The 52,198-nt window shown below is 37.7% G+C and overlaps 2 protein-coding genes and 1 long non-coding RNA gene across 4 annotated transcripts; 1 reads left to right on the top strand and 2 right to left on the bottom strand.

Moving 5' to 3' along the window:
• Positions 1–8,881: 8,881 nt before the first annotated feature.
• On the bottom strand, positions 8,882–24,769 carry LOC127431226 (SREBP regulating gene protein-like). Its single transcript, XM_051681565.1, has 6 exons — positions 24,680–24,769; positions 24,249–24,405; positions 22,139–22,290; positions 15,703–15,819; positions 14,346–14,459; positions 8,882–8,965 (listed from the first exon to the last, which is right to left on the bottom strand). Exons 1-6 carry the CDS (start codon positions 24,767–24,769, stop codon positions 8,882–8,884), a joined length of 714 nt encoding a protein of 237 aa, XP_051537525.1.
• A 2,521-nt stretch (positions 24,770–27,290) lies between these two features.
• LOC127430334 (RING finger and transmembrane domain-containing protein 2-like) lies at positions 27,291–47,662 on the top strand. 2 transcript variants are annotated; one of them, XM_051680071.1, is made up of 11 exons: positions 27,291–27,428; positions 29,810–29,887; positions 30,294–30,652; positions 31,088–31,210; positions 31,473–31,549; positions 31,834–31,934; positions 32,299–32,452; positions 41,147–41,296; positions 46,054–46,119; positions 46,313–46,414; positions 47,297–47,662. In XM_051680071.1, exons 1-11 carry the CDS (start codon positions 27,331–27,333, stop codon positions 47,429–47,431), a joined length of 1,443 nt encoding a protein of 480 aa, XP_051536031.1. In that variant the 5' UTR covers positions 27,291–27,330; the 3' UTR covers positions 47,432–47,662. The 2 variants fall into 2 exon arrangements, with proteins under 2 accessions (XP_051536031.1, XP_051536036.1); XM_051680076.1 differs by lacking the exon at positions 27,291–27,428 and adding an exon at positions 27,948–28,093.
• An 828-nt stretch (positions 47,663–48,490) lies between these two features.
• LOC127430709 (uncharacterized) lies at positions 48,491–51,567 on the bottom strand. The gene is made up of 2 exons (XR_007895478.1): positions 51,077–51,567; positions 48,491–49,796 (listed from the first exon to the last, which is right to left on the bottom strand). It is a non-coding gene; the product is annotated as an uncharacterized LOC127430709 (long non-coding RNA).
• Between the last annotated feature and the right edge of the window lie 631 nt (positions 51,568–52,198).

Below are 52,198 nucleotides of genomic sequence, written 5' to 3'. Positions count from 1 at the left end.
GAAACATTAATCCATTTATTTTTTTCAGTATGAAATAAGCCCCCTGATACGACCAAATCCTTTCTTTTAAAATATATTATTTGCTACTATAGCACCACTTCTAATGATTCAGTGGAATATATTGTTAATTTTTTTATTTTGTATGGATATATTTATCCATAAGCAAACATTTTCTAAACTCGTAGCCTACTCTCTCACATTTTTTAATAGAAATGGATGCATTTCTCAAATCTCTTCAATTGACTAAAAACAAGAAAAGCAATAAATTCATGAAACATTATGAGAAATGTTTTTGTAATACTTATGATGTGTAATGTTTTCCTCTGTATGTATAAGTATATTATTTATTTTCATTTATATATATATATATATATATATATAGTTGCCAAAAGTATTCGCTCATCTGCCTTTAGACGCATATGAATTTAAGTGACATCCCATTCTTAATCCATAGGGTTTAATATGACATCGGCCCACCCTTTGCAGCTATAACAGCTTCAACTCTTCTGGGAAGGCTTTCCACAAGGTTTAGGAGTGTGTTTATGGGAATTTTTGACCATTCTTCCAGAAGCGCATTTGTGAGGTCAGACACTGATGTTGAACGAGAAGGCCTGGCTCGCAGTCTTCGCTCTAATTCATCCCAAAGGTGCTCTATCGGGTTGAGGTCAGGACTCTGTGCAGGCCAGTCAATTTCTTCCACACCAAACTCGCTCATCCATGTCTTTATGGACCTTGCTTTGTGCACTGGTGCGCAGTCATGTTGGAACAGTAAGGGGCCATCCCCAAACTGTTCCCACAAAGTTGGGAGCATGGAATTGTCCAAAATCTCTTGGTATGCTGAAGCATTCAGAGTTCCTTTCACTGGAACTAAGGGGCCATGCCCAGCTCCTGAAAAACAACCCCACACCATAATCCCCCCTCCACCAAACTTCACAGTTGGCACAATGCAGTCAGACACGTACCATTCTCCTGGCAACCGCCAAACCCAGACTCGTCCATCAGATTGCCAGATGGAGAAGCGTGATTCGTCACTCCAGAGAACGCGTCTCCACTGCTCTAGAGTCCAGTGGCGGCGTGCTTTACACCACTGCATCCGACCCTTTGCATTGCACTTGGTGATGTATGGCTTGGATGCAGCTGCTCGGCCATGGAAACCCATTCCATGAAGCTCTCTACGCACTGTTCTTGAGCTAATCTGAAGGCCACATGAACTTTGGAGGTCTGTAGCGATTGACTCTGCAGAAAGTTGGTGACCTCTGCGCACTATGCACCTCAGCATCCGCTGACCCCGCTCTGTCATTTTACGTGGCCTACCACTTCGTGGCTGAGTTGCTGTCATTCCCAGTCGCTTCCACTTTGTTATAATACCACTGACAGTTGACTGTGGAATATTTAGTAGCGAGGAAATTTCACGACTGGACTTGTTGCACAGGTGGCATCCTATCACAGTACCACGCTGGAATTCACTGAGCTCCTGAGAGCGGCCCATTCTTTCACAAATGTTTGTAGAAGCAGTCTGCATGCCTAGGTGCTTCATTTTATACACCTGTGGCCATGGAAGTGATTGGAACACCTGAATTCAATTATTTGGATGGGTGAGCGAATACTTTTGGCAATATAGTGTAATTAATAGTGCATTAAAACTATCGCATTATTCTGAGACTCGTGGCTTGCCACAGACACATGCTGAAATTGACTCGGTAGATCAGCACCCCCGAAGCTATGGTGCCCTAGACACTGTAGGAAGCCGCCTATGTCGCCTAAATGTGGTGACCTGCCCTGTTGATTACAAAGTATAGTTTAAAGCTATGATGCTTTATGAAGCTACTGATGTTAACAGATGTAAGTGAGCCTAATGTATGAGTAGTAATAAATTAGCAGGCACTTTAATTCAAAGTAACTTACAGTACACTTATTATAATTAAAGGGTCAACCCCCCTGGAGCAAACTGGGATGTCGGCCCTGCTGGAACTTGCAACCTGTCAGTTACCATCCAAGATCTTGCGACCACTAAGACACACATTTAGAAAACATCTCCCCCTCATTCCTAATAAAGCATCACTGTATTTTCTCCTATATGAATGCAGTACTCCTCTTCTAATAAGTATGTGAGGAAATCTGTCTTGCGACCCTGAATAGAATATGACTTAAGGGACAGAATACCTGCCCACACATGTATCACATACAAGACTCTCACATGAACTACTTCAAATGTGACATTGCATCTAAATTATGACAAAAATTCAGCGGTATGTGTACTTTTGCATAGGCTGCTTTATTTGTGAATAAGGTCCCAATAAAACCAAACTATGCAGCCGTCAGATTACATTACTGTGACATTTAAGGCAGTTAGCGCATGCAACATGAAATGTTATTACAGTCTATAGCGTAACTACAGATTATTACTAATAAGTAAAATCAGGGGCTTCACAGGATTTTATTACACAACAAGATCAGATCTTGCATGGGGATACACTGAGTAATAAACAGTGATTATGCTGAATAGCATCTAAAACATTTCATATTTACCTACCGCCAATTAAAACATGTTCAATCTTTAAATTAAACATGACATGTGCATGACATGTGTGGCCTATCAGCACAAAACATCATCCACAAAGTAGATAGTGGAGGTTTTATCGTTCTCTATTTTCCATTTTTACGTCTTAAGATTAATTCCAGTGTGTGAGATAATGAAGATATCAGTGATGATCCTGTGACTAAGCAGTCACAGGCATATAAAGGAGCATTGACTGATTTGACAATGAAACGTTATCATACTCTGAAGAACGAAGACTCTATCGTGAGGAGTAAAATACTGTGAATTTTATTCATGGAACCAAATACTGGTAAGTCTTGAAGTTCTTCATCATATTTTGTTTGAATGAATTAGTTCCTTATTTTCAATATGAATTAATGACTTAACACCAAAGATGCATCACACCAACCATTGTTCACTTTTCTTATTAGGACTTCTGAAACTGTGGACTTCTTTGGTGATTTTAAGCCTGACCATACCATACATATCAACAAATCGATGCACCATAGAACGCATTCGATTTACCAGATTGAAAATGAAAAATCTATTAAACTCATTTGTAAGTATTGATCTTTTCCTGTATTTGTCTAATGTAAATGTGAGATGAAAATGCTGATGAGTTTGCTCAAGAAATGCATTAAATGAATGCACAGTTTGTCCTGGGATTTGGGCTCTTAAGCCACTCTTAAAAATGCATGAATGTCATTGCATTAAATAACAAAATATCAAACCAAGTACCATAAGCAAACAAATGATGCTTGAGCTTTTCCTTAAAACTAAATTCAATTTTCTCAGATTACTTTTAACCAACTGGTGTCAAGATGATTTTCAGTGAATGTATGAAGTCAGCCAGAAAGTTCATATGAACAGTATCTTTATTGTTTATATTTGTTTTAGTGAAGTATTTTGCTTGAAAGAGTACTGAGTTATCTAATAGAATGACATTAATACATTTTTAAGTGTTGCCTAAGTTTACTTTTTGGGGCCAATTTAATGTTTCAGAAGTTTGTAAATGTAGTTGTAAATGTTTATATCATGGCATAAAAGTGATGCTTGTTGTTATGGACTTAGAGCAGCACTTTAATTGGAAAATACTCACTGTATTTTATTTTTAATTTTTGGAAGCACTTTACAATAAGGTTGTATAACATTACTAACATTACTTAGTAATAATAGTAATTTTGTATTAGTTATTAGTTACTTCTAATAGTAGTAATAGTTGACAAGACCTTACTATGGACGATACATTAACAGCATTTCTTAAATTTGGCTTCAGATTTGAATTTCTTCAAATACTAATACATTTTAAACATTAAAAGTTGTATACTTTAATATAACTAACATTAACATAACATTATGAACTAACATGAATAACAATGACCAATAGGTTGTTGAGGGCACATATGTAATAGCATTTGGTGCTACAGTAAATGTACACACAAAAAATATTTTAGCCTATTTTTTAAAATGTATGCATTTTAGTCTTAAATGTAAGTTTTATTCATTTAATTTTGTTAAAGATTACTCAATTCAATTTGATGGAATTATGTTATGAAACTGAAATGTGTCAATCTTAAAAATAGACTATATATATTTGAGTGTAATAAAGACCCTAAAGGTCCTATATAAAATAAAGGCCTTACACGTAATAAAAAATGTTGTCCTAAATGTTAAATAGGTCCTAAATGTAATAAAGACCCTAAATGTACAACGTGATCTCATGAGAACTGGAATGTACTCTTACGTAAAGTTTGGTACATCCTCTTACGTTTGCATAGACACCAAAACGTACAATATTGATGTATTGACAGCATGTAAACATCATCATTTTACATATTAACACCTATAGAAACGTACAAATGTTTACGTGTACTGTTTGAATTGATTAATATTGAATAATTCATAGAATTAATCAGTTAAATACATTTAGTTTATAATCATTGAGATTAGTTAAATGCCATCACATTTATTTCATGCAGTTGACATTATAATATGACATTTTAATGGTTTCGTTCAGTTCTGTGATTTCTGCTGCCCTATACGATGTTTTAAAGGATTATATCACTTTAACCAAGACTACACTTTCAAATGTTAAAATGAATATGAATAATGAAAACTCTGCAATCGTTTAATCATTTAATTTTACTTTTGTTTGCCATGGGACACATAAGGAGTTTTCAGAATATGCCAAAAAGCAAAATAAACCACAAGAAGCACCATAAAACAACAGTAAAATTAATCCATACGTTTGTTAGCTATAATCCAAATCTTCAGACTGCTTTCAGTGAAGAACAGACCCAAATTCAAGCCTTTTATTCAACGATGTCCATCTCCATCCATCGCAGCGCCGTCACACCCACTGTAACCATCAACACCTGTTGGTTTCGTTGTCAAAATTCAATAATTGCTGCCTCAAGCATTACGACCAGCAGGGCAGTGATGCTGAATGCTCATTGGCTCTCAAGTGTCTCTTGACCATTTGTGACATGCCGTATGCTGCGATATGTTTGAATGAGAAATGACAGTGCTGTTCTGGAGTGCATCAGGAGATTGCTGATTAATAATTATTATTAACAGCCATTAATAATTTAAATTCTACTAATTCTCACCTCACACAATGCTATTGTATGCTGTCAGGGAGCACATCGGATGCAGCGCATCACCCTTTGGACTACTTTTTACTAAATTTAGCTATTTTTCTGAATAAATGATTGTGATTAAATGGTTATGGTTAGGTTTAGGAGTAGGTGTGGGATTAGCGGCTGTAAAATATATATAAATGTTTTAGTGTCTATTCAAACGTAAAAACATGTACGTTTAATGTTACAAATATTAACGTACAAATAGCTATGTTTATTAATGAGATCAGGCTGAAATGTAATAACTACCTTACCTAAAATATATAATATCATTTTAGCAAATTTGGTATACATAGAGGACCAAAGGTTATTACATTTAGGGTCTTTATTACACTAAGTACCAATTATTAAATTTGTGCCCTCTACATAGTAGGCCAATATTTATAAATAACATTAACCAAGATCAGTAAATGACATAAAACAATTTGATCCTTGTTAGTTCATGATACCTAATGCATTAACTACTGTATGTTGGCATACAAAACCTTTTTGTAAAGTGTTCCCATTTAAATGTATTAAATTTTTAAATTTTTTGGTCATTAGGACTTTAACAGGGGTCTTTAGAATGAGCATTTCATATTGGGAATAAACTGATGCACATGTAAATGTTAGTTAAAAGGCTTTTGTTTCAATTTGTGTGATACCTCTGTCTGCTTCTCCTCAGATCAGTAAAAATGGACACATCAACTTTAAGCCTAAAGAAATTCCAGAGCTCAGTTTAAATAGCTCTGTTTCAACTAACGAGATAAAGCAGAAGGCAGACTGTGGACTTCAATACATGTATGATGCGCTTGAATTGATATATCACCACCAAACTAAACTACACGATAACAACACTGAAATTCAAACTGTACAGCATGAGTTAAAACGTACCATGGGCTGTTCTCACAAATGCAAAAATATGACAAAGGTTGTACCCCCTCAAGAAAAAATATTCAAAATAAAATGGTGGGGCCGCTCTATCCTTGAGGCATCTGTACACTTTCTGGATCAGATGATGGTCATATTATATGGCCATTTAAAACACGAAAGCCAGTTCTTGACCACAGCCTCAACTCACTAATGTAAAGATGCTAAAAACCACTCTGGAAAAAATTCATTCAAAAAATTTCATTTCAAGCAGTGACAGCAGCGTACCATGATGCAACATTATTCTTATTTTTGTATAATAATCATTAATGTACCTTTTATTTATCTCATATTAATTGAGAGATTGGATTATTTATACTTTTAAAAATGTATCACTGTAAAAAAAAAAAAAAAAAAAAAAAAAAAAAAAATCCATTATCTTAAAAAGGAAAATCAGTTTGGCTTTACAAGTCATTTCAACCCTTAAAAACTAGAAAAAAAAAAAAAGTAAAATAATGAGTTGAAATTATTTGTAAAGCCACATTGATTTAACTTTTTATTATAATAATTATTATTATTATTATTGTGTTATAACATAGGACTATTTAAATGAACTGCAACAAAAAGCTAAAAATGGATTAAACTTGGGTTTAACGTTCCTTTACATTCATTTAAATATAAACTTAAAATCTTGATGTTGAATTAAAAACAAAGTTTATGTCCATATTATTTCTCAACTGCCCTTATATTAATTCATGAAAAAGAAAGATCATGCTAATCAGGTCCTGTTATTAACAGAATTTACTGTATGTTCTCATGTTCTTACAATATTCATATTCATTTTTTGTACTGTTTACATTTGTACTTCTCAATTTTTTGTATTTCCATATTTGTAGTAAAAATATTGCCACTATATTTAACAAGAAAATAAAATGATGCTACTTTATCCATCTTGTATTGAATTGTATTATGTGACAACAATTTTAGTTAAGATTCAGCATTGTGAGAATGTTAATTGCGTAAGTGGGGAAGCAGGTGGCCGGCTCAATCTTATTGCTAAGTCTGTACAATGTAATACTATAGTCTCAAGTGACTGTAATTAATCAAACTGTCATATCTGGCTGTGAAAACTTGAGCTTGTTAATTTTTTTAATTTCAGTGCAGATGTTTATTTTTTTCTTTTGGAATAATCAGGATGATTAATTGCTTAATAGTAGCCATGTAGCCCCAAGTGACTGTTTTACTCTGGCCATTAGCACAGTCAAATTTGTGCATTCAACAGAAAAGTGAAAACTTTTAATTGTAATATTAAACTGGTAATTGGAGGTAAAAATACACTGTAAAACAACGTGCTTCATTTGCACCATATAAATGAACTTGTTTTATTCAAGTCAAAAAAATAAGATTTTTTACTATACTTCATAAAAGCGAGTGTTAACATAAAAGTTACCGAAATGACCAAATAAACCTGACTACATTAGGTTGCACCAATAAAATACATTTTAAAGAGTAAGATTAAGTAGAAATATATCTTTAAGGTAAAAAAAGTGGGTAGCATTCAAACCTTTTTTTCCTTCGGATGTAACATCTTTTGACTGGAGGGTAACCGTGAGACCCATTCTGATACGATACATTTCCTGTTGCTTGGATTTTAAGACGTCCCAACAAAGAAAATCTCTCAATGTTTAGTTAGTGGTCATCTTTTAATTATAACTACAACTTGATGATATGTGACCATTCGGATGTTTATCTTACACTACAAACATATACTTCCACTTTCATAAAGAATTAAAACTCCTGTTACTCACAGATTTCACAGTGAAAATTATCAATTGCATTCAAAACCTCATTTCATCATCAAATAAAAAGGGAGCGCAAAAGTTTTGAAGCCTAAGTACATTTGAGCAATAAAACGACAAACCAAAAATGATTTCCATACTTTCGGTGGGCTAGTATCTAATTACTCTTCCTATGTCTGACTTGCTAAAAATCATTTAAAGTGATAAGTGTCATTTGTTTTGATGATAAAATACTTTTCCCCAGTTTAATGTGCACAGCAGCTATAAGTGAGCCATTCATGGGAATGTTTGGGAAACCCCTTTAATTTGTGCAATTCCATGCTGCTTGTAGCGTAGAAATGACACTCACACATTTAACTTGCCTCAAAAATAAAAATGTCAAATTTCAAAAATCATTTACTCACCCTCATGTTGTTCCAAACACATATAACTTTCTTTTTTACATAAAAGGAAATGTTAGGAATGCTAACCTCATTCATTATTCACTTTCACTGCAGGCATAAAGGTTTAGAACAACATGAGGGTGAGTCACTAAATACAGAATTTAAAGCTCAGTTGTAAAGCCACTGAAAATCACATTTACTTTATTAAATTAACATATAGCAGTTCACATGCTGGTTTTACACATAGATCTGAGTTCACATTGAATGTTCCACAATCCCTGGGGTCGGAGGGCACTGTCAAACAGTCTGAGGTGATGTCCATGAGTGCTTTGAATCATTTTAAACGTGAATCAACAACACAATGCCTCTGGAATTCCACCCTTGAAATTCCTCCCACAATAAAACAGTCGCAATTAGCTTGGTGTCCTGCATGTCCTAATTTTAGCATGACAAGCATAAAAATAACTGGGCGGAACAAGATGTTTGTCATTGATGAGGTAAAGAAAGGTATTATGTACATCTGCAGTGTGAACTATGATGTCTCTTTCCAGTTTTCATGATTGTGCGCTTAGATTTTTGTTCATTTCGGTCCATCAGGACTCCTGAGAATACCTACAAGAAATCTCCTTAATTTTTTGAGCCCATTCTCGGGTAAACGAGTCTGCAGCACGATCACCCAGGCAGTAGTTCTGGTGGACTCTCACCGTAGCAATACTTCGCCTGGGGGTTCCTGTATGTGTTTTCATGCTGAACACTCTGAAACAAGACAAGAACAGTAATAACTTGATTTTGCCTGCTAAAATTACTGCGATTGAAATGAAGACAACACATGAATATTCGACAAGGAATTTTTCAGCGCTCAAATGAAATTCTGTCATCATTTTACGAATTCCCATGTTGTTCCAAACCCGTATGACTTTCTTTCTTGTGTGGAAGAATGTACTGGTCCATAAAATTACACAGAATGGGAGCTTACGGGGGCCTGGGTAACTCAGTGGTAAAAGACGCTGGCTACCACCCCTGGAGTTCGCTAGTTCGCTAGTTCGCTAGTTCGAATCCCAGGGCGTGCTGATGACTCCAGACAGGTCTCCGAAGCAACCAAATTGGCCCGGTTGCTAGGGAGGGTAGAGTCACATGGGGTAACCTCCTTGTGGTCGCTATAATGTGATTCGTTGTCGGGGGGGCGCGTGGTGAGTTGAGCGTGGATGCCGCGGTGGATGGCGTGAAGCAACGCGCTTAACAAGCCACGTAATAAGATGCGCGGGTTGACGGTCTCAGACGTGGAGGCAGCTGGGATTCATCCTCCGCCACACGGATTGAGGCGAATCACTATGCGACCACGAGGACTTAAAAAGCACATTGGGAATTGGGCATTCCAAATTGGGAGAAAAAGGGGAGAAAATCCCCCCCAAAAAAAGAAATGAAAAAGAATGGGAGCTTACAAGTTTAAAAAAAGAAGTCATTATATATACAGTATATATCACCAATGGCGTGAGTTGGGGGCGGGACTATCTGAGTGTCTGAACAACAGCAGATGAGGGGCGTATTCAGAAAGCCGTTTTGAAAACATTGTTTATTTTTGCAATTCCATTCGGTGGCGCTAGTGTCACAAAAATTACATACTTCAGCTTTAAGTATGCAGAACGGCTACTTAGGTTTACAATGTGCTGCCAATGTGCTGACTAAGTAGCCGTGTCTGTGTTTGTGAAGACACTTCTAGACTTACTCAACGAACCGCAAGTTATTACTTTTATCATGTAATTACTAACTGGATGCTCATTTGACAATGTGTAGTTAAATATACACATTCAGAACAGCATTTTGTTGTAATAAACAGTCCTTAATGAAAAGAAAAACATTAAAATTGTATTTAAATATCATGCCAGAGGGGCTTCCTCAAAAATACTAAATGAATCGTTAATGAACACGAATTTTAACTAGAAATGTTAATTCCTTGCATTCCCATCCCTACTCTATGGAGCCCCTAAGAGGACAGGGCTGGAATTTGTTTTCTGAAATACTTTTGGGTGCCCTCGCAATAAGTTTTACGTTCCCTTGCAGTAGTTTGCATTCCCTCGCAATAAGTTTTGCATGCCCTCACAATAAATTTATGATGGTTTTATTACAGAAACCATATTTTAACCTTTATATTCGAAGTTAAACCATAGTGATAATTCAGGAAAATTAAAACTATAGTAATACAAATCAAAATATTGGGGTTATTATGTTTTTTCTATACAAATACCATAGTTTAACTATTGTAATATTGTAGACTGTAGTAACAATCGTTTTTGGCAGAAACCATTTTTCTATAGTAATATTGTAGTAACTATGACTGTTGCAGGCTAACCATTTATTTTATTTATTTTTTGGCGGAAATCATGGTTTTACTATAGTAATATTTTAGCAACTATGAAAAGTCAGTTAAGTAACCATGTTTTTTTTTTGGCAGAAACCATGGTTTTAATACAGTATACTGTATCCGTATAGTAACCACGGTTTTACAATGAATTAGCCATGGTAATTCTTGTGGTTACTATGGCTTTACTACAAATACCATGGTATTTGTAGTAAAACCATAATAATCACAAAATTATGATTTTTATTACCATAATTTTCATTCCCTATCTGTCACTCACTCGACGTTGGTGTCGATGTAGTGATACTAGGGGTCACTCTTGGGAGCCCGAGACACCTATGGTCTTTGATAAAAGGCCAATGAAAATTGGCGAGTGGTATTTGCATGCCACTCACCCGGACATACAGGTACAAAAGGAGCTGGTATGCAACCACTCATTCAGATTTTCTCTTCGGAGCCGAATGGTCATGCTCATTGAGCTGAATATCACTGTTCATTCACCTCTGCTGGATCTGACGGCGCATTTCAGCGGCTTCTCCTCCTCTGCACTGGTGCACTGCAGAGAACGCCCCTGGGTGCTTCAGCAGAAAAACTAGAGAGTATATTTTCTGAAAGAGTATTCTTCCCCTCTAAAAAGAGTATATTTCTCTAAAAGAGCGCACACACGGAACGTCTTTTTAAAGACGCGTCTTTCTAAAGATGCCTTTCCGATTGTGTGTTATTCCTGGTTGCGGTCGTTATCTCTCAACTTTGGATGGTCATGATCGCTGTCTTTCGTGTCTGGGTGCGACCCACACGGAAGCAGCGTTTGTGAATGGTTCATGTTCTCACTGCGAGAACATGACCATGGCAACGTTGTGGTCACGGCTTGCTTTCGTAAGAAAGCAAGCCACCCCAGCGGCTCCCCACCTTGGTCCTTCTACATACGGGTATGAGGTCAGCGCGGCTAGCACTGGGGGCGATTTGGGGACCCCAATGGGATCGTCTCCGCCGGGTATCCCCCCGTGGACCTCCCATTCCCCAGCACGCTCGTCTGCCCCAATCGGGCTTCCGGATGAGTTCGCCGGCTCGCCTCACGGCGAGTCTGGCTTCTTGTTCGGAGCTCGCGAAGATGATGAGCTCTCGAGCGCAGCATCGGAGAGTGGGCTTGTCCAGTCGGACGCAGAAGCCTCAGCTGGGCTTCCCCCTTCGGGGACGATCGCCCAGTCACAGGCCGATGCCGAAATGACGGACATGCTTTCCCGGGCGGCCGTGAGCATCGGGCTAGAGTGGAACCCTCCACTCTCCCCTGAACCCTCACGGCTTGATGATTGGTTTCTGGGCTCGCGGCACCGCTCAAAGCAGCTGCGCCCCGCTCCAGTGCCATTCTTCCCGGAAGTGCATGAGGAGCTGACGAAGTCGTGGGAGGCACCTTTCACTGCCCGGCCCCGACTCCGCAGTTCCCCCGCTCTCACTACCCTTGATGGCGGGGCGGCCAAGAGCTATACGGCGATTCCCCCGGTGGATAAGGCACTCGCGGTGCACTTATGCCCGCAGAGCGCCGCCACCTGGCACTGTAGGCTCACGTCGTCCCTGACGGCTAAAGCTTACAGTGCTACTGGACAAGCCGCCTCTGCCCTTAATGTGCGGACCTCCGCTTTTAATTCCGGGAACGCGGAGGAGCATAAACAAGCCAGTTATGCCCTCCGAAAAACTATCAGAACCGCAAAATGCCAGTACAGGAGTAAGATTGAAGGACAGTTTAACACCACCAACTCTAGAAGCATGTGGCAGGGAATTAACATCATCACGGACTTTAAAGGGAATAAAAACTCCGGCATGAACACCGCTGCCTCTCTACCGGATGAGCTAAATACTTTTTATGCTCGTTTCGAGGGAAATAACACCGCCCTCGCGGAGAGAGCTCTCGCGGCTGAAGCTACAGAGGTTAGTTCACTCTCCGTCTCTGTAGCGGATGTAACACGATCCTTCCGATGGGTGAATATCCACAAAGCTGCTGGCCCAGACGGCATTCCGGGGCGCGTCATCAGAGCGTGCGCGAACCAGCTGGCTGGTGTTTTTACGGACATTTTCAACCTTTCCCTCTCTTTGTCTGTAGTCCCCACATGCTTTAAAACATCCACCATTGTGCCTGTTACAAAACAATCAAAAATAACTTGTTTAAATGACTGGCGTCCTGTTGCTCTGACCCCCATCATCAGCAAATGTTTTGAGAGACTAATCAGAGATTACATCTGCTCTGTATTGCCACTCTCTCTTGACCCGCTGCAGTTTGCTTACCGCAACAACCGCTCCACTGATGATGCCATTGCATCTACAATACACACTGCTCTCTCCCACCTGGAAAAAAAGAACACTTATGTGAGAATGCTGTTTGTAGACTACAGCTCAGCATTCAACACCATAGTGCCCTCCAAGCTAGATGAGAAACTCCGGGCTCTGGGCTTAAACAGCTCGCTGTGCAGCTGGATCCTGGACTTTCTGTCAAGCAGACACCAGGTGGTTAGAATAGGCAGCAACATCTCCTCATCACTGACCCTCAACACTGGAGCCCCGCAGGGCTGTGTTCTCAGCCCACTACTGTATTCCTTGTACACACATGACTGGGTGGCAACACATAGCTCCAATGCCATCATTAAGTTTGCTGATGACACGACGGTGGTAGGTCTGATCACTGACAATGATGAAACAGCCTACAGAGAGGAGGTACACACTCTGACACACTGGTGTCAGGAGCACAACCTCTCCCTCAACGTCAGTAAGACAAAGGAGCTTGTGGTGGACTTCAGAAGAAAAGACAGAGAACACAGTCCCATCACCATCAATGGAGCACCAGTGGAGAGAGTCAGCAGCTTCAAGTTCCTGGGTGTCCACATCACTGAGGAACTCACATGGTCGTTGTGAAGAAGGCTCATCAGCGCCTCTTCTTCCTGAGACGGCTGAGGAAGTTTGGAATGAACCGCCACAACCTCACACGGTCCTACACCTGCACTGTGGAGAGCATCCTGACTGGCTGTATCTCCGCCTGGTACGGCAATAGCACCGCCCACAACTGCAAAGCACTGCAAAGGGTGGTGCGAACTGCCAGACACATCATCGGAGGTGAGCTTCCCTCCCTCCAGGAAATATATACAAGGCGGTGTGTGAAAAAAGCTCGGAGGATCATCAGAGACTCCAGCCACCCGAGCCATGGGCTGTTCTCACTGCTACCATCAGGTAGGCAGTATCGCAGCATCAGGACCCGCACCAGCCGACTCCATGATAGCTTCTTCCCCCAAGCAATCAGACTTCTGAACTCTTGATCTCCCACGATCAAAATACATCAGCACTGCACTTTATTACCCTTACTCTTATATCTCACACCGGACTGTCATAAATTATATTATTATTATTATATTATGTTCTCTCTTAACAACTGACTATCAACCGACAGCCTGAATGTCAATACAGTACAATACTGTACATTCTATATATATATACTTTTTTATATATTTTTATTTTTTATTTTTATTGAATAATGTGTATCTATATAGTGCGTATTGTATACTGTACAGTGTATGTTATTATTTGTATACTGTTGAGTGTAATTATGTGTATAACAGATGTTTAAATTGTGTTGTGTTAATTTGATGTTATTGTAAATTGGTATATGTCTCATCACTGTCACGACTGCTATGTTGATCGGAACTGCACCCAAGAATTTCACACACCATTGCACTTGTGTATATGGCTGTGTGACAATAAAGTGATTTGATTTGATTTGATTACGACACTCACCTGTGAAGAAGTGCGACATTTAGCCAGACACAACTCAAAATGATCTTCCACTGCAGTGAAGAGATTCTGGAACCCTTCTGCAGCTCGATTTAAAAATCGCTCCAGAAGAGGTTGCTGTTGGGAACAGAACAGAAGAGAGAGGTTATTTTGTCTGAGGGGAATTTTCAATGTCGATGACCTAATTTGTATTCCACATCGAGTGATCATGAAATCAGAATACTTAACTTCTTACACTTTTGTCAGAATAGTGTCATCAACATAAAAAAATGCAGCTATCATTTATAGCAGTGTTAATCACAGATATTTAAACAAATAAAGTTTTGCGTAATTTCAACAACAACTTGAGCCTAAAATTAACACCCGACAAGCACCAAATGCAGTGAGTAATGAGTAAAAACTGGCCAGCCTTTTTTTTTAGGAACTGCAAAATACAGGGTTGCTGCAGCATATTTAAAATCAAATGAAAGACTTTTTAAGACCTTTCTCAAGACCTGAACAAATAAAATTAATACTGTTTCCCCATACCAAAACAAACCCACACAATCTCTTATTTAAACAGGCAGGGGCACACATTCAACATGGCCTTAACATCGCTTATTAGTATAACAGGGTAGGCCATATGCAAGTTTAAAATACTCAATACATGTTTTCCATATATATATCACATTAAAATTGGTTTATGTACCATTATATAAATAGATACAAATTAGAGGCTGACCGATATTAGATTGTGTTCTGTGCTTTAAGTGGGCGGGTACCTGCACTTCTCTAATTTAGTCAACAGAGTACCGGCAGTTTTTCTTGTGTACCACCACTTCTCAGAGTTTCCCGGTACGATGTAGAGTTTTTATTTAATGTAAGTCAGTGATTTGATTCATAGCGTGGAACATTTAACTTTAATTCTCCCATATATAGCCTCTCGCTTGCTCATTTCAAACAACTGGTATTTTCACCACTCTCTACTAAATGTAACAATACTTCATTTGAATTCCATGCTATCATTACAATTTTTGTCAACTATCGCCCTCAAAGTCAGCTGGCTAACTTTTTAGAGGAGCTGGATGTCCTGCTATCCTCCTTTCCCAAAGATGGCAGGCCACTTGTCCTTCTTGGTGATTTCAACATACACCTAGACAAGCCCCAGGCCGCTGAACTTCATGCTCTTTTGGCCTCGTTTAACTTGGAAAGACTATGCAATACCACAACTCACAGATTTGGGAAACCAGCTGGACCTAATTTTTACACATAACTGTACCACCAATAATATTCTTCTTACTCCTTTACATGTTTCTGATCACTACTACATTTAATTCAAAATGACACTCCCGTCCAGGGCTGGATTAGTAATCTGGCATACCGGGAATTTTCCCGGTGGGCTGACGCACTTTGGAGCCAATCGGGGCGGACCGGCCATAGGGAGAACCGGGCGGGCCGGTGGGCTTGCTGCGAAACGGGCCGAATGGGCCACGATAAGCTGAAATGAGCCACCACGTTATGCAGAACGGGCCACAAAATGGCACCGCGATATGCAGAAAAGGACAGCTCAACAACTTTTGGGCCAGTTTCTATGTAAAATCCTGGGCTGATTTCTCTTCCCAGTCCACCCCTGCTCCCGTCAATACTAACACAGACTCCCCCTCTGGTTTCCTTTTGCCGTAACCTCCGTTCTCTTTCACCTACCCACCTTTCCACTGCTATCTCTATCTCTCTGTCCTCGCAACATTTATTTTCCACCCTGGAAGTAAACAGTGCAACAGATACTCTATGTTCTACTTTAACAACCTGTCTAATCTGTCCTCTCTCCTCTAGACCAGCACGTATGACACCACCCAACACCTGGCTCTATGATGTTCTTCGTGAACATCGGATTGACCTCAGAGTGGCAGAGAGGAGATGGCGGAAATCTAAAGATCCAGCAGATATGAGTAAGTATCAGTCTCGGCTTGCTTCCTTTTCTGATAACTTTACATCTGCAAAAAAAGTCTTATTATCAGGACAAGATCAACAACACCACAGGCACTCACAGCCTATTCAGGACATTTAACACACTCCTCTGTCTTCCCCCTCCACTGCCTGTCACCTCACTGACAGCAGATGTCTTCACAACTTTTTTTACTGATAAGGTTACAGCCATCAGCAAAACATTCTCAGCACCACACCCTCTCAAACACCCATCTCCTGTATGCAGCTCTTCTATCTCTATGTTCTCTCCTCTGACCGACACTGAGGTCTCTAAACTCCTCCTCTCCAACCACCCCACCACCTGCCCCCTTGACCCTATTCCTTCCAATCTTATCTAAGCCATCTCTCCAATCATTCTACCTGCACTCACACACATAATTAACACATCTCTACTTACACTTTTTAAGGAACTTTTACCACTGCATTTAAGCAGGCTCGAGTAACTCTACTGCTTAAAAAACCTGTGCTTAACCCCACACAATTAGAACATTATAGACCAATCTCTCTCCTCCCATTCATGGCGAAAACACTCAAAAGGATCAGATCAGATCTCGGCCTATCTCTCACAGAACAAGCTGCTGGATCACAATCAGTCAGGCTTCAAAAGTGGACATTCCACCAAGACTGCCCTGCTGTCAGGCGAGAGCTGGATCTAGATCATCCGTCCTTATTCTACTGGGCCTATCTGCAGCCTTTGACACAGTCAGCCATCAGATCCTCCTGTCCACCCTATCTACTCTGGGCATCACAGGAACTGTGGTTGGCTAGTTCAAGTCCTATCTCTCAGGTCTTTCAAGGTAGTTTGGAGAGGTGAGGTGTCAAAGTCACACAAGCTACTTACTGGGGTACCTCAGTGCTCAGTGCTTGGACCATTCTCATTTTTTATTACACAACATCACTGGGACCCATCATTCACGCACATGGGTTCCCTTACCATTGATACACAGATGAGACACAGCTCTACTTGTCTTTCCAGCCCAATGACCCCACGGTGATGGCTCAAATCTCGGCCTGTTTGGCAGACATCTCGGCCTGGATGAAGGATCATCACCTACAACTCAACCTAGCGAAAACAGAGCTTCTCATCTTTCCAGCCAACCCTGCTGTTGAACACAACATCTCCGTCCAGCTGAGCTCATCTACAATAACACCTTCCAAACGGTCAGAAATATCGGGGTAACCATCGACAACCAACTCAATTTCACAGGCCACATCTCAAAAACAGCATGATCATGTAGCTTTACATTCTATAACAGGGGTGTCAAACTCGGTTCCTGGAGGGCCACAGTCCAGCAGAGTTTAGCTCCAACCCTAATTAAACACACCTGAAGCAGCTAATCAAGGTCTTCAGGAGTGCTTGAAGATTACAAGGAGGCATTTTGAGCAGGGCTGGAACTAAACTCTGCAAGGATGCGGCCCTCCAGGAACTGAGTTTGACACCCCTGATCTATAACATCAGAAAAATAAGACCCTTCCTCTCAGAACATGCCACACATCTCCTTGTTCAGTCACTTGTCATAACTAGACTGGATTACTGTAATGCTCTTTTAGCCGGCCTTCCTGCATGCGCAATTAGGCTTCTGCAAATGATCCAGAATTCAGCAGCACATCTGGTCTTTAATGAACCAAAGAGAGCGCATGTTACACCACTTCTTGTCTCACTACACTGGCTGCTGGTTGCATCATGTATCAAATTCAAGGCTCTGATGCTGGCATACAGACCAGTCACCAGATCTGCTCCAGCTTACCTAAAATAATTTCTGCAGAGATATGTTCCCATCAAAAGCCTACTGTCTGCTAATGTGCAGCGCCTTGTTGTACCAAAACAAAGAGGCACCAAATCACTTTCCCGGACTTTCGGCTTCACTGTACCTGGTGGGATGACCTTCCCAACTCAATCCGTGAAGCAGACTCACTCTCTGTCTTCAAAAAATGGCTAAAGACACATCTTTTCCATGAGCACTTGAGTGTGAGAATTGCATCAGAATAATAGTATGCAAGACAGATTAGAGTGCAACAAGAATATACACCGAAAAGCCACAGCATTAAAACCACCTGCCTAATATTGTGTTGGTGTCATATGGGCTGGTTTGAGTATTTCTGTAACTGCTGATCTCCTAGGATTTTCACACACAGCGGTCTCTAGAATTTACTCAGAATGGTGCCAAAAACAAAAAACATCCAGTGAGGGGCAGTTCTGTGGACAGAAATGCTTTGTTGATGAGAGAGGTCAACAGAGAATGACCAAACTGGTTTGACCTGACAAAGTCTACGGTAACTCAGATAACCGCACTGTACAATTGTGGTGAGAAGCATAGCATCTCAGAATGCTATTCTGAGATATGGGTTGGCCCTGTTTTGGCAGCACGAGGGGGACCTACACAATATTAGGCAGGTAGTTTTAATGTTGTGACTGATCTGTGTATATATATAAATTCTTGATGAACTCTAATCTGTCTTGGATCCTATTATTCTGATGCAGATGAAACTTTGTAATGCAGCACTTTTCATACTAATCCTTAAGATTATTAAGATTGTGATGTATTATTCCTCTTTTGTAAGTCGCCTAGGTTAAAAGAGCCTGCCAAATGGATACATGTAAATATACATCGACAGCTCATTGTGACCACAGTTGTCAAACTCCAACGAGGACAAAAACACAATATCAGCACCAATAAATAAATGTAGTCCATATGACTTGTGTACATTAAAAAAAAAAAAAAGATTACTGTAGCGTGTTTAATTTACTTAATTAAAATCAACGAAAGCAACATAATTCTAGAACATTTTGTCACAACTTGATTTCATTGTGTTCCAGTCATTTAAATTAGTAAAATGGAAGTTTACCTAATCCATTTGAGTTGGCACTACATAAATGTTAATATAGCAATGATGAAACTAGGCAGGAGATTTCCATTTCCCAGCATGCTTTGCATAGGACTCGATAGGATGAGTAAATGTTAAAATGAAGTGTTATTTTATGTTTTTGTGCAAGATGAATATAAAGGGGCTACTTGTTATAGTTTGATTTTTTGTTAAGTTGAGATTTAGAAGAGTTTCTGTTATATTGGAGTTTTGGGGGTTACCATTATGGTGAAGAGTGGAGCTTGAGGAAATTGCTTGCTCGCTTTGAGCAATTTCTGTGCTAACCATAGCATAGTTAATAAACTACACTTTGTAGTGCTTCTAACCAGCATGTATTTAGCATGCTAACATTAACTTTAACTAGTAAGAAATAAAAAGAGATTTATTTGAGTTACATTGACATGTCTAATTTTGTTGGTTTCACCCAATTCAACTAGGTTCTTTCTACAAATAAAATCTGTGTTGAGTGTTGAGATTACATAGTTATTTTAAGTAAGAAACTCATTTCAAACACATCCACGATTTCATCAAATTCAGCCAAAGTGCTATTTTTTGAGTGCGCTATATTCCAAGTCTTCTAAAGTCACATGAGAGAAATTTGAAAGCTGTAATGGAAAGGACGATTTTAATTTATGGTGTTTTTGGTCCTTTTTGGAGACTGACATCCCATGTTCACTGTGAATTTTTGTTGTATAAAAATTCAAAAATTCTCCTTGTGTTCCAGAGAAAAAAATAAGAGTATATGTGTTTGGAACAACACAAAGCTATGTAAATAATGACAGAATTGTCATTTTAGGATGAATTAATTATTCCTTTAAGTCAAGGAGACTTTTTTTTTTTAATCTTTCATGCACTATATGGCCAAAAGTATGTTCATCAAGCACAGTTGGTGTCCACAAACTTTTGGCCACATAGAGTAAGCGCCGTGAGTGAATCAAAGTGACTATCGTGTGTTTTCTAACCACTTTCATCAATGGAAAATTAATTCTCAGAAATTTAGCTACAGATTTTTTTCTTTTACTTTTGCAACTACAGAATATGCTGACACAAACCTGCCATTGACCTCACTTAACGGAAAATAAAACCACAATGAGTGTTAATGTTTTTGTAAGCAGTGGCTTTTCACAGATGACTGGAGAATGTATGATACTGTGAGTGACCCAATGACCTGCACTGTTTGCCACAAATCTGCAAGGGCATAACTGCTAAATACTTCCATTGCCATTGGGACAAAAAGTATATATTTTTAAAGAAATAATTCAAGTTAATTTATGACACAATTTACATCATTATTAGTTCCTGGATTGTTTAAACGTATTTCAAATACTTGTACAACCCCACTTCCGAAAAAGTTGGGACAGTATGAAAAAAATAAAAAAGAAGGAGTGATTTGTAAATTATATTCACCCTTTGCTATATTGAAAACACTACAACTACACATTATATGATGTTTTTCCTTGTGAATGTCATTGTTTTTAGAAAATGTACAGTAATTTCAAATAAGATGATTGTAACACACTCCAGATAAGTTGAGACGGGGGCAATTTAAGACTAATAACAATTTGACGAGTTGAAAAAAGGCGATGTGAAACAGGAAATGTTAAACAGTGAGGCAATTGTGTCATAGTACTGTATACTGTATAAGGAGCCTCCAAAAACAGCCTAGTCCTTCAAGAGCAAGGATCGTTCAAGACTTGTCAATTTGCCAACAGATGCTTCAACAAATAATCAAGCACTTTGAGAACAATGTTCCCCAAAGACAAATTGGAAGGATTTGGGGCATTTCACCCTCTCCAGTGGACAATATAGTTAAAAGATTAAAGGAATCCGGTCACATCTTGGTGTGTAGAGGGCAAGACGAAAACCACTTCTGAACGTGCGTGATCTCTGATCCCTCACACATCACGGTCTTAAAAAACGTCATTCATCTGTAATGGATATCATGAACATGGGCTTGGGATTATTTTAGTAAACCTTTGTTAGTCAACACCACTTGCCACTGCATCCACAGATGCAAGTTAAGACTTTACTATGCAAAGCAGAAGCCATATATCAACACTGTCCAGAAGCTCTGCTGACTTCTCTGGGCTCAGTCTCAATCTTAGATGGAAAGTAGAATAGTGGAACTGTGTTTTTTGGTCTGAAGAGTCCACAGTTCAAAAAGTTTTATGTTATGTTATCCGGGCCAAAGAGGAAAAGGGCCAATCAAGCTGTTATTAGCATCAGGTCTAAAAGCCAGTGTCTGCATGGGCCAGGGGTGTGTCAGTGCCCATGGCATGGGTAACTCGCTCATCTGTGAGAACACCATGAATGCAGACAGATGTGTAAAAATTTTGGAGCAACATATACTGCTATCCAACACCGTCTTTTCCAGTTACGTCCCTGCATTTTCCAGAAGGTCAACTTCAAACCACATACTGCCCAGATTACAAGTGCATGGCTGTGTAAGCAGAGAATGTGGGTGCTAGACTGGCCTGCCTGCAGTCCTGACCTGTCTCCAGTTGAGAATGTGTGGCGCATTATGAAGCACACCATACAACAACGAAGACCCCGTACAATTGTGCAGCTAAAGACCTTCATAATGGATGAATGGGGGAAAATTCCACTTTCTAAAGTTAACAAACTTGTGTCTTCAATGCACAAATGCTTAATAAGTGTTATTAGAAGACATGGTGATGTTTCACAGTGGTAAACACTCAACTGTCCCAACTTTTTTGGAGCGTGTTGCAATCATCTGATTTGAAATTACATTTTCAAAAAACAATGAAATTCACAAAGTAAAACATCATTTAATGTGTAGTTGTGGTGCTTGCAATATAGCAAAGGGTGAATATAATTTACAAATCACTCCTTTTAGTTTTTATTAGCATTTTTCATACTGTACCAACTTTTTCAGAATTGGGGTTGTAATTCAATGGTTTGAGATGTATTGAGAAAACACATGTAAAATATATTGTCTGAAGTACCTTATCAGGCTGGAGGCAGCAGGAGACGCAGAACTCGTAGACACTGCAGCAGCCACTGGCCAGACAGCTTTTACAGACATACTGACTTGAGCTGGGAGCATTGACATTACAACATCCATTTACCAACAAATCCTTCCTCTCACACACATAACCTGAGGATAAAGAAAAACAATTTCAATCTCATGTAAACACATATTATATCAGCATAAGCAGAGGCGCAGGAACATATTGAAAATCGGGGTTGAGGGACACATTTAAAACATGGATCTTTGGAAATTAATGATGCCCAAGCCATGGCGCAGTGGTCAGTGTTCAGCCATTGTGCTCTCATGGGGATACAGGTTGTGAATTCAAACAGCATCATTTCCCAACCTCATCCCCCTCCTATCCCAATAATTTCCTTTGATTCTTAACTGTGCTGTCCCATAAAAAGCTAAATGTACCAAAAATTAGAAAGCAATAATAATCTTTGTGACAAAAGTAGACATATGTAAAAGGAACAACTGGAGGGACACATCCACTGCTAGGTATAATGATTGCTGTGACCATGTATAAGCCACAAATGATCAAACGATTTAAAATGTAGCATTGTAGGAAACTGTGTCTACTGCCATGAGGAACCTGGAAAATGTTTCCTGTTGACAAAATGTATCTCACCTTGTGAAACAATGTCCCAAAAATGAGTAAATATAAAAAATAAAAATAAATAATAACATGTCTAGGTCATATTTCACCCAAAAATTAAAAGAAAAAATAATAAAGAATATTTAGCATAAAGAAAATGAACCTATTTTTTATTTTTATTTTTTTTAATTTTTTTTGCATTGTGACAATTAAGCATCCGCCCATACTCATTAGTGTAATGCAAAAAAATCTCACTTTCACTAATGTCATGCAAAAAAAAAAAAAAAAAAAACAATATATTGTTTAAATTGTTAAGTAGTTTTACATTACATCACGGTAGTATTTGCTATAATGTATTTATAAAAATTAATTAATAATTTTATTTATCACACATTTTGCACATATACAGTGAAATTCTTTTTTTTTTTTCACATATCCCAGCTAAGCTGGGGTCAGAGTGCAGGGTCAGCCCTGATACGACACCCCTGGGGCAGATAGGGTCAAGGGCCTTGCTCAAGGGCCCAACAGTGGCATCTTGGCAGTACTGGGGCTTGAACCCCCAACCTTCTGATCAGTAACCCAGAGCCTTAACCGCTGAGCCACCACTGCCCACCACTTTAGTTGTTGCTGATTGTCATGAACATAATATATATACAGTGAATATGTTTTGTTTTACAATATTTTGGTTTTCTTTATGCAAAATAATACAAAAAAAATGTATTGTGATTTTGGGGTGAAATATGTGAGATTCTATGGAGCCCCTTAAAGGGCATGATTTATTTTTATTTTTTTTATAGTTTTGCGTGCCCTTGCAATACGTTTTGCGTGCCCTTTGCAATAAACTTACCATGGTTTTACTACAGTAACCATATTTTAACCATGATATTTGTAGTGAAACCATAGTGATAATACAGGAAAATGAAAACAAAGGTGATAAAAATCCTAATTTTCTGTTTGTAATTGTTTTACTATACAAATACCATAGTTTAACTGGTTTTACTATAGTAATATTGTAGACTGTAGTAACCATAGTTTTTGGTGGAAATCAAGGTTTTTCTATAGTAATATAGTAATAACTATGATGAGTAAGTAACCATGTTTTTTGGCAGAAACCATGGTTTTAATACAGTATCCATATAGTAACCATACCTTTATTATAGATTAACCATGGTAATTCTTGTGCTTACTATGGTTTTACTATTTGTAATAAAACCATAATAACCACACAAGTATGATTTTTATTACTAGTTTCTTTTTCCTGTATTATTACTATGGTTTTACAATGAATATCAAGGTTAAAATATGGTTCCTATAGTAAAATCATGGTAAATTCATGGTATATTCATTCCTGCACTGTCCTCTTAGGGGATCTGTAATTTTCACCCCAACACTTGAGATATAACAAAGCACATAATACAAAAATGTCAATTATAATCTTAATAATTAAATCAGTGCACACTTATATTTGGCTGTCCGCATCATTTACCCAGTTCATCAGTGAGGAAGCTCTTTCCCTGAATGGAGTTTCTGCACTGTGAGATCTGTCTGCTGCTGTTGCCCAGGTTGAACTTGACCTTCCACTGGATGTGATGATCCGAGTCCCTCGCCTCCAAGAGGTTCCGATCACGGATGGTTCGCTCCTCCTGTTCACATCACGTCACATGCAAAACATTGTGCCTTAGTAACTGTACATTTCACCACCTTTTAAAATGTTAAACAGAATGATAGTCTCAGTCACCATTCACTTTCATTGCATTTTTTTTCATTTGTTCCATGGAGGCAAGTCATACGTTTGAGGGTGAGTAAATGGTGAGGTTGATTTTGTTTTTGTTTTTTTGCTGATATTGGAAGCATATAATATAAGGAATCTTTATCAATTTTGTCTATGATGAATACTAAACAGTTATAGTGACTGACTGATATATCGGCCGGTTTTTTGCTTTTTTTGTTGCCATTTTGAATAATCAACATCGGCCGATAATTGTGCCAGTTGGCCTGAAGTGCCATTTCCAAAATAGCAACAGCCTTGTCAATGAAAGTGCACATTTTCTGTTTTCAAATATTTCTTTGTGAATTTTGAGTAATAAATATTGTGTAATTTATTTGACATTGACATTATTTGATGTTGTAATGTTGTTTTAATAATGTTTCATGTTGTAATATTTAAGTTCATTTAAATATTGTGTGCATCTAGTTTTCTATCATTAAATTGAATAATATGCCATTATACAGTACATTCAGAAAGTATTCAGACCCCTTAATTTTTTTTTTCACATTTTGTTATGTTGCAGCCTTATGCTAAAATGCTTTAAATTATACATTTTTTTCACATCAATCTACACTCCATACCCCATAATGGCAAAGCAAAAAACAGATTTTTGATAACTTTGCAAATTTATTGAAAAGAAAAAACTGAAATATCACAATGACATAAGTATTCAGACCATTTGCTATGACACTTGAAATTTAGCTCAGGTGCATCCCATTTCTCTGGATCATCTTTGAGATGTTTCTACACTTCGACCACCTGTAGCAAATTGAATTGATTGGACATGATTTGGAAAGGCACACACCTGTCTATATGAGGTCTCACAGCTGAAAATGCATATCAGAGCAAAAACCATGCCATGAGGTCAAAGGAACTGCCTGCAGAGCTCAGAGACAGGATTGTGTCGAGGCACAGATCTGGGGAAGGCTACAAAAAAAAAAGGTTCCCAAGAGCACAGTGGCCTCCATAATTCTTAAATGGAAGAAGTTTGGAACAACCAGGACTATTTCCAGAGCTGGCCAAACTGAGCAATCGGGGGAGAAGGGCGTTGGTAAGAGAGGTGACCAAGAACCTGATGGTCACTCTGGTTGAGCTCCAGAGATCATGTGTGGAGATGGGAGAGACTTGCAGAAAGTAAACCATCACTGCAACACTCCACTGAACTGGGCTTTATGGCAGAGTGGCCAGACGGAAACTTCTCCTCAGAGCGAGACACATAAAAAAGCACCTAAAAGACTCTCAGACTGTGAGAAACAAGATTCTCTGGTCTGATGAAATGAAGATTGAACGTTTGGTCCCAATTCCAAGCGTCATGTCTGGAGGAAACGAGGCACCATTCATCACCAGCGCAATACCATCCCAACGGTGAAGCATGGTGGTGGTAGCATCATGTTTTTCAGCGGCAGGGACTGGGGGACTGGTCAGGGTTGAAGGAAAGCTGAACGCAGCAAAATACAAAGATAACCTGGTCCAGAGTGCTCAGGTTCACCTTCCAACAGGACAATGACACTAAGCACACAGCCAAGACTATGCAAGAGTGGCTTAGAGACAACTCTGTGAATGTCCTTGAGTGGCCCAGCTAGAGCCCGAATTGAACCCAATCGAACATCTCTGGAGAGACCTGAAAATGACTGTCCACTGATGGTCCCCATCCAACCTGACAGAGCCTGAGAGGATCTGCAGAGAAGAATGGCAGATATTCCCCAAATCCAGGTGTGCAAAGATTGTCGCATCATACCCAAAAAGACTGGCTGTAATCACTGCCAAAGGTGCTTCAACTAAGTACTGAGTTAAGGGTCTGAATACTTATGTCAATGTGATATTTCAGTTGTTTCTTTTTAATACATTTGATCAAAAATCTGTTTTTTTGCCTTGTCATTATGGGGTATGGAAGGTAGAATAAAAAAATAATAATTTAAAGCATTTTAGCATAAGGCTGCAACATAACAAAATGTGAAAAAAATGAAGGGGACTGAATACTTTCTGAATGCACTGTATATGACAACACCCATACTGCTATCTGTATATTGGCCAATGAAAAATATAACTATGTTATAATGTTTTGATTAGAGCCTGACCGATATGGGATTTTTGCGACCGATACTGATTTTAGAGGGGGAAAATTCACAGACTACCGATATGGTGACCGATATAGCTAATTTTTTAGCTGGAATGAAAACAGACCTTTTTTATGTGGATTGTGCACCGATTTTGCACCGATATGACCATGCAAAGGTACTCAGAAGGCTGCTTTCTTAAACAAATATTTTTATCAAAGAACATTTGACATTATTATTATACATTGTCAACAAATTCTAGAAATGAACACTGAGAAAATAAAGAATAAATAAAAATACAATAAATAGCTTAATAAACATCAGTACTGTTCGTATAAGTCAATTGCTGACCACTTAAATAAAGAATAAATAAAATAAAAATCAGTACTGTATGTTTAGTATCATTCAATTGCTGACCATTTAAATAAAGAATAAATAAAAATACAATAAATAGCTAAATAAACATCAGTACTGTATGTTTATGACAGATTTCACAGTATATATTATTGTAATTTATCAAATATATATTATTCATTAAAAAAAAAAAATAAATATATATATATTTATTGACTATTGGTATGGGCCAAAATTATTAATACAAAAGGCTATTGGGATGGGACTCATTTCCAAAATGGGTTCAGCCCTAGTGGCTACTGGCTAGACTACACTGCACCTGCATCCCAGGTTGGGTACCAGCATCCAAAACCCAACATACCTGTTTGAGGGTGCTGGTGAGAAAGTAGATGAGGGACAATCCAAACACGACCCCCAGGACCCAACGCTTGCGTAAGAGCCGACGCAGCACCATGGAGGCGTTCTTCTGGATGTGCAGCAGATCCAGGTAGATGCGATCGAGCTTTATAAACACCACTATATCTCAGTTAGAGAGACCCACTTCACACATCACTTACATTACTAACACTCATGTCTGCCAATGAAAATTAAAAATTGCTTTCACAAGCTACCTTGAACAGACACAGGCCGACAAAGGGCTCGATTGCTGTCGTTAGATGGAAAACAGCGCGTTTTGGCAGAATTTAACCCATTTTTATGCGTAAAATGTTATTAAATCTGGTTACACATAGATATGACATTTCATACGGACAGATGCAGCTGCAAAAATGTAAACAAAACCAGACTGTTGTCTAATCACCGGCTGTGTAAACCGAACGGAATATGCGCGGTGATAGTCTAATACAACATTTACGATCACGGGAAAACGAAAATGTTATTTGTTTCGATAACGTATAAATGAGATTAAAACTGTTGCAAAAATCAGACAGCACAACATCAGATCCCTCCATGCGGAAATGCAGAGCAGCGGCGCGTCGTGATTGGCTGCCTGGCGCGTGTTCTTGCGGAAACAACCCGGGTCGCTTCCGCTCTGCGTCAATGAATCAGTTTATAATGGTGGTCTCTTATTTTGTGTTGTTTATGTAAATACATTTCACGAAAAGGACCAGTTAAATGTTGATTTGTGACTGTATATTGTTAGCCATGACAAAGGTAAGATGATCTTGTCAATTTATAACATATTTGATATGATTTTGAGCGTATTAAATGCAATGTTAGTCACTAAAAGGCTTATTACACATTGGTTTGTTTATGTTGTGTACCTAAATATAATTAAGTAAATATATTTTGTATTTAAGTAAGATACTCAGTATTTATGAGATACTTATATGTTACACACACACACACACACATTATATATATGCTGACACACTTGCTCATGTTTTATTATTACTGTTGACCACATTTTTTAATAAAGTCATCAAAATTATGATATAACACAAATGGCAGTGGCGAATTCTCAGGGCCAGCAAAGCCTTCTCTGCTGGCCTAACATGCCAAATAAATAAATATTTTTCATCCTTTCATTCTCAGTCACCTTTTTGCCTATGTATTTTTAATCACTTACCACTCTTAATTAATCTACAAACAAATAGAAAAAAACAAAAAGTTTATTCAGTCAGAATTTATTTCTTGATGCTTACAAGCAAAGCGTGACAACTGTTTCACAAATCACATGCCTGAACCAAGCTCATTAGCCAAAGCAGCGTGTGAGTTTGAGCTCCACCCCGTCAGGCCTTCAGAATTTCTTCAGAATCCCTCAACAGTGCAAATGAATGGGCAACTAAAGTCAGATTGTCAGATTCATCAGCCAATCAGATTGATTTATTTGTTCTTGTGGGTGTGATCTTTAGGATATGTCCCGGTCAAGGCCTTCTAGCTGGCCTTGAGTGACGCAATCACGCTGTAAGTGATGTAATTTGAAAGCATTGTTTATCAGTTGAGTTGCTAGGAGACATTTCTAATGAGAGTCAAACCCCTGCTAAGCTAACGGGAGCATTGCATTCATCAGTTCTGAATATCGGGGAATGGAATGCATTTATGGTCGGAGATCTCAAATAGGAATATCCCTCATCCAACTTGAATGGAACGCAGCATAACTTGCTGACGAAACGAAATTTATTGCAAGCAACATTTAAATCGCAAATTTTATTAGATCGATTTTTCCAGGTAATATAGACCTCCTTGGTAGATTCATATTGAAAAATTATGATTTTTGAATGTCTGTTCGGGAGACGTTCATTTCTCAAAACAGTCATGCTGCAGTTAAAATTAGGCTTGCTTGAGCATTAAGTGTCGTTTCAAGTTCTGTCTTTTGTGCATGGACGTGTTTTTAAAATGTCAAATGGTATTACTAGTTAGCTGTGACATAATGTATGATGCCCAAAGGCATAGGGTGTCTTATTCGTTGTGAAACTGTGTTTTCTTAATGGCATGAATCACACTGAAGGCCTAGACTTAAAATGCACGGCCCGCCACTGACAAATGGAAATATGGGAATTATGTAGTGAGACATTTTTTTAAACTAAACGATCTTGTTTTTTAGCTTTTTTAAACATTATTAAAGCAGTTCCGATATATGTTGCCCCCTTGTTTGCTGCTTTTCCTTCACTATTCGGTCAAGCTCATCAATTTAAAAAGTAAATAAAGGGATCATTTTATTTAGGTCAAAAAATGTGTACATGGACACAATTTATATTAGTCAACATATAAGATCAAAAGGTTTTTTAGATCATTAGAAACATCAATTTAGTCAATGTCTAACATTTAAGAGTGATTTCACAAAAGGGGATTTAATAAAGCATGCATTGAATAAGGGCATGAAACAAGTGTTTCTAAATTGGAAACTGACAGCCTGTTTCTTTGCAGTTTTGGAGCTCCTGGTGATAAAGCGGGTGCCATGCAGAGACGCCACAGCAGCAACACTGAGGGCATGCCACCTGAAAGGTTTAACTTAACTCATATTGTCATAGACATATGTGATAGATCCACAGGACTAATTTTATTCTCTCCTGATGGAAAAGCTGGTCACCAGTGTACTGTATGTTGTGTTTTGGGTGCTGGTGTGCTGTTGTCCCCAACTGGCTTTCTTGATTTCACCAGCCACATTTTGCTGGTGAACAGCATGGCTGTGCTGGTCCATCAGCTAGACCCAGATTTGTGCTTTTTTAAAGAAAATGAGGGATGAGTAAAAAAAAAAAATTTGGGTAATCAACATTATGCCACAAATCCTGTTGATTGATCTTAATTTGTATCAAACCTGGAATATTCCTTTAAAGTTAATCCTGATTTGAGATAGGGCTTGTTAGTTTGGGAATTGCTTGACGCTAACAAACACTGTTTGTTACTGCAGGAATAGAAGTCAGACTCTCGGATCAGAGAGCAGTCTTGATGAAGGAGGAGTGTTTGACTGTCTGAAGCCAGACTCTCCTACATCCCCTCAGCAGCTCTTCTCTGGACTGGTAGGGGTCTCTGCTGGGAATGTGTCCTCAGCTCCTTTCCAGGCTGCAGGGCTAGTTCTGGGTTCTCCCCCAGACGTCTTCATCCAGATGACGTCCGCATCGAGGGATGAAGGCTCTCACAGAACAGAGAGCCAGCCTTACCTTCCTCGGCCTCCTCAGCACCATCATCATCATCATCACCATCATCATCGCTCCTCTCTCCTGCATGCAGCCACTTCAGCTGAGAGACACGGGAGCCGAGATGATGGAGGTGAGAACTTCTGTGTATCCACAATCCACGTCAACATGACTTATAATCATTTATCTAAAAGACTATCTCTGAAATGTTCATAATGTGATGATTTAGTGAACTTTTTGTTAGTATAATGCTAGTTCATCTCAGATGAAACGGTGCATATTTCAAATGGCAAGAGCTGGCAGAAATCGCCAGTTCTTAACTGATTGGCTGTGCTTAGACACTCCAAAAACAAACTTTAATACTACAGAATGCAGGTCAGATGGCTCCTTCTTCTGTAAGTGTGCAGTTCTTTGAGACCGATACCGATACTGGTAAGTGGCCAGAATAAGCTGCCGATAGCCAAAAGTCAAAACTATTGAATTTTATGATTATAATTGGTTATTTCAGTGAAATTATTGGTGTAAAGTCTTTGAAATGTCTTAGATAATGAAAAGGTTGTTCTCTCAGGTGATGATGCCTCTACACCAGCTCCTGCTCTCTCTGAGCTCAAGGCTGTGGTCACATGGCTGCAGAGAGGATTCCCATTTATTCTCATTCTCCTCACTAAAGTCTGCTTTCAGCACAAGCTTGGTAGGTTCCAGTGCTCAACAATATAGGCTAGATTATGAGCTGCCTTTACTATGAATTGAAAAATGCAGCCTGAGCAGTCAAAATCACAGCTGTTGTCACTGAAATTGTGCTTGTTTTGTCTGAATGCATGTTGTGAAATGTAGTATAATGACATGAAACATTGCAAAAGGATGTTTTTATTATGATGGCACAAAGATCATTATAATATTAAATATATTTACAACATTACAGTGTCTTTTCAGCAGCTCTTTGCATTTCTTAGGAATTGCTGTTTGCATTGGAATGATCAGCACTTTTGCCTTTGCTAATTCAACTCTGAAGCATCAGGTTGCTCTGCGGGTAAGATTTGCATGGTTGTTTTTATTTTATTATTTTAACACTTTTATTGATGGAGACAGTAGAGAGATGACAGGAGGTTACAGGGAGAAAGTGAGGCATGGGATGGGGACTAGACACAGGCCCAATTCAAACTCCCAAATGAGCACCATGGCTCAATGTGCACCAACAGCTAAGCCATAGCTCTGACTCGTTGTTTGGTGTTATACTTTGCCCTAATATGTTTTTAGAAAGTTATCTTTGCTACACCCTGTATGTGTCATATTGTGAATGGATTTATTTTTTAGGAGGAGAGGTCTGTGTTTACTGCTCTCTGGATTATGATCTTTCTTGCTGGCAACATTGTGTATCTGTACTACACTTTCAGTGCTGAAGAACTACACAACAGGTACATTCATTAGTAACTATGATTACATGCATTAAACATTCATTCTTTTTATGTTTTCCCGTTTGTTCCTCTTAGGTTCATTTGTGTTTTAGGTTTATTCACTTAAACATCTTTCTAAACGTTCATTTATGCCATTTTGTCATTTTGCAGAGCGATCTCTCATTTTTTGTTTGTGTATATCAGCATTTGTGAGTATTTAGTTTCCCATCATTTTTCATTATTCATATGGGAACCAACTTCTACATTTTGTTTTACATTTCTTTTGTTATTATTTTCTAATACATCCTGAGTAGATGTTATAAAATAATGTGATAAAATTATATATTAATTAAATATTATAATAGAATAATTTTTTCCCCCACAGCCTTTTTTTTGCAAAGCCAAACATCAACAGCTTTGATTTCTTTGACCTGATCTGGGCTGTTGGAATAACAGATTTTGTGCTGAAATATTTCACCATGGAGATCAAATGCTTCATCCTGTCCCTGCCTAAAATGATCCTCGCTTTCAAGTCCAGGGTAAGAAAACAATTCAGTGTTTTTTGTTTTTGTGATCTTTCAATAAACAGTGTAATAAAATGGTCATATACTACAGTAGTACTGTAAAAAAATAAAAAATAATAGCATTTTGAGACGATATTCTTGTCACCACAATTGTACAGAGTGATTATCGTAGACTTTGTCAGTTCGAACCAGTCTGGCCGTTCTCTGTTGACCTCTCTCATCAACAAGGCATTTCCATCCTCCGAACTGCCGCTCACTGGATGTTTTTCGTTTCTGGCATCATTCTGAGTAAACTCTAAAGACTGTTGTGTGTGAAAAACCCAGGAGATCAGCAGTTACAGAAATACTCAAACCAACCCTTCTGGTACCAACAATCATCCACTAGATTATCTAAACTGCCAATCGTGTGGCAGGAGTGCAGTGCATAAAATCATTCAGATACGGGTCAGGAGCTTCAGTTAATGTTCACATCAACCATCAGAGTGGGGAAAAAATTTGATCTCAGTGATTTCGACCGTGGCATGATTGTTGGGTTGCTGGTTTGAGTATTTCTGTAACTGCTGATCTCCAGGGATTTTCACGCACATGGGGGTTGACGCTGTTTTGGCGGCAGGAGGGGGACCTAAAAAATATTAGGCAGGTGGTTTTAATGTTGTGGCTGATCAGTGTATGTACTCTCTCTCTCTCTCTCTCTCTCTCTCTCTCTCTATACATATGGGATATCTTGTGGAAAAAAGTGAATCTCAAAAAAACATGTCATACCCCCATAATTAAATTTTAAATTAAATATAATTTCTGTAATAATCAATTCTATTTTGCATAAAGAAAATTAGGTCTGATTTTGTTCCATTAAGGCTTTCTGCAGTGTGAAATTATTTTCATGAGAATTAAACACATTGCCCCTTCAGTTGTCATTACCGTAATACTGGTGGATGTTTTACTTTGGAGTTTGTTAGTAATTCTCATTATGCTCAATAATCATTCACAAAAGATTCTCATTACTGTAATATATTAATGAAAATCATCTTGTCTGTCTGATTTTTATTTTATTTGAATTAAAATCAGCATAAATTAAAAGCAGTACAACAAATACTACCATGATGTTGAAATACATTACAACTTAATATATAATTATTAAAATTTTTAACATTACAGGAATGAGAATTGGGGGGCTTAATTGAAGATTTTCATTGTGCAAAATATAATATCTAATTTTATACTTTCGATTTTGGGGTGAAATATGAGCTGGACATGTTCTTGACAGGCTCTGTGAAATTCAACCAACCAAAAAGGAGCAATTTGTACCATTAGATTGCCCCCTTCCTCAAAAAATGTACACAAACAAACAAGCCAAAAGACAATGCATGCAAAAATGTCACTTTAGTAATATTAATAATCATATTATGCTGATGGTGGTGTAAAATAGTGGGTGAATGTAAACATATAGGAACAGGTGCAAAAAAGCAAGAATTTGGGTTTGTGGAAAAAAATTCTTGTGTTGGTAAATTTGTATAGGGAATGTTTGATTCTTCTATATGTTTGCAATACATTTATATCTTCAGTCTCATGAGCACCAAAGCTGAGCCATACAAAGCTGCCTAAAACACAATATCAACTTCCCAAAGTTTTTGATCTACCTGTATCAATCCCATGCAGTCTTTATATTTTAGAGTTGTAGTATAATTAGATACTATGAGCTTGGAGGACATCCCAGGTAACTCCATTCAATTCCAAGGCACCAGTTCAAACTGGGTTTAACTGGCAAATAAAACATAATAAGGAGAAAAAACATAATAGTGTGCAGTGTCACCCTGCCTGCGTGGTTGGCTGTTTGGAAGGCAGCATGTGAGCTCATTGGCCCACTGGGGCTAGGATGAGGTCACCTCTCAATGGAACAAACACACTTGCACGCACGCACACACACACACGCTTGCACAATCACACATTTATTGGAGTCTCAGTGTTGCTTCTATAGTCTATTACAACAGAATATGCCGTTCTGTAAACACAACACTCTTTCCAATATTGGGCTGAGTCAAATAGAGGAGCCCAGGCACCATAAGCATTTGTTTGGTTCAAATACACACACTTTGCCACTGCTCTGCCTGGCTGGTGCACAGTTTTTGTTCCTCTAAAGTTCTCTTCCAGGAACCTACTGTTGTTCCTCCCCACATACACTTCCAACTATTATCTCCAACCCCAAATCATCTCCATACCCAGCCCCTTAAACCAAACACACAAACACATACACACTTTCCACCTCTTGTATCATGCCCAGGTGGCTCTCTTTCAGGCAATGATGTCATGGTCAATGTGTAAGGCTTTCCGCTGACTTTCCATGCCTAGCATCTCCACAACTACAAAGACACAACACATAAACATGCATCCATACATGTCAGGATAACCTCTTGCACAATCACACCAGCAAGCCTGTGCATGCCAATTTGAACTCACAATGTCTAAAACACTTCAGTGCACACACAGATAAGAACTGCAAATTCAAGGGGCCAAAAGCTCTGTTCCAAAGTCAGCTACCTATCAGCCGTTCCGACCGAACACGTTCATGCGTTAAAAAAAACCTGGACGCAGCGCAATGAATATAACAGAACACAGGTGTCTCGAGATGTGTTTGAAGTTCTTATTAACTTGGCACGGCATCTCAAAAAATGTGGCATTCCTGCACAGACACTGATAAAAAAGAGAGACCCTGCGCAGTTGTCAAAGATGTCAGCCTAACGCATATTTACATAGGAAAACAATTGAAAAACAGCGCGGATGGACGCAAAAAATGCGTCCGGTGTGAACAGATCCATAGGAAGCATTTGGACTAAATTGGAACCTCATAAGTGACTTTATAGGCAACAAATCTGTGCACCACAGAAGTTTGTTTAGCACAGAGGAGACATGATTCACAATTGAGTAATTCAATACTGTTTGATGTTAGTTTGTTACTAAGTTAACAATGCAGAATACTCTAATATGCATTAAAATACATAGCACACACAAATACTGGGTAAAACAGTAATTCGATAAGACTAATATTGATACTTATTTGGTATTGAATGAAACATAAGTATATTTGCAATATAATTTCTCTTGACTCGTCCGCCATTTCGGATGAGCTTGTCGCAATGTGTTCCAAAGGCCAATGCATACTTCGGTTTTCCGCGTGCCGCTACATCTTGCGCACGGTGTGCGTGATGCAAATTTCTTCCGCAGCACTTTACGCATTTTACACACTTACAGCACTTTATGCAGCATGGACAGTCCGTGTCTCTGCACATTGCCTGTGCGTTGACTGTACTAAAAACTATCACTAAGCAGTAGTGCACATGCGTCGAACACGTCCGTACGGGCTCGTGGTTAAGAGTATACTTTGAAAGGCTGAGAGCTTGACTGTGTGTGAAATAGTATACACTATCCTTGAGGTAGTTATGCCTTGAAGTCCTCCTGGGAAGTTCCTTCATCCAAGCTCGGAAAGTCGCAATTACGATGTGATGTGCGATGAGTGATTTTGATATGAGAGAAAAAATGGACACGTTGGGCAATGTATTTATCTTTTTTTACTTATTTACAAAGAGAAGAAGCTTTTTAATGCTGGAGAGAAGAGGCTGGAAGGGATCATTACATAACAAGGGCCAGAATCAAACCTGTGTCTTCCAAATGAGCACCACAGTTCAATATTTTTGGATCATACTGTGTGCGCTCACTGCTAAGCCACAGTTCCAAAAAAAAATGCTTTGATCAGATAGTGCCCTTGGATAAATTAAACTGTCTCCCATCCTATAGACCTCCTCACAATTACGCTAATTGTTTTCTTCATTGTTATTTTGAAGTCGCAGACACGGCTGTTAAGACTAAGAGGAAATTCACCCTCCCACACAACTTTTCAGTAGCTGGCTGGATTCCAGCTTCAGTTTGTCTAATCACTAAGTTTGAGCGAGTACAGGACTGCAGGGACTCTGGCTAAGATGAATTGCTTGCGTACGGAGGTTACAGATCTCCGTCAGTTAGATTGCAAGTTCCCCAACAGGGTGATTAATCGCTGTCAGGTGGAGTCCAACAAGTCATTTTGCATCGTGCTCTGTGACTCAAGTCACGAAGTAAGGACTTGATGTTGGTGATTACAACTTGAGATATTCATTTAGACTTTCACAACATGGTTGTGGATCTAGGATGAGCAATAACTGACTCAAATATAGACAGTCCTTTGTGAATATTAATAATAAACTTTATTTATAGGGCATGTGTCATACAAATATCAAAGTGCTTTAAAGAGGAAAAAAATGACTTTTTTGTTGTTGTTGCCATATTTCACTTATAAGGGTTTTTTTTCCCAAACCGTTTCTTTGATTAAAATCTGCATAATACAGATGGGATCACGTGGGATTGCCTTACACTAAAAAATTAAAATGTTCAATGACCTTAATGAAATTGAGGAAAACGTTTCCACACAATTAAATACAATTTTTCAACAAAAAATGATTTATTTAAATGGGTTTGATTTAGTCTTGTTGGACGAACTTATATACGAAATGTATTTTATCATATCTTTTAGATAAAAATTTGACAAAGTCATAATTTGAATTATGGTGAGGCAACGGGCATCACATGTACATCTGGTAAAGGCCAATGAAAATTATTTGTAGTCACAACGCAAGTGGATTAATGATGCAGTCACTCTACACTTCGCACTCCACATCCATTCAGATGCATTCGCAAGCTCAAGTGAAGAAATTTTGAATTCTGCTCCAGAAAAAAGTTCAAGCTTGGTGAACTCTGACATCAGATTCGAATAAAGACGTGTGACCAATAAAAGATCTCAATGCAAAAAATACATATTTCAAAGCTGCATGTTTTTTGTTTTTTTTTTCTGCAGGAAAGTGAGTTGACAGTATATTTTAACATTTTGAATATATTATTATTCATTATTTGTGATTTATTATATATTAAAACCAGAAGCCCTTGAGCGTAACATCATGTCCGTCATGGTGTCCGAAGTCATTTGGCATGCTAAAAGCCTAGCGTGGCCGCAGCTTAATTTAACTTGATTGATTGTATGCCAATAAAATTCAGTTGTGGTGGAAATGTTCAAGAATTGTGTTACATTAGCTCATTTTAATTAACTAAATTTAACAAGGAGCAAAAATAAAATTTGAAGAGTGTACTTGTCATACATGCACATACATAAATATATAATATATTTTATATACATCAAAGTAGTTTCTGGTATACTGGATTTAAGTTATGTGGATTTTAAATATAAAGTAATTGTGTCTGGACAGAATGATTTTAATTACTGTATTACGAGTGAGATTTCTTTCTCGCATTATCGCAATGAAAATTTGGGCGGACAATGTGCTTAATTGTCATGAAAACAATATCACAATGCCCAAAAATGTAATAGTCCTGAGAATAGCTTTAATTTTCTTTATGCAAAATATGGTTTCTTATTTTTTTCTTTTGGTTTTGGGATGACCCAGACATTTCTTAGTGAGATTAACCTACAAAACTTTGTTGATTATAATGGAGACAATTTTAGTTTTGAGCGTTGTGTTGCTTGATCTCAGTGTAGACATGGTTTATAGCAGAGAGCTGCATGACGTGTCTTAGCATGAAATCTGCGAGTGTTGCCCTTTGACACTGAAATCAGAGTTTTGCAGCCACCCACTACTTTTATAATGTTATGATTATGGTTTGGGTAGGGGGAGTTTGTTACATTTTATGTGGGTAGCAGGTGTACTGTGTTTCTGCCAGTTTTGTGTGCTGTGCAGCGAAATTGCCAGGAGAGCGCAGAGCGTTGGACTGTGGCCATATTTGAGCAGAAGAACCCCCCATCCCCCTCCCCATGTCACAATCTCTTTAAAGCTTGAGGGTAAAATGTCCACAGTTAATGAACGAACAGATGAGATGTGACTAAGATCTTGTTCAAATTCGGCTTGAGGAAGGATATGTAGTTTGTTTCATTGTTGTCATCTCATCTGTGCTTGAGTGTTTGTCTTTATTAAGACATTATTAAAGGGTTGGAATCATTGTTGGAACACTTGCAAGCATCATAGTGAAATTAATGAGCATTTTGAATTCTGGATGCTCTTTTACAGCATTTTATAGACATCTATCATGCTAATATCGTTCTGTTATTGTGCTCTCTGTGCTATCTGATTTGTCAAACAGAGAATATACTTTTAAACCCTGATTGTATGTGAAGTAAAAAAAAATAAAAAAGTAAAAAACAGATATTTTAAATGTTTTATGAAAAGGCACATTTCAAATAGAGTAAACCTAAGAAAGATTTGTGATATTTGTGACTCAGAAATTAAAACTATGTTTTTTACATTGAAAAATATGTTTGAAAACTTTAAGACTGTTGGTTAAGTTGTGTACACTCGTGTATTCAAGGGCAAGGAAAGTATTTTGATGGTTACACCACTTGACATAAGTTAAATCTTTTTTTTTTTAGAAAATACTCTAAATGTTTTTTCATAAATGCGTGAAACCAGCATGAACTCACACATCACATTTTTATGAACTTGATACATGTGTTTTAAATTTGATTTTTAAAAAGATTTTTCTCTATCACGAACAGCTTAATTTGTCAACAACCCTTATACAGTACCACAAACCTCATGGACATGATGGGTGTTTTAAATAAATGAAACGTGTAGTATCAAATTATTCATTTTAAACAACAAAAGGACTCTTTAAACATCAAATGGAAAAATATATTTTTAAACGCTGTATAGGGGAAGCAATTCACTGCAAATATACAGTACAGCACACTTAATGTAAAGCTCAAATGCAGTTTTTCACTGTATTCATCAAATAGGTATGAATAACTACCAAATACTGGTAGCTACTGTTTTTAAAGTAATTACAGTACAGTTCTGGCAGCAGCGTTGTACAGTATGTTATTGGTAGCAGTTTCACCAGTGATTAACTGTTTGTTTTGTTTTTTACAGCTCTGTAGCTCTTTCTGTTGTAGTACATTTCAGTATAATACTGTATTAATACAGCTGCACACTTTATTTGCAAATGCAACACATAAATATGTTTTAGTACAGTAATCTCTTGTATATTTACAGATGAACTTTTATAGTGTGATGTTCACAATACTATGTTGTTGCTTACATTCCCAGAATGCACTGCGGCATGAAGAAATTACATGGATTATTTACTGGTTTGTTTTTCTGTTGTTTTTGTTGCAGTCTTAGTTACTTTGTTGATTTGTCACTATTGTTGAGTTTTGTATGCTGAGTATTGATATCTGTGTGTGTCTGGCTTACAGTTCAGAAGTTCTCGAGAAACAACACTCAGTTTACTAAACCACATTACAGAACTCTCTTTAAATGCTGAATAATGGCGTACACTATTTGCAAGTTATGATCAGATTAACAGTCAGATCTTAAGTTTTGCTTTTTGACTTCCAAGTAACACAGTGCAACCATTTGCGGTTTACTAAAACACAGTTATACTGGCTGGAAGAACATAACAGAGAACGTCCAAGGTGCCAGCTTAATGGAACACTAATCACCATAATAGTGACTTCAAACAAAACACAACTATTTATAGCAAAACAACAACACTATATAGTGCAAAGAACTCCAATTAATTTTAAATAAAAGCTTTTGTACATGTCCCTATAAACCCCCTAATGCATTGACCAAGCGTACATACTGTACTATATTCAAGTGCAAGGGCTTATCTCTATTGCACCACTGTAGGATCCCACAATGTAGTGCAATACTGTTTTTAAAATATACAGTATTTTTTTTTTTCAATAAGAACAAAATAGAAAGTGAAAGCTTGTACATATTTTAAAGAAATGTGTACTTTTTGTTCATTGTACTTAGACAAGTAAAGGCTGCAGTGTGGTAGGATTGGCTCTAGGATTGTTTTTGTGTCAACAGCATGAACACTAACAATATGTGAGCTCTATTACACTTTGGGTTTAAAAATATATAGTTCAAAACATCACTAGTATTCGCCAAGATGGAACTAGGATTTTTTAATTTAATTTTCCCAAAATGCTTTGCATATAACAGCTATTTAGTGTAAAAAGTCACTTCACAATGAGCCTGCTCTCTATCTCCCAGAATGCAACATTTTTGGCAGCAAACTGTGGTATTTAAGAATTGCAGTAGATTGCTGTTAGAATTTTGCAGTAAATTTGCTGAATTTTTATAGCTGAACACAGTAAAACGTAATTTTTTGCGGTTGCTTCGAGGTTTGATATTTTGTTATCTAATGCAATGACGTTAATATATTTTCAAGTTTGGCTTAAGTGTCCAAATACTTTTGGGGTCCACTGTATATTTATATATTAATTTGAAATAAAAACAGTGATTTTGTAGATAGTTTCTCTTATCTTTTTTTCAGTCTTTTATCCCAGGGTCTGTCTTGTTTTTGCAAAAATCTACATTGTGTGCCCATCAAGGCTGTGATCATCACAGTTTTGAATCAAGTTAACACCACCATGATTCAACTCTCATACGAAACTATTTGATTGATGTAATCTCTTAATTTTTTTAAACTTTGTGGATCATTTTTGCTATCTGCCCTGCTTAGTACCATTCCAACAAAGAAGTGCTGATCTATGAGGCTTTCATATCCCAAGAAATGGATATATTTAGTCAGGCCAGAGACCTTGAGCACAGATCAATGCTTAACTCTGAGGTTTGGGTTCAGATCTGTATCTGTGTGACTTTACAGGGGAAGTTTTATCTGCTGATAGAGGAGCTGAGTCAACTCTTCAGAGCTTTGGTTCCCATCCAGTTGTGGTACAAGTACATCATGGGTGAAGATCCATCCAGCAGCTATTTCCTGGGGGCAACACTGATTATCATCTACAGTCTGTGCAAGGTAGTCTATCTGATTTCTGTTTTATTTGAAACTGTAGCAATGCTGAGGTCACTGGGTTTGATGTCTTTTTTAAATCATTGCAAGTTTTTTATTTTTATTTTTTATTTCTTTATAGTGTTTGGAGCATAAACATCTAATATAATAAAACATCCAATAACATGGATTATTTTATATTATAGTATATTATATTTTATTATAGAGTATATTAATAAATATATTTTATATTGGTCACACTTTATTTACAGTGTCTGTGTTCAGAATCAGAATCAAAATGAGCTTTATTGCCAAGTATGCTTACACATACAAGGAATTTCTCTTGGTGATAGAAGCTTCCAGTGCACAAACAATACAACAACAAGATAGAGATAATAAAAAAAAATTGAATAAATATAAAAAGTGAATAGAACATATATATAGAAATACACAATAAGACAAAATATATACACAGATCAGCCACAACATTAAAACCACCTGCCTAATATTGTGTAGGTCCCCCCTCGTGCCACCAACTCAGTGCCAGATGGGCTGGTTTGAGTATTTCTGTAACTGCTGATCTCCTGGGATTTTCACACACAACAGTCTCTAGAATTTACTCAGAATAGTGCCAAAAACAAAAAACATCCAGTGAGTGGCAGTTCTGCGGATGGAAACGCCTTGTTGATGAGAGAGGTCAGCAGAGAATGGTCAGACTGGTTCAAACTGACAAAGTCCATGGTAACTCAGATAACCGCTCTGTACAATTGTGGTGAGAAGAATAGCATATCAGAATGCAATTCTGAGATGCGGGTTGGCACTGTGAGGGGGACCTACACAATGTTAGACAAGTGGTTTTAATGTTGTGGCTGATCGGTGTATATATATTTATACATATGTACAAATACAAATCTGTTATATACAGATAGTGCAAGGGAATGTAATGGCAGAAGAGGTAGGATATGTTGGATAAATAGACTATGCTGTGTATGGCACATAATTATTGCTCAATGGGGCAGTTTTAACTGTTCATGAGATGGATACCCTGAGGGGAAAAAAACTGTTCTTGTGCCTGACGGTTCTGGAGCTCAGTGCTCTGTAGTGCCAGCCAGAAGGCAACAGTTCAAAAAGGTAGTGGGCTGGGTGAGTGGGGTCCAGAGTGATTTTCCAGCCCTTTTCCTCACTCTGGATGAGTACAGTTCTTGAAGGGAGGGCAGGGGGCAACCAATAATCTTCTCAGCAGTCTGAACTGTCCTTTGTAGTCTTCTGATGTCTGATTTCCTAGCTGAACCAAACCAGACAGAATTGAAGTGCAGAGGACAGACTCAATGACGGCTGAGTAGAACTGTATCAGCAGCGCCTGTGGCAAGTTGAACTTCCTCAACTGGCGAAGGAAGTACAACCTCTGCTTGGGCCTTTCCCACAATGGAGTCAATGTGGGTCTCCCACTTCAGGTCTTGTGAGATGGTAGAGTCCAGGAACCTGAATGACTCCACTGCTGCCACTGTGCTGTTCAGAATGGTGAGCAGGGACAGTGTCGGGGTGTTCCTCCTAAAGTCCACTATCATCTCCACTGTTTTGAGCATGTTTAGCTCCAGGTTGTTTTGACTGCACCAGACAGCCAGCTGTTCAACCTCCCTTCTGTATGTAGACTCATCGTCATCCTGGATGAGGCCGATAACATTAGTGTCATCTGCAAACTTCAGGAGCTTGACAGAGGGGTCCTTGGTGGTGCAGTCATTGGTGTACAGGGAGAAGAGTAGTGGGGAGAGCACACATCCCTGGAGGGTACCAGTGCTGATCATACAGGTGCTGGAAGTGAATTTCCCCAGTCTCACTAACTGCTGCCTATCTGTCAGAAAGCTGGTGATCCACTGACAGATAGAGGTGGGAATAGAGAGTTGCTTTAATTTAGTCCAGAGAATAGCTGGGATGATGATGTTGAAAGCCGAACTGAAAAGGATCCTTGCATATGTCCCTGGTCTGTCCAGATGTTGCAGGATATGATGCAATCCCATGTTGACTGCATCATCCACAGACCTGTTTGCTCGATAAGCAAATTGAAGGAGATCCAGAAAGTGTCCAGTGATGTCCTTCAGGTGGGCCAACACCAGTCTCACAAATGACTTCATGACCACAGACATCAGAGCGACCGGTCTGTAGTCATTAAGTCCAGTGATTTTTGGTTTCTGTGGGACAGAGATGATGATGGAGCATTTGAAGCAGCAGGGAACTTCACACTGCTCCATTGATCTGTTGAAGATATGTGTGAAGATGGGGGCCAGCTGGACAGCACAGGATTTTAGACAAATGGGTGAAACACCGTCTGGGCTCTGTGCTTTCCTTGTCTTTTGTTTCCGGAAGACCCGGCACACATCCTCTTCACAGATCTTAAGTGCAGGTTGAGTAGCAGGAGGGGGGAGGAGGGTGGTTGCAGGAGGTGTTGATGTTTGTGTGAAGTGAAGGTCAGAGCGGTTGTGGGGTGTGAGACTGGTCTTTTCAAATCTACAGTAAAACACATTCAGGTCATCAGCCAGTTGTTGGTTCCCTACAGTGTTGGGAGATGGTGTCTTGTAGTTGGTAATGTCTTTCAGGCCTTTCCACACTGATGCAGGGTTGTTAGCTGAAAGCTTATTTTTCAGCTTCTCAGAGTAGCTTCTTTTAGCCACTCTAATCTCTTTTTTTTTTTAGTGTGTTTCTGGCCTGATTGTACACAGTTTTATCCCCACCTCTGTAAGCATCCTCTTTGGCCTGACGAAGCTGTCTGAGTTTTGCTGTAAACCATGGTTTGTCATTGTTGAATTTTAAATTAGTCCTAGTAGGAATGCACATATCCTCAAAGAAACTGATATATGATGTCACAGTATCTGTAAGCTCATCCAGATTGGTGTCTGCAGGCTCAAATACACTCCAATCAGTGCAGTCAAAGCAGGCTTGTAGTTCCAGCTCTGCTTCATTGGTCTTTCTTTTTTCAGTTTTTACTACAGGTTTAGCTGATTTAAGTTTCTGCCTGTAGGTCGGAAGATGAACCTGACAGTGATCAGAGAGTCCCAAAGCTGCTCTAGGAACAGAGCGATATGCATCCTATAATGTTGTGTAGTAGTAATCTAGTAAATTTCTGTCTCTGGTGGGGCATGTAATGTGCGGTCTGTATTTTGGCAGTTCACAGGCGAGGTTGGCTTTGTTAAAATCGGCCAGAATAATATTAAGTTAGTAATAACTGGGTATTGTTGTTCCATGACTGTGATCTGATCCGCCAGCTGTTGTGGAACTGCGCTCACACACACTTTTGGAGGAATATAAATACTCACTAGAATAAATGAGGAAAACTCCCGTGGCGAGTAGAAAGGCTTACAGTTGATAAAGAGCGCTTCCAAATTAGGACAGCACATCTTCATTCATCTTCGCAATGCGATCCGCTCTGAATAGCTGAAAGCCCGGCTGATGTAACGCTCTGTCCGGAATGTCTTCACTCAGCCAGGTTTCTGTGAAGCACAAGGCAGCAGAGTTTGAATAGTCCTTGTTTGTACGTTGTTACACATATTACATGTTACAAAAATTAATTAAATGTGTATTATTATGCTGCTGCTCAAAACAGTTACACAGTATGTACATATAGTTAATTAATATTACTTAGTATTTGCGAGCAACTGTAAAATAAGTGGTACCCTTATATTTATTAATATTTTAGAATTGTTCATTTTATTTGAGATTTTATCTGTTGAGAACAATAGAAATCAGTTATCAAGAAAATGAAGGCAAGAGACTATGTTGGATTCTTGTATTATTACACTAGTATATATATTTTTATTTATTTATTTATTAGCAGAATTAGCAATGACTCCATTTAATAAGCATTTCATTAAAATGAGTGTTTGGCTCAGAAATCCCAAGTTCTACTAAACCAAACTTTGCATATAGTTTTTCAACAGCGTCTTGTAAGTTATTACAGAATTATTTGTTTCTTCTGACAATTTTCTTTTAACTTTTTTTTTTTTTTTTTTTTTTGGTGCAACTTGTAATATAAAAAAATATATATTGTGGTAAGGAGAGGGAAATGTTTAATTTGTCAAAGTTTCATAGGGATATTTTTTTATTTCACAGGATGTAAGGTCTCAGAAAAATTTACTATAAACAAATGTCCTCTAAAGCATGGGTTTTCAAGCTTTTTAATGCTAAAGACCCCCAAATTTGTTGATCCCCTTGCGAGGGATCCCCTTCCTAAAATATGCAAGCAGCTATATATTTTCCTGTATAAGACCCATTAATACTGTGTGAGAACCTAGTTTGTGTGATAGTGTAAAGACAGTATGTTTTTTATTAAATAATTGGCTTTTATTTTGCATTGTACTAAAGAAATTATTAAAATATGCACTGGAATATTATAAACATTGTGTAAAAAAAAATTCTACACCATTTTAATAGTAAGTATAAACTTAATGAAAAAAATATTTATAGTCTTTAGAATGCAGAATTAAACAGTAATGATATAACATTTTGTAAATGTCTCCTTTTTCATTTGATTTATTTTTATAAAAAAAAATGTATAGGTTTTTCTGATATGTTTGTTTATTTATTTATTTTTTGATGGATTGTGTATTTTTCAAACCTCCTGAAATACGATTATTAAAAAGCTTTGCCTTTATCAGTTATTGTTGTGCATCAGAGATTTCCAAATATCTCTTTCAGAGTTGATTATGCAGGTTATTTGATCATGAAATGGTCTTTGCTGTAAGGTGTCTGTGTGCCATTAGAATGGTCATTGTTATTTTGTTCTTTTTCAGTCTTTTGATCTGTGTGGAAGAATATCTGGCATTAGAAAAGCCTTTGTCATTCTGTGCAACACACAGGTGAGTGTAGTGGCCTGCACTGTCACATAAGCATGCCTTTGAATTCACATTTTTATAGATACTGTAACAGTGTCTTGTTCTGTGTTGACACCGTTGTGTTGTGCATTGACTGTCATGGTTTTATAAATTTGAGCAATTGCGCATCAAGGCAGTGGTTAACCATCTTGACACCATGTGTGCATGTGTTTCACAGAGTTACGGTACGAGAGCCAGTGCTCAGCAGTGCAGTGAGGCAGGGGATGTGTGTGCAATCTGCCAGGCGGAGTTCAGAGAGCCAATCGCACTGCTCTGTCAGGTGAGAGACCTTTAAACCATTTAATCATACAGGAAGTTGCAAAGCACCAACAGACTCTCTCAGCCCCGAACAACATAAAATAACGCATAAAAGGGACATACTTCATTGATGAAAGATGACTGTTGTACGTAAGCTTTTTAAGCTGTGATTACATTTATGATGAACAGTCGTGTTAAACTTGAAAAAGTAAATAGTCATTTAGTGATTCAAATAGTGATTCATGGATCGGAAATGTTTGTTTGCTTCAACCCTTATCATCTTTAAAGGATAGTTCACCCAAAAATAAAAATAATTTACTCATCATCATGCCATTCCAAAACTAAAATTGACTACTTTATTTCTGTATAACAGAAAAGGGTCATTTTTTTTAAAGAATATACTGGCTGCTTTTGTCCAAGAATGTGAGTGAATAGGGACTGGGGCTTTCTAGTTTCCAAAATAACAAAAAAGCACCATAAAAGTAGTCTACAGAAGCTAATAGTGCAATGAACAGACCGAAATTGATCTTCCCCTCCGCTGTAACTCTCAAATAAAATATAAATAAGTCAGTAGATGTGCTGCGTCAGGTTTGTTGTCAAAGACTTGGATTAGTCTATAGTAGTGGGATACTTGTGATAGTGTATGTACAGTATATAAGTTGTATGGTCTCTTATGATGATACTTTTATGGTGCTTTTAGTCATTTTGGAGCTTGGCAGCCCCTGTCCCAATTCACTTTCATTATATGTAAAAGAATCCCCAGGATATTCTTCATAAAATCAAATTTCATGTTCCACAGAAGGAGGAAAGTCATATAGGTTTGGAACAACATGAGGGTGAGTAAATAGATTTTTTGAATTTTCATACCCATCTTGTTGTGCTTCAATGTGTTTTCTTTCCACAGCATGTGTTCTGTGAGGAGTGCTTGTGCCTCTGGTTCGACCGTGAGCGAACGTGTCCACTCTGTCGGTCATCTGTGGTGGAAACTCTTCGTAACTGGAAGGACGGGACCACCTCCGCCCACTTTCAGATTTACTAATCAGAGATGCAGGTGAATGGCAGAGATGGTCTGATCCACTTAAATTAATGAAAGCATTTTCATCATGCATTAAACGTTTCTACATTCCCATCAATAATGTTGTAATGTGATAAAACATGACAATTTCAAGTTGCTGAATGGAATGTACAATACCACCATTTCTTCATATGCGTTGAGAGAGATAAATGTGTTCTTTGTCTCCTTATGCCTGCTATTAAACTTTCAGTAAAATTTGCTAAATTTTTTTTCATGTTTGTGTTCATTTTAAAAAATCTGACACAGAACGAGTTTTGTAATTTACTTTTTTATTTTTTTTTTATTTAAGCTACTAAACTTTACCACATCTAGAATTAATCATTTCCTGCTGTTACAGATATAATTTTTTGGAAAGGTCTAAAATATTTTTAAAGTAATGTTACAGGTTCAATACAAGTTAAGCTCAATTAACAGCATTTGGGGCATAATGCTGAGTTCCACAAAAAATCAAATAAATCTCATCCCTCCTTTATTAAAAAAAAAAAAAAAAAAAAAAAAATTGCGGTTACACTAAGGCACTTACAATGGAAGTCAATGGGGCCAGATACACACTGTTTGAAAAGTAAAGCCACAAGATGTAAACATTGTACATGTTAACATGATTTTAGTGTGATAAAATCGCTTAATAACCATATCTGTGTAAAGTTATATCCAATACCGTGATTACAGGGTTTTGTTGTCATGACAATGAAGTTGTAATATTGGATATAAATTCACACAGATAAGGTTAGTAAGCGATTTTATCAGACTAAAATCATGTACAATGTTTACATCTTGTGGCTTTCCTTTTAAAACAGTGTGTATTTTAATGTTTACTGACTGGCTCCATTGACTTCTATTGTAAGTGCCTTACTGTTTACTATTGCCAATTAACGTAGCAGCTTTGCACATTACTATGGAATTCAACTGATGTGCGGTCACAGGTGTTTGTGTAACTGCTTACAACTGTGACTAATCAGAATTTAGTGTCAGAACTATACATTTTATAATCACTTTTAAAGGACATCGCAGTTTATCTAGGTATATTTTCGGTAAAGCTTTTTTATTTTTTATTAGTGACAAAATTCACAATAACAAAATAGTAGAGGTAAAACATGTTTAAAACACATGGTAGTGTAAACTATAAAAGATTGTAGCTTATGTAAACATCAGTAGCATGCCCTTTGATTCACATTCGCATGAAATCCCAGTCATGAAAAGTTTCTATATTAACACTGACACAAACAATCAAGCCAAAAGCTCTTTATAAAAAGTTCTTAAAAACGATTTGTCTTCATTTGTAAACATCCATATCAAAAACACCTCAAATCATCCTACAGTATAAATATCCTTTCCATTGAGAATAGTACAGTATTGAGAATATCTCATAAAAACAACAAACAAAATCACAGCTTAGATATTGAATGGCATAGTCACATACAGTAGCTTATAACTAAATTTAACAGTGCATTATGCAGAGGAGAGGATTTGGTAACGGTGTTTTTGGTAGTTCTCCTCTGAAGATTGACTCTCTTAAGGTATAGTTCACCAAAAAATGAAAATTCAGTCATCATTTATTCACCCTCATGTTGTTCCAAACCTGTATGACATTCTTTCGTGGAACACGAAAGGAAATGTTTCACATTCATTGTATGGACAAAAGATTAGTGAAAGTGAATGGTGACCGAGGCTGTTAGCCCATAACATTCTGCCTAACATCTCCTTTTGTGTTCCGTGGAAGACAGAAAGTCATACAGGTTTGAAAGAACATGAAGGTGAGAAAATGATGACAGAACAATGCCTTTAATCATATTTTAACTATTTACTATTTTTAACTTTTGCATATCCAAAAAAACAAAACAAAAAAAACAACAGTGCCCAAAAACAACAACAAGAAGGTCATCAAAGTTGAGACAAGGCTCCTATTGCCATGGTGCTAAAAAAGTTCCCTGCAAATGCCAGGGGACAATGACATCAGCCTTGTATTTAAAAAAAATTCCCAGGAGACACAGCTGGGTTAGATTACACTGACCTTAAAGAGTTCTACCAAACAAACGTGTACCACATGACATCGGCTTGCAGTGCTTCAGTGATCAAGAAGACTACGGGATGGATTAAAAGTCATCAGAAGTTATGAAAGTGATCAGCGCGCTTGTAATGTACAGCACAGATGTGTCAGGTGTTTGCATGTTTCCTCTACAACACTATTGCAATAGTTGTGATTTACATGAATGTGAAACATTGACCCACTGTTTGTATGGCAAGTTTCTACATAGTGCAGACTTCACCGGCACCTTCTCCTCTCCGCTAAAGCTCAAGCAGATCATCCCAGGAGAATCTGTAGATTCATCTAATGGAGAGGTAAAAAATGGGAAGTAAGCAGACACTCAAATATTAAATTTCATTGCACCTCTGTCAAATCTTGATTATGGCACATATGTACATATGCATACAAACACTTTCATACTTAATATTTTTAAGTAAATATCGACTATTGTAGACCCTGCTTAAGGGGAGGCATTAATTATGATTTTGGAAGAATTTAAAAATGTTGACTATAACATCAAAAATAACAGCCAATAGAATGTATTAACGTTTACTTATCATGATTTTAAAGACTTTCAGCTATTGCTGGACATTGGTAAGCTTCTTTCAAATGTCATTTTCTCAAAGTGATATTTTGCTCAAACGTAATATTTCAAGTTGTTTTTTTGTTTTTTTTGGCTTCTTAAATGATATGGCATGTAGTTGAGAAGGAGCTGTTGAAAATCTATTGTTTATTTCTTTATTTTAGAATTGTTAGCATTTTATCAGTTATATTATTTCAAAACAGGGTGGGAAACGTTTAATTTGCATGCAGTCAAATTTGCATGCGTTACAAGTTTTTTAATATTATTTTTTTAATCACATTAAAACAAAACTGACATTTTGGAGTCTGTATCACTTTTGATATAATATGAAATATTGTGCATATGTAAAATGATACCTAATTTGCATATTTCATTAGCATTTCATCTGGTTTTTGTTTTTTTTTTCAAAACAGGATGGGGAAGTTTATATATATATATATATATATATATATATATATATATATATATATATATATATATATATAAAACTTTCCCATCCTGTTTTGGAAAAAAATACCAGATGAAATGCTAATGAAATATGCAAATTAGGTATCATTATAACATAATTATATATCTAATTTATATACATATATAATTACATAAAATTATCTAAATTACATAAAATTTACATATAAATTGGTATAATATGAAAACCCTCATTTGCATTTTTTATTATTATTTTTATTATTAAATAGGTACAAGTTATGGGTTTAAATATCACAGTACACACGTTTGTTTTGTTCGTATTTTAATATGGCAAAGTTTCGTTTTGAATAAAGGAAATGAACCCCTGTTCACCTGTAGAACCTTCCCTTAAGTAATTGTATATACCTTACACATTACACATTGTTACTGTTATTAGGCTACTGTAGTAATTAATTGTACTTCCATGATAGCCGATATATTTTCCATTGACTCTGTAATGTAAAGTGTTGCCAAGGATTCCACTGTACACATGAAAATAAAGTCTAATGTTATTGCACTCACTGTTCATTCTTACCTGTTGCTGCTGTTTCTCCAGATCAGGAGAGCGTCATCTCACCTACAGATGTCGCTTTTTTACTAAAAACACGAGAAGCGTTACTTGAATGACTGTGCACACTATTTGGAAGCTTCTGATTATGTTTTCCCCTCCGCTTCTTTCCTCATTCTGGGAGCTTTTGTCGTTTGCGGCCCATCGTTTCTCCAGCTGGTCTCCGATCCAGCGAAGTCGCTGCGCTAACGGCATCTGAGCGCATCGGTGGGCGCTCACAGAGTCGCTGAACGCGCGTAAAGTCTGCTCCGCCGGCAGACAGCACATCCTCCCGCTGTCCCTCTATCTGTTATTCTTTTCCTTCTGAAATCTTTGTTTATACCTGGAGATTCGCGTTTTGTTCGCCTGTCGATGGAACAGTGTGTGTTTGTTTCTGTCGGCTGTATTATTTATTAAAGTGTCACATGGTTTAGGGTTTACATCACCATCTCCCCAAAGAGAGCGGTAATGGTTAACTCTTCAATGTCCTTTTTCTCTCTGATCACGCGCTTTTGTCTCTCCTGCAACACGGGGGTGGTCGTGTAATTCACAACAGTAGCTACCTCATCTGAATTGAATGACAGCCTGAACATGCGTCTATAATGCAAATCGTGTCGTTGTGGCTGCGCTCATAAAGTACTCTACTGACTATATGAGACAATAGGTGGATTCAATAGATTAAAAACATTGTCGTCTCAAAACCTGATGAGCTGCCTACCTAGACAGCATATTTGGTGGGCTTTATTGGTGCATGCAGAATAGAATAACAAAATAGAATCTAACAATAAAATGGTATTGAACACAAAATTTAGAATAGAATAGAATAGAATCCACAAATATGAACCAACGAATTGTCATGTTTTTTCTTGGGGTTTGTTTATATATATATATATATATATATATAATTTTATAGAGACTACATAAAATAAAATGTAAATTGAGCAGAAACTGGTTAGAATAGAATAAAAAAAGTATTACAACGTTGGATTTTTTTTTTTTTTTGTCTTGTATTTTATATATATATATATATATATATATATATATATATATATATATATATATATATATATATATATATATATACATAATTTTTTTTTCTTTTTTTTTTTT

The sequence above is a fragment of the Myxocyprinus asiaticus genome, chromosome 3 (genome assembly GCF_019703515.2).
Source record: "Myxocyprinus asiaticus isolate MX2 ecotype Aquarium Trade chromosome 3, UBuf_Myxa_2, whole genome shotgun sequence".
In the NCBI taxonomy this organism is placed as follows: Eukaryota; Metazoa; Chordata; class Actinopteri; order Cypriniformes; family Catostomidae; genus Myxocyprinus; species Myxocyprinus asiaticus.
This window is presented reverse-complemented; position numbering and strand designations above follow the sequence as displayed.

Bases quoted from the DNA above. Each gene is read 5' to 3' on its own strand.
- LOC127431226 (XM_051681565.1), bottom strand. From the start codon at position 24,769: ATGGCACTTCAGGCCAACTGGCACAATTATCGGCCGATGTTGATTATT. The intron at 14,460-15,702 runs GTATGCCAGATT...TGTTCCCAACAG, and splicing joins GCCCACCGGGAAAATTCCCG to CAACCTCTTCTGGAGCGATT. The intron at 8,966-14,345 runs GTGAGTGTCGTA...GTCTTGTTTCAG, and splicing joins AATGTCGCACTTCTTCACAG to AGTGTTCAGCATGAAAACAC.
- LOC127430334 (XM_051680071.1), top strand. From the start codon at position 27,331: ATGAGGGACAATCCAAACACGACCCCCAGGACCCAACGCTTGCGTAAG. The intron at 41,297-46,053 runs GTAGTCTATCTG...GTTCTTTTTCAG, and splicing joins TCATCTACAGTCTGTGCAAG to TCTTTTGATCTGTGTGGAAG. The intron at 46,120-46,312 runs GTGAGTGTAGTG...TGTGTTTCACAG, and splicing joins TCATTCTGTGCAACACACAG to AGTTACGGTACGAGAGCCAG.